Here is a 72089-nt window from a genome sequence, read left to right on the forward strand (position 1 = left end):
ATCAAATAATGATCCATTACCAAAACAGATTAATTTCTTGTGTGGTATGTTCTTGAAATCTCTCTCATTCTAATTAGATCTAAAGTAAATTCAGAGACTAAAATCACCACATCCTGGTTTTGTAGCAAGTATTTTTGTTACCTACAGGTTTAAAACATGGTTCAGAATAAAACATGCACGAAGCTCACTTTCACCAAGGATCAGGTTACTCAACTGAAAAATAAATTGTTTGTTTGGGTTTTTAGGTCATGGTCAAAAACTTGTACTTTGCCTGACTTAACAGGTTACTTTGAAAGTAATCAGGTGCTGCAACATCAGCACAGTATGAAACAGCTCCACTCAAGAATAGGTAGTTTTCCTGTTATGAAACCCCCTCTGGTTTCTGCTATTTGTTCCAGATCTAATCTTAATTTGTTAATTGCAACTTAATCTGCTAAATGTAATAAAAGGTAAGCAATACAGTACTAACTCTGACTCTATCTTCTCTAATTGCAGCATTAAAACAACATTGAATTACAGTAAATGATGCCCTTCATTGAAGGTCTATGCCCCTTTATGATAGTTTCTGTGTTGGTACAACAGTATTGTATGACTGGTGGAAAGAAAAGCAACAGATCTCCCTCTCCATCTACCTTCAGTGAGACCTTCCAGATCAGAGATATAGTACAGGGAACATACCAATACCCTTTCTTGAGCCAATACCAAATACTTTTGCATTTTTTGGTGCTCTATGCTCATGTGTCAAAAGACAACCATGAATTTTCCATCCCATCTAAAATAACCTCAAATAAATGTACAGTGATTTAAAGTTATACAATTGCTGACAATAATAGTGAGCTTAGTCATTTTGGGGGGGACTATCTAACTGATGGTCAACAACAAAACTAGCTGTTCAAAATTATCATGCTATGCAATTCTCAGATACAGTCTACCTGGACAATAATTTTTTAACTCTGCTTCTGGTTAAGGAAGAGATGCTGATTTTAGACTGTAGTTTAGAACAGAAGCCTATTTTAAGTGCCCGGAATAATTCCTTTCAATGGGTGCTTTTTCTATTTAAGAAATAGACACACTTAGCCTTGCTTGCATATTAAGTCCTGTACCTTTGGGTTTCATTAAAAACTTGGATTTATACTTCCTTCAATAGAAGAAAAATCACAAATAGCACTGCCTATAAGTAGTACTTCAAAAGAGGTATTCTTGTTATTTTCTGTTTTGTAGACAAACTGTAATACAGTCTCAATTAATGACCTCTATCAATTAAACGTTTCTGTAATTCAAGCAAATGTGTTTTACTATAATACTGCCATTGAACATATCATATCTCAGATCATATCTTATTCAAGCCCTTTAGTGTCTTGCTGGAAAAGAAAAATATCTTCTTAAATGTTTACCTTGTTTTCCACAGAAACTTTGAAAAGCTGTCTGGGGAGAACCAAGTTAATCCCACTCTCAGTTTTTCCAGACTAAGAAAATCCATTTGCAGAACTGTTAAAAAAACCCCAATGATTTAGAAAATCACAGAGGAGTCATACTTGGGTATGCATTCAGTAGGATGAACTAAGTAAAGGAAGAGAAAATCAGCAGGATGCTCGGTTTGTTGATGCAAATGGAGTATGCTGCTCCAGGTGACAAGAGACTTCACTGAAGGCTATGCCAGTAAGAATCTGCTTGAACTGAAATGACAAGAGTTAGCTAAGGTAGTGGGGGGAAAGAAAAAGGAAAAAAAGGAAAGGAGACCAGAGGGAGACAAGGAATAGAAAGAGTAAGCCCCAAAGAAATATCAAGAAAGTGATTTGACAATGACAGAAATAGGCACAGAACCTATTTACATTGCCACTCACTGTCCTTAACTAGAACATACATTTGGTTTGTCTCTTAAAGCATGCGTAAGTCAAGCCATTCTGATCCAGGTTGCTTTCAATCATTCAGTGTCACAAGGTGCAGAGTTGAGGACAAAATACACACCAGTCAAAATCCTCCCCCTCTGCCTCAGACACCTTTTAATTGATGGAAGTATGGGGAAGGAAGGTGATAAACAGAATTTTAAAAGGTTTCAACCTCCTGCATGTAGAGCAGGGTGCAAGCAATTGTTGCATTACTAGCCTGAATTAAAACTAGCAGTAACATTAGAAATACTGATTTGAAATTTTGTGATGCTGCAATTTCAGATGATTTGTAAGAAGCATCCATGTAAAGAACACACTAATAGCTGTCATTAATTTTTTGTGGTCTGCAGTGAAATGGCAGGTTTGGGTAGTATGCACTGTCCTTTACTGTGCATGTACCTCTTCTCTAAGACAACACACAAAAATCTTTCACCTCCCAGACTGTCAATCTTGCACCTTTCTGATGCACTGAATTATTTAAAAAGAAAAGTAGGAAAGCTTGTATTAATTCAGTGAACTGGAACAGCTCATTCAGAGCAGTGGATAAAAAGGTTCTTAAAATATTTTATTTTGCCTGAAATTCAGTTTAAAAGGAAATCAGTTTCCCAAATACAATTTCTTATGGCAAGATTCAGAACTTACTGTAACACGCATGGCAGTCAACTGTGAAATTTCAATGTGAAACTGAAGCTATACAAAAAATTAAGTGCATATTTTTGCACCAAGATACACATACACACAGGGACATTAAAAAAAAAAAAAAACACACCAAGAATGAAACAACAAAAGAGACAAAAAAACCCACACCCAAAAAAACACACCACACAAGCAAACAAAGCCCAAACCCCAAACACAACAAAAAAAACCTAACCCACCCATGTACATATCCCACGCCCCTCAAGCCAGAATCGCAAAAACCTGTGATTTCGGGTTGGAAGAGACCTTTACAGGTCCTCTGGTTCAAACCATGTTGCAGGGAGCAGGAACACCTTCAAGAAGACCAAACTGCTTAGAGCTCCATCCAATCTGACCTTCAATGTTTCCAAGAATAGGGCATCTACCACTTAGCAGGGTAAAGATCCAAGTCTCAAAACCCCCTCACAAAGTTGAAAAGCATAGAACAAAAATTGTACAGCTGGAGCTCTGTTCTCTGGGATAGTACTGCTTCTATTTTGGAAAGAAGGCAAGGACATGACATAGCAGTTCTCCCCCACTTCCATCCCCCCAAAAAGAAAAGATACTGTTAACTGAAGTACTATCCCCCACATGATTTTGATAAATGAGATAGTAGTCTTATGCCGCATTCATTAATGGGTTCACAGGGGAAAAAGAAACAAAAAGCATCCCCAAAATAAAACCCACAAGTCTAACATTTAATAAATGGATTTTCCTTTGAAACCAAATCTTTCTGGTGAGAGAGGCTGTTTACTGCAAAAGCCCAGGTAGTTTCCCTTCCTAGTAAGAGGAGAAACTTCAGACCTCACAGAACCAAACGCCCAGTTTGAAAGACCCAATAAAGTATTTGTGTGGAGTATACTTACATTTTGTGTATGTACATTTTAAAATGCTAAATACAGACTACAGTTTAGAATTATACCTACCATGTATTTCACCTTCTAATCTGTTTTTCTAAATTACTGTTCAGTACTTCATGTATTTTTGGGGGATCAAATTTTCTTCTACTTGCACAGTACAAGGGTACAGAATAAACTCCTTACTGTTGAAATATTGTTCTGTTTACCATTGGACTTGAATCAGTTTAAAATTCCAAAGTAATCCAAAAGTTTTTCTGCAACAGTACACACCTGTGTGTTAATGTACATGAAATACCATTATGTAGAGATTCCTTTGATATTCAATGCTATTTTAGTGTAAGTGATAGTGATTAGAGCTCCTTTTGTGAGTATGGGGGTGGGGTTGCCATTTGGAATGGTCTTTTCTCTTTTTTCTTTTTTTTTTTCTGTCTTTTTTTTTTTTTTTCATTATGAAGGACCATTGCCTCAGCTTTTTTTGGTTATTGCTTTTTTTTTTTCTTTTTTTCTTTTTTTTTTTTTTGAAGACCATTCCATTTCTTTATTTTTTAACATCTTAAAGTCATAAGGACTTATATGCAAAGCAGTCATACACTTTTATCATGAAAACCCATAGGTAAAATACGTACACAAATCCAACAAAAGGCTAGTACATAGTAAAGCCTAAGCATACTACTATGCAATATTATGAATACATAACTTTAGAGACTTTGATTTAGTACTGTTATCTATTCATTTCTGAAAACATTCACAAAGATTTTAAATGCAAATTTCCATTCCGTATCTGGAATAAAACAAAAATTACCTATGTTATAACAACTTTTGGTCATTCGTGTTTGACCAATTTGGTAAATTACAAAGAACCCAAAGAATTCTGTAACTTCCTGTAGAACTATGTAATAAAAACATTGCATATGTTCCTAGTATGATGTCTTTAGCAATCATTTACTGAAATGTAACTCAAACATCAATCTCTCAAAACATGTAACTGACCAGCTGCTTTTTAGTCTATATCTGAATCCAAATTCATCACAAAACCCCTTTTTAATACAAAGATGCAGAAGTACATTAGATAATACTAATGCAACACAGGTGCAGTGCTAGCATTGCCATTGATCAGTTGAATCATCTTCTCCATGAACGAGACTCATTATCTTCCTCCTCTTCATCATCATCTTGAAGCAGCGAGTCATCCACCAAAGATTCTTCCTGAAACTTCAACAGAAAAAAGATGTCAGATGGTTAAAGATCAAAAGGCAAAATACAAATCTCTGATACTTATTATTTAATAAAGAACACATCTATTTTTCCATCAACAAACAGTAATGCTTTCAAAAAAGCGGACCATATGCGTACATATTTTACACATATATGAATAAATGGTAAATGAAACTTTATTTTCTTTTCATTGCACTTCAAAACGACAGGGAGACACCCATTTCATATTTATCAAACAGCTCTTCTGATTCTTCAGTGTATAATTCATGGCCAATCTGCAAAGTTTCCATGAAACTTTGGATGCTATACTGAAAACTAACATTAGGTTTTGCACATCCACAGTAATTACAACTGTTTTCATCCACAAGCTCAAGCTACCTGTGCTACAGTATCAAAAAGGTTGAATCTCAGGTATTTTGATTTCTGATTGATTAATCAAGCTTAAAACTGATAAAGAAGTTTAATACACTGAAGCAAGGAACAAAGTATTTAGAAAATTTACACAAACCATATTACTCTATTTTTAATTCCTTTCAGTAACAACATAGTACCTTGACAGGTTTCATAGACTGGATTGAACTTCTGTTAAAATTAACATGAAGTTCTTGAACCCATCTGGGACCTGGGGATCACAACATAATACTTCAAATATTAACTTAACCATATGCTAGTAGCAATGAAAAGCTCACAGGAAAAATGGCATCTATACAAAATTGCCCAAGGAATACTGAATAGAAACCTGTCATGTGAAGAAATTTGGTGACAGTTGAAATTCAATTGTAGAAAATTCAAATAAAATCCATTCTCATTAAAGAAAGAAGTACAGTTAACTGGAAAAAGACTGTTTTGACTTCTTCCCCAAGTGGCATTTCTTTTTCAAAATTCACAAACCAATTTGGTATTTTGAGTATGAGTTAAATGCATTGAGAGATCTTGTGCCACTATTCCTACATTAGCCAATTAAGGGCATATGGATAAAGTTTGAATGTCTTCCATGCATTATGACTAAAATCAACACACAGCAGGTGTAACAAAGAAGTTAATAAATGCTCAAAATTATTCCTTCACCTGTATTCACCAAGCCATCTCTCTATAAAGGAAAATTACATTCTGATACTTGTTCCTCTAGGATGGTACAAACACATGTTTTGGACAAAATCCTCACATTTCCTTCATGCAAGTTCAATACTGGTCCCCTGCCATTTTTCTAGGTATATCCTCTAGAATTTTTGTTGGGTAAGAAATGAAACATTTCTGCCAGGAAAAGTAACATGTCTGGAATTTCAACAGCCTAGATAAACAAGAAATGTATTTATAGATTATTCTACTTTTCTGATATTGTAACATGAGCTAGATTCAAAAACAAAAGGATGAATCAACAAATTCTTTTCCTTTGAAAATGCTGTTCTTTTCTCTTAAGGAAAAAAAAGGAAAAAAAAAACCAAAACACAAGCTTACTTCTTCTTCTTCAGGTTCAGCTTCTTCTGTTTCAACAGCTGACATAGTAGCAACAGGCTTGTTCCATGCCAACTTTAACTCCTGTCCTTTAAAACGAGATCCATGAATTGCAGCCTAAAACAAGTTTAAAGCTTTTAGTTACATATTTTTCTGGGGAAAAAAATAATTTAAGTAATGCTTACATGTCAGAAAAAAAAAAACCAACAGCCTGCCCTTCCAAAAGAAAATTCAAGTCACAATGTATGCTCACACTGAATTACTGTTAACAGGTTAAAACAAATCAGCTTCCTTCACTGCACAAGGAATTCACAAGATTCTTTCAGGAAAATCATCAAAATATACTCAGAAGAATGTGAGCTTGGGAAAGCATAAATCATTTGGTGATGTGGTAACATACTGAACCAAATCTTTCTAGTTTTTCAGTACTGTCTTGGTGGTTACTCACCTGTCAGACAGGCACAAAACTGTTAATGGATAGCTCACTGGAAAAAGTAAGACATCCCACAAATACAAATGATTCTAATATTTAGGAAATGCCAACACTCAAATAACTAAGAAAATCCCCTTTGTGATTACAACTTAATACACTGGAAAATGTTTCACTTCCTGTAAAGCCACTGTAATTGAAATGTAAAAAAAATTTAACTTATGGGATATTCATGCCTTTCTAAGTACCAGCTGCATTAAGTGGCTGCTTTGGAAATAGTATGTTCAAATTAAAGTAACATGAATGAGCATAAATCAGCGTTAGCAACATTCCGAAATAACCGTCATGGTCACAGAAGATTTATAGTACAATCTGAAAGCACAGCATAATGTGAAATGTAGAAACAATTACGTGTTCAATGACATCTGAACATGAATTGTGTGATATTATAAGTCCCCAGGTATAAATTTTAAATCTGTACATATAAATTTATGATAAATTTAAAAGATTCTATGCTTATTAAAATGCAGCTCAGGAGCTTTTTGTCCATGGTCTCATCACAATGTCACACAAGTAGAATTTTTAGAAGTACTTATACGTGACATTTTACGTCCAGAAACAACTTGTAATCTTTGGAAGAAATTACTACTACATAAAAATGCAACATTTTACAATAGGGAATCCTCCTCTTCCTTTGAGGCGAGAAGATATATGGTCATAAACTGTAGGTCTATTTTCATTGAAGAAGGTAAAATATTAGCTATATTTACTTCACAATTGGCCTCAACAGAGGCTTTTAATGATTACCCTCTACAACTTCCCCAGCTGCCAGTCTTAAAAGTCTGTTTTAGTAGTAAACACAGAAGTTCCAGTGGAAATACATAGCTTGTAAGAACACCTTAAAGAAAATACAAATTTTACCATATTTGAACAAAAACAGTTTTGATAAATTTTTAATTTAAAACTGATGGTGCAATTAGAGACAAAGTCATGAGATAGTTAAAAGTTTTTACGTTAACTGGAACACAGAGATTTCAAACACTCATCATGAATTCTGACCCAGCTAAAACATCCCCACAACCTGGAACTTCACCTTTAATACAGCTTGAAAACTCCATATATTCTATTTGAGAGGGACTGTAGAAAACCACAGTGCTTTTAAATGCAGTGAAATTTCCTTTCTTCCCCTGCCAGCATTTTCTGCACTTGTTTTTCCAGGTGCTTCCCACCTTTATACTTTTATGTTTAGTTCCAAAAGACTGCTTTTTGGGCACAGAAATTTATCCATAGCTGAAATTACTCTCTATGCCAATTTTTAAGCAACGCAAGTTGTAACAGTAAATACTGTATTTTGCTGATCAACAACTCTTTGTAATAAGATACTGCTATGTTCCTTGTTGTGAATCATACTTCACCTGGGAGAAGTAAAGACTTTATTTGGACAGTCCACAAAAAACAGATTAGTGTTCTAAGTGACATTTTTATTTTCAGGGAAACAGAAGTTCTTCTCTTGACTTAAAACATTCCTCACAAACTACAGTATGAAAGAATACGAAGGGGCAAAGTAAGTACCCAGTGTTAGGAAGCACCAAAACTAAAATGCCAATCTTAATTCAGTCTACTTACATGTATACCAATTACAACAGCTTTTGGTATCTATCAGTCAGTATATAGCACGTAGCATTAATTATGTAATTATTTTGTAAAATGACACAATCTCCTTTGAGTTAGTGCTCACCACTGCTAAATGTAGGAATTTCACAAACAAAACTTCTCTGTTTACATAAAACATCTTTGGCACACACATCAAATTAGTTTTCGAGTAAGTCAGCAAAATGTTATTGTAAGTATCAAAAACTACTGTCTTCACTGGCTAGCCTGCATTGTAAATATCACTCAAATATCTCAAAATAAATCAAACAAAAAAAAAGTCTAGCCAGGTATATAAACTGTAGACTCTACAAGATGGACTCTGCAAAAATATAAACATAACCGAAAATCATTCCATACAGCCATACCATAAATACGAATCCATTCTTTCCAGTGACTCAAGGATTTGAAAGAAAACAGAATCATTTGTGGAACAACTATGTTTGTTACTTTGCACAGGGTCACACATTGCCTACATCATGGGCTGAATAAGGCAGGGGTCCCACTGGGCCTATATACAGAGTCCTAATGATCCTATTGATGCTCAAATATAACATAGTTTCATAGTTTCATTCAGGGTTGGAAGGGACCACAAGGATCATCTAGTTCCAACCCCCCTGCCATGGGCAGGGACACCCCACACTAGATCAGGCTGGCCAGAGCCTCATCCAGCCTGCTCTTAAACACCTCCAGGGACAGGGCCTCGACCACCTCCCTGGACAACCCATGCCAGTACTTCACCACTCTCATGGTGAAGAACCTCCTCCTCACATCTAACCTGAATCTCCCCACCTCCAGCTTCATTCCATTCCCCCTAGTCCTATCACTACCTGAGATCCTGAGAAGTCCTTCCCCAGCCTTCCTGTAGGCCCCCTTCAGATACTGGAAGGCCACAATTAGGTCACCTTGGAGCCTTCTCTTCTGCAGACTGAACAGCCCAACATAGGTCAACCCTGGATTTTAGTCTCTAAATGTCGCATTTGATTTTTTTTTTCTTTTTTTTTTTTCATTTCCCAATTTAAAAATAAAATAAAGCAAAAATAGAATAACAAAAAAGAAAATCACATCAGACAGGTTTTCAGGTAAAAACAAATCCAACTGATCCCAAACAGGATATACAGTCCCGCTACATGGGATGCCAGTTAAGAGTTCAGGAATACTGTAAGGATAGCAAGTCTTCAGGTGAAAAAAAAAAGATATACATCTATCAAATCCCAAACATTTCTCCTTGTCTTGCATAGCCCGTATTTAAATTAGCTATAAATAACTTTGCTTCCCAAGTATTTCAGGAATATGGTGTTCCGGTATTTGTTTAACCTGGAATTTTACTTAAGTGTCAAACTTCTTTTAAAATGTTTTCAGATAGTTAGCAGTGTAATATTCAATCAACTATAGAAGTAGAAATTTAACTGAATGTTGGGGAGTATTTTCAACAAAGGCTATACTCACAGCTTCAGCTTCTGCTCTTGTTTTGAAGGTAATCACTGCATGAAGAGAGGAGTCATCTATCTGGCAATCTTCAATTTCACCGTATTGCTTTTAATAAAACAGAAGTAAAAAAAAAGCTTAGTGAAATAGCTTTACAACTTCAAAAATGCTGTCCTAAATCACACACCATCACAAAACCATGTAAAATTTGAACAATGTACCTTTCACAGTTGTAATGCAAATGGGAATACTTGTCTTTGCAAAGAACACAGTTATTTTAATTGCATTTTTAAAACATGGAAGAGTTGTAGTGTCTGGATTTCCCAACTGTAAACATACAGATATGAAGTAAAAGCAGTTCCTCTGCTTCCACAAAAAGATTTATTAGATGCAGGGACTGCAGAAAAACTTTCAAAACTTGACAGAACTTCAGTGTCTCAAGAACCTGATCCATCTGTTCCTATAGTGGTCTCTGTAGCATTGCTACCTTAATGCTGCCATCACTGCAGGCTGTGATGCCCAACAAATATGTACAACTGAAGCACTGCTCATGTGCAGAGCTGTGATTCATCACAGAACTGGAAATACAGCACAGCTCACTCCAATGGAATCTGGAGGAAGTCTGAAACAGCAAATGTACAGCTTGCAAAATTAAGTAATTTATCTCAGTATTAAACTACTAATAATGGGAATACAATTTTTTTGGTTTGGCATTTAAAAAACAAAACAAAACAAAAGATAGTAAGTTGTCTCCTGCAATAAAACTGAAGTATATAAAAAAGAAATTATGTTCTGACCAAATTCATGACCACAAGGTGACACCATGTATCAAGCTTCTAACAGTGCCAAATTCTCAATCTTTGGATTGTATCACTTGATTTTACAGTTAGATGTACTTTTTTGCTGGTTTTGTCTTATTGTGTTGGGGGGAGTTTTGTGTGTTTTTGTATGTATGTGTGTGTTTTTGTTTGGTCTTTGTTGTGCTTTGTCCTTTTGAAAAACTGTTTTTATGGCTGCCAGACAGTAATTAGTGAGTGCACTGACTGAAGTAGAATTTACTGGCCTTGCTTGCTCTTGGACTTCTACCTCCAGAGAGAACCACTGCAAATAAATCATGAAAAAACAAAACTCTAACCCAATGCAGGGGAGGGACAGTGGACCATACCTGGATGAGGATTCACACAATTTATTGCCACTAGATGGTCTTGGCATTCATTCCACAGAATGAACAAATTTCCTTTAATTTTTTTAATGGAGGATAAGAGATTTTTATAAATCTGTTGATTTCTCACTTTATATAGTGAGAATGTATTTGGAAACGTATATTCACTGTTGAAATATTTGCAACAGTTACATACATCAATTTATCATTTTCTTGAATAAAACCATAAGAAAACCATACAAAAAGCTCTGTCTTAAGTTTGCAGACATGGACAGATACTTTGTCTGCCCTGCCAAGGTGTCTATGTATACAGTTGCATAATTCTCATCTTGATTCTTAAATTCAGAAAAATTAGGCAAAAGCACTAAACATTTGCAGAGAAAAGTGTCACTGATGATTTGTTAAGATATGCCAATAAAGACAAAAAGACTTCAAGTACCGAAAGTTTGGTATTGAATCAGTCTTCGTTCTCACAATTCCTTCAGTTATTTTATCTAAGAATTTGTAATAATTTTACACATATCCTGGACAAATAATTCATTGCTTTATATTCCCACTCTCCCTTCCAAGAAAACACCCAACCCTTGTAAATACTATGCACTTAGTTCTAACTGTAATTGAATCAACTGTGCAATTTCTTTGTTTCACCTTTATCTGATGCATTCTTTTTTTCCATGAACAGGTATATCATCTTAAAGATTAATTCCTAATCAGTATTTCCAGATTAGTTGAATCAAGAGAAGAAAAATCATTCAAAAGACAAACGTCATCCAAAGAACAGAAAAAGTGAAATTGCCACATACCGCAAAATGAGGAAGAAGATCTTCTCTGTCACTTTCTGTAAAGGCAGAGATCTCTAATGCCCTAGGTCGATGATCCACAACTGCATGCACAGGAACTCCTCTGCCTCTACCCCGGCCTCGTATTCCTCTACCTCTGCTACGGGATGCACCCCGACCTCTTGCATGAACCCCTCTACCACGAACTGAAGAAAGAATCCCTCGTTTGGCAGCCTACGATGTTTATACATAACATATTGATGCATTAAAATTCATAATCTAAATATTTAGATAAAATTAGCAAGTACATGTTTGAGGATGCATTTTTAAGAAACATCAGAGTAAGTCCCAGAATGAACAGCTCCAAGCTCTTAAAATAAGAAAAAAGGAACATGTTATTAGCATTAAAAAGCTAACATCATTAATTATTAACAGACCAAAAATAGGATGGAAATAGTAAAAAAGATCCAGGTATTAAAACCAAATTATCAAAAAAAAAACCTCATCTGTGAGGGTTGTGGGGTTTTTTCCAATTAAAAATACAAACAGATGCAACGAGAAGAGCAGTATTAGCACACTCAGCTATGGTGCAATGATCTTGAACAAGCATCTGCTTTCTTATTGCTACTTTACACATCATTTAATTCACGTGTTTTCTAAAACGTGTTATTTATGAATAAGCTTTCAGTACATTTATAAAAGTTTATTCACCATCAGATTTTACAGATCTATTCAATAGGCTTGGGTTACTAACAACCTATTTCCACAATTACCAAAACTATGCAACAACTTAGTTTCAAAGTAAGATCTTAATACAACTTAGCCATATATATGTGCACTGTATATAACTGTAGTTATATATAAGACATGACCAAACTTCATTAAGAGGGATTTAAGCGACACAGCAGCCTGTTTAACAATAAAAAGAGATAAGATTATTATGCAATTAAACAGATATGACAATTATGTAAGAGAACAACAGAACACCAAATAACACATGGCATTCAGAATTTCTCAAAATAAGGAAGTTATTAAGAATCTTTCATAGCCTTCTGATTTTTTTTTTTTCAAATCAAGTACCTCAAGAAAAAGTGTTTCTATACACTGAACACTTCTTGAAACATTGTATTTGCTTTTGGCAAATCCTCCTCTTGAAACCAACACTTCAGCCTTTTTGGTTAATCTCATCAAGAGAATGCTAACACTTAAAAAACACTGCTTGAATTTTTTTTGTTTGTTTTTAAACCGTTCTGCATCAAACACATAATTGCCTACAGGTAACAATTAAAAACCACGACACGCTACCCAGGAATTATTAATGTCACATATCTATAAAATATCATGTATCTAAATAGTTACAGAATTTAAATACATTAGCAATCAAAATTAAAGACAACACTATTTCTCTACCTCAAATTCAGAAACTGATTTGTTAAAGTATCATTGCTATGTGCTTCCACCTACATAGAATTCAATATTGTACTCTGGAAAAAAAAGAAGTTTATGATACAATATACAATCTCATAAATAGATACAGAAGTATTTGATTAACTATTAATTGCTACAAAAGAAGAGATACACATACTTCCAGCTGTAGCTCTGTGTATTTTCGTCTTAATTCAGTAACTTCCTCCCCAGCTTGCATCTTCTTATATAAATCCAGTTCAGTATCTAGTAACTCCTTCTGCATCTAAGGAATTGTTATGATAAATTATTAGTTCCACAGAGTACATTCTATACTGAGGAAACAATTTTCCAATAAAATACAAGACTCCATTGCTATGCTCCTATCAGCAGGCTATTTCAGAAATACATAGCTACTTAAAACACTGGCTAGCACTGGCCTCCAGGTAAGGTGGAAGTACATCAGCTTTATCTGGAAAACAGATTCCTAGAAAGTAAGGAAAGGAAATTTGAAAACTGGAAGCTGTAGTGAAATTTTAACCTTAAAGTTATGACTTATTAATTGACATCACAGCATAACTTTGCAGGTACACTGTTTAGTATGCTATGCTTCCACTTCTAAAACCAATCCATGCAATAGCTGAGGAGCCTTCTGGGCAGAATAAAAGATGGATTTGCAAGCAGTATGTTTCTGAGCTCAGTGATACAAAAACTTTTTGACTACCACACAAAGCCAAAGTCAATGGAACTTTTTTGTAAACTAGAAATATGCAAAACAGTAAATGCAAAATTACATGGTAGCAATGAGATAAAATGGCATGCCAGTCTTGCTTAATTCTTAATCACCTTGTGACCTGTTTAGGAAGGAACCCCTCTATAAAAAGCAAAGTGCTCCCTCCTAAAATGTAATATAATTGCATCTTTAAACAGCTAGGAAACTGGTTATAGCCAGTTATACTGCTTATACTAACAAGAATGACAGCAGAGAAGAGAAACACCCCTCAGGCACAACCCAAGCATGGCTAGCTAGATGTAAGGAAAAGTGATCAGTGTGATCTTCAATCTATAAAGCGTAATATATTGAAAAATCTCAGAAACTTTATAAAAAGACATAGAAAATTATGTATTAGTCAACTAGCTCATGCATTATACCTAACCAGAGATCACTGTTACATAATGTTAATATTTCTGCCTAAGAAATACTGTTTTCATGATTTCCATTCAAAATTTGAGAACACAATAGAAGATGCACAAAAGACTGCACAAGACACAGGAAATAATTGTATGCCTTGTTTTGATTTTTGATTTTCCAGATGATGCAGCATCTCTGTAACAGTAGGTAAGCCTTTTAGACAACAGCCCTGGCTTTAAAATTAACTATATTCCTTTCTAAAGAAAGCAAACCCAATCCCACTTGAAAGACTACTTCAAAATTAAACCAGTACGGTTCTAACTACTGCTGATGTGGCTGCACATTTCTATTCTATTGACACAATCACAGGAATTCATTATACAAAAAAGCTGACCAACACTTCAATACCTGAGTCTTAGTTTTCATGCTTTTTAAAGGAGTGCCTCCTGCTGGTGATACACCTTTTAATTCATCCTTTAACTTGGTAATGCTGTTAGTCAAAATTTCCAGTGTTTTCATGATTTCTGCTTTGTCTTCTGACTTCATTGCTTTGTTCTTCTCCAGCTTTGAAATCAGCATCTGTCCAAATTAAAACATAGTAAGAAAAACCTTCTTACACAGAAACCATCAGAAATCAGTTTTTTTAGTACTCATTACAACTAAAAGAAAACCAGAGTATTGCATTTCTTGCACGTCATCTTCAATCTCATTACATAGGGCTGGTAAGACCTTACATTAAATTGAAATCCTTGCCTGGCTCTGTGATTAATTTGCTAATGAACATCTGATGTCTCTAATTTAGACAGATTTGTTCAGTATACTTAAATGACTTCAAAATTTTTATTCAATTTCAATGGCATTTTGGCCTTTTTCTCCTAAGCCTAAGTGCAATCATGCATATTTTTCTAAGTCAATCTCTCCCACTCTTGTCAAGCAGAACTCTCAGGCTTTCACTTCTCCCAAAACGTGTACGAAATGCTGTACCCAAATTAGGCGATTTCAACTAAAACTGGAGCTGAATTGAATAAGCTTGCAGTTTAAGTGAACTGGCAAGACAAGTTAGATTAAAATTCAAAATTTAATATAGTATGCTAATATCATTCTAAGAGATTGCTTCTTTTATAGGCCAGTTTTTTTTATCTCATGCTTACAAGTAATGAAATATTTCAAGTGAACTGAGAGTTTACAACGGAACTGATAAGTTTCTTTAATGCTAACATTTTACCTTTTGTGTTTCAATGTGCTTCTCTAAGATTTCTTGCTTCTTTTTTCTCACATCTTGTTGAAGTCGTAATGCTTCCTAGAAGCACAAAAAATGCAGAAAGTTTCTAGATTTTGAAAAATAATGCCAGGAGACTACTATACTATACCTAACAACTATATAGTAGCAACTTACAGTACAGAGAAAAAATTAGTAACAGAAACTCTAAGTGCTAATATGCAATACTTCAAATTACGTTTTGGAAAACAACGAATCACCAAATTAGTGAAGGATCTAATGATCTTTCTCAGATCTGTGCTGGGAAGACTTCATTATTACTTATATACAGAGTAGTCCCTTACACAACTCCACGGAAAGCTGAAAGGCAACACAGTATCAGGACTGCAAAAGGTGCAACATACAAGAGTTTAAATATGTACAGACAGTATCTTGAAACCAAACATAAATCAAGTTCATCAATAAAAACACATTGTTAAGTACAGTTACAAGCAAAATAAAATCAATTCTATTTTCTAAAATTAATGTGTTACCCAAAGAGAAGAATCTCTTTAGCATCTGAATTCTGTAATTTGGAAGCGACCAAGTACTACCACTCAATTTGCTAGGAAAAGAAAAAAAAAGAACTGAGATTGCGATGGGCTAATCGAATTGAAACTGAGAAATCTGAGACATACTGCACTCAGAAGAAGCAGGAGGAGGTACCACAGCTGCTGTGCTCAGCTCCTACTAATGCTACTTGAGAGAAAGCAATTGCTTCTTGCTCTCAGATACAGAATATAGAAGCCTTCAAAAGCAAGATACTTGCAGAAAACCAGGACTTAGTTATCAGCATATCTAATGGGGTAAGAGAGGAGAGGAAGATGATGACTTTACACCTCTAGATCACCAACCAATTGGGATCAGCTGAAAGGATTATCTTACAGAAAGAGGGCAAATGCACAACAGCTTTATGGAAAAAAAAAAAAAAAAAAAAAAGAAGTAGGAATGAAGATTTTGTTTCTCTTCCCAAATACTGACAAGTTCTGCTGCGTGAAATGTTAGATTTGCAAATAGCGTGCAATCATTTTTCTGCAGGGAAAGGGAAGATAAGACAAGGGGACGGATGCTAAGAAAAATTAGGGAGACAGGAGGAAAGAAGGGAGTGAGTCCCACAAAATCAGTTTTTTCCACAAGTAGTAGTATATTGTAATAGGAGCCTCTGAAGAGAGGGTGAAGCATAAGAGCGTGTGAAAAGAGCCAATCGCTTAACAAATCTTCAGTGTCTTGTCTTAAAAAAAATAATCTACAGGTATTATGACAAGTCAATTTTATTATGAGCTTTTTGCCATTTCACAGGAACTTAGCATCTTAACTTGAAAGGTAAAGGCTCTAATTCTGAAAATCATGTTTTAGGGGACAAATATGAAATCTCAAAATTTTAAGTGATTTTTTAAAGCCTGGGCCAATGCCACAACTGATGCACATCTACAAACTGCTATTTCAAGTTGTATTAGACATCAGTTATTGAAGTTTACCTAAGTTGGTATTGAACTATTGATACGTGGTTTGAAACCAGTAAGACAAACACTGTCCTCTATATAAATTTTTCTAAATGACAAGAATAAAGCTGGAAAAGGAGCTTTACTGGGCCCTCCAGAAAATCTATGCAAATTAAGCTACAATTGAGTGACCGTTCAAGGTCAAATGCATTTTTGTTGCGTTTCCTCTCTAACATCAAAGAAAAAACCTAAAACTATTGAAAAACAAACAACAAAAACCTCTGGAAGAACTTCAGTTTGTTTTGTTGTTTCCAGAGAACAGTTCTTTGTTCTCTCAAACGAAGAAACAATTTTGTTTGATAGTACATAATACTGATAAGGCAAGATTGATCATAATAAAGGCCAGTTCCAGAAAGGCCTAAAACAAAGTAGTGACTACACTATACTCTCTTCTCGTTCACAACAGACAAATTGGGTTTCAGCATGGAGATTCTGCTTCCAGGATTAAGTATTTCACATTCTGAACTCTCAGAGTTTAAAACCTGCATCTACTTCCTGAACATACAGTGAAAAAAGTAACAAAATGATGCTGAGTTTTCTAGTCCTTTGGGAGAAAAAGGAAAAAACCACAAAACACAACACCCAAACCCCACATCCTAGTGAATTTAATTTTATAACTAGTTCCATCCATGCTCCTGATATGAATATACATAGTGAGCTACCTCTAATGGTCACAAGTTCCCAGTCTAGGTCCATTTTATAAAGAAGCATATGTAATTTACCTGTTTTTTCTTCTGTGCTTCATTAGAGTCTAGCACGGAAGTTGAAACAACAGGCAAAGATTTCTGTGCTGCCTTCAAAGCAGCAGGGTTGTACACAGTTTTTGTCAAGCCAGTAGAAGTAGATAAAACCTATAGGAGGAAACCATTTTATATTTTTTGCCAGTGAATTTCAATTAAAAAAAAAACAACCCACGAGTGCTTAGAAAAAAAAGTGTCTTGTTTTATCTGTTTCGATAATAATGGAATATAAAAATTTGGTGTAACATCTATCTAGAGTTGCTTCAGTTAATTTTTAAAGAGGCAGCACCACATCAATATGTAAGACTTACAAACATCAGGTTATAAGTTCTTTCTACTGGAAAATCAGATGTGCTTCCAAATTTCAAATATATAAAACTTAACATATTTGATTATACTTAAGGAAACAGAAGACTGAGATTTTCCCCAGGAATAACTGAACTTCGTCTTTTTTCTTTTGAAGTTTAAAATAGAATTTGTCACGGCTGCCTGGATTTTCCAAGTGAAAATTCAACATAATTTTAATGACTAAGGTCCAAAGTGGATACAATAGTTCCTTTTCACATGCAGTTTGTGCAAAGTAAAGCTTGCAAAATCAACAAAAAAGTAACTCAAGTACAGGGAGGTCTTCAACATCATACAGCAAAGGACGAGACTCCTATGTCTCCCTCCCGTGTTTGTAATGAGGTATGAATTTTCTCCACAATGTACTGAGAACACAGCTATCTGCCTTAACACCTCTCTAAAGCATACTATGTACATTCCACAATACCTAAAGATTTTAACTGTTCTGTTTTCTTATCATGCTACTTTTGGGCTGTGTTAGAACAGAAAACTTCACTGCTAAGTCCTGAAGATAATACAGGCATGATCCTGTCCTCCCTGTTAGCAAATCACAGCAACTACACAACCTGAGATAATTTCTAGGAGTTTTAAAATGCTTTATGCGTATGTGGAAAATCAAAGATGCATGCAGTCTCTTGGTCACCATGCACTCCATAAAACAGATAGAATGCCCATCAATAGTAGAAAAAAAGAGACAGTCAAGAAACAGAATGACAGAAAAGATCAAGAGATCAGAAGAGTTTACAACAGGAATGTTTCATGTACAGGCTTTTCACTTTGTGGTGCTATTTACACTATTTCTTTCCACAGTATTTTCTAGAGTAAGCAGTGCAGAGAGAAGCACAACAACAAAAATAAAAGCATGTTATGGGGTATTATAAAAGGTGATGTAAAACAGACTAAGCAGGCCATTAAAATGAAGACGAAGGATTTTTTATTTTGACTGAAAGCACATCCCAATTATATAGTTCCTATTACAAAGTAGCTTTAGGACAGCGCACATCGCAAACGGATGACCAAGTAAAGACGGGAATAAAGACACACTCTTTTGACCCTGAACTGTCCTCATGATAGAGTGAACTATGCCTCCTCATCTCTTTTAATATAAGGAGAGATGCCACAGCAGATGTACCTCCATCAACTACTACAAAAGAGCAAGAAGCAACACATTAAAGTCTTCTATTTTTCTTGAATAATGTTAAGAGATTTAACTTGAAGTTCATAATTTCCAAGTCCCTACATAGATATTAAAAGGCCTTATGATGACTATTGGATCTTTACCTCCTGCTCTTTGGGAATTGTAGCTACTGACTTTTTTACCGTAAAGTTCTTGTCAAACTCTGCACTCGGGAGCAGAAAACCTATAGGAAATGACACCCCTTTTTTTCTGACAGCTGTCAGTCTAATTTCTAATGGTTAAAGAGCATTTTTGCAAACAAAAGCAAGGTATTTCCTTGTACAGGGACAGTAACAGATAAAACCAAGTCAAGTCAAGTTTCAGAACACCACAAAAAGTGCCAGAAGAAACTTACTGCTTCACACCCAGTACATTCAACAGCTGAGTAGCTAATCAAAATCAGTCATTAATATTAAGACCAGAACAGAACACCATTTTAGCATGAATTTACTCCTTGTAGAAAAGTGCTTTAGCATAACTCAACTCTTAGAGAATGAGAAAACCAAAGTATTTCCACTAAAACTGAAGCAGACTTCTTAAAGTAAGCACATAGAACATAACACAACCTCTATTTCAGGAACACACAACAAAACATACCTGCACAATTCATTTAGGGCAATAAAAATGTAACTAACCAAACCAGCAAAAAAAAAATATAAGCAAGAAGTCAAGATCAGTGTATTTAAATGGACGGCTTGGCTTGACATGAGTAGAAGAGACATCCTCTGTAACTGTAACTCAACACTAAGTGTCTTTACCTCTGTATGCTAAATAGAGCACAGTTTCTTTGAGGATAATTTTTCTTAGCTTTCACTAAATGCATTTACTGTGATACCTTAAGTGGGGGGGGCAAATGCAGTAGATGCTGCATTCATTTCAAGTCAAGGCAATTCCCCAATAGAAAAGACAGATACCCAGACAGAAGAATCTTGTCACCAGGTAAAACTTGCTGTCTTTTTACCATAAGTCATCTTAACGAATGTTATGAACACTGGGAAAATCCTATTCCCTAAGGTGACAGGCAGTTCTGGAAACATGCATCATGAACTATGCTACGAAGTAAACACATCAACAACTTTATGTTCTGACAATTTTCTGCCAATCGCAACCACTGGGCAAAATGCATTAACTCATAACCACAATTCAGATGCACCTTTCCCACCTTACCTTTCTTTGTCCTTTCTATACTGATTAATTTCAACTTTTATCCTTTCACAAGTACTGCAAATTTTAAGGCCAAACAAGTGGGTAAATGTTTACAGCATCATCTTCTAAGTGACACAGAAGCTCAAAAAATTTTTTTATAGAAAGGCTTTCTACAGATTCAAGAGTAGTGTAAAATTTTTCATCTTCTTTTCTTTTTAATGTATTTTTCTATCAACTCAGGATCCTGGAACACATCTACTGTTTTCATGACTAAATAAACAGAACCTACTGTATTAACACAAAACCCAGAGTAAAGCAACATCTGTCCTCACATGTTTTATTCTTCTTATAATCATTTAGAGTTTTGATTGCTCTAAGTTGTAAAACTAGCCTCTAACAAAACTTTATTCATAGTTCCAAAAAATCTCAATGCCTACACTTGATTTTTTTCTATTACAATTAAATATGAGTGGAAGAGAATATGAGACATTCTCTTACCTTTTCAGTTGTTGGAGTAACTGGCTTTGACACAAAACCAAGTCTGTCCTTCACAGATAATTTAGTCACATTCTAAGAAAATGAAAAAAAAATATATATAGTTTACATATGCTTTATTACTATTTTACTACTTCCTTTGTAATTCCAAATGCTAGGAATGTGTAAAAAAAAACATACTTAATGAACTGTTCAGAAGAAAATACAAGAAAAATAATATTTGAGCAGTTGATAAAAGTAATTTTAGATTTACAAATTTACAGTTAATATCCGTCTATAAATACATAAGACATAGTGTCACAGAATAGAAAAGAATCATAGAATGACTTGAGTTGGAAGAGACCTTAAAGATCACCTAGTTTCAAACCCCCTGCCATGGGCAGGGACACCTCCCACTGGATCAGATCACACTTCCAGGGATGAGATGTCTCCACATTCTCTGGGCAAGCCATTCCAGTCTCTCACCACCCTCATAGTAAAGAGCTTCTTCCTCATGTCTAATAGATGAAGCCAGATTTGGAATCAAACGTTATACTCTGCATTTTTTTAAAAGAAGCCCATGACATGCTAGCTGACAAAGGACTATCTATATAGACCCTCTTAAAATACACTTCAGCTTTTGTAATTTGAATTTAAACAACAAATAAGTATCTGACATTCCACCCTTTCAGAAGTAAAGCTAAAGTAGCACCATGATGCTACTTCTAACATAAAAATCTAAAGGCTATTTCTAGTGAAAGCAACATGCCAGATTCCATCACTATTCATATTGGTACTGAGGTTACATTCTTCCTCAGAGTGAAGTACAGTGAGAGCACTTAGTGGCTCAACAGATATAATGATAAAAAAGGAGAGCTTTACATTGAAATCAGAAAAGTAGAACTTCACACGACATTACTGCAATACTTTCATAGTCTTTTGTTGTTTTGGGATTTTTGTTTGTTTTTGTTTGCTGGAGGTTTTTTGGTTTAGTTTTTAAACTAAGAAGTTATGACACTAAAAATTCAAAGTGCCAAATAGCACCGAAGAAAATTTTAATACCAAAACACCACTCACAACCAAACTAGATGCACTTAAAAGTAGTAAATTTGTATGTGCACTGTGAGTAACCGTAACACATTGATACACTATACAATCTATTACAGAAAAAAAAACATGCAACTGATTTTTTGATTACCATACATACCTGAGTGACTTCTGTGTTGGCACTCTGTGCTTCCACAGGTTCAATATTACTTGCAGGTACTGGACCTAATCGCTCCTTGACTGATTGTTTCACTACCGGCAAACTAGGTTGCTGAACTAAGGGTTGTATTACCTGTAACACCACCCCACCCCGAAAAAAAGCACATTATAACATTAACAACAAAAGGATGCTACATATGTAGTTCAAAAAACACATAATGAAACTGCTGCAATAGCATTCAGATTTACATTTTTTTCCTTCCATTCTGTAGCTGTTTCATCTGATGGCAAAAACATAAACACTTCATGACACTGAGGACATTATGCTGACTATTTATGTAGTGCACAGCAAGAACATCTATTTTGCACATAGAAGTAGTGAGGTAACTCTGGTGCATTTCTATTAATCATGTCTACTTAGACTATCTTAATTTCCAACTGTTTGAGTTGAATAAAAAGTAGTAAGCAATCTTCCAATTTCTTTCACATGGTCAACAGCATCCTGGCCTCCATCAGAAATAGTGTGGCCAGCAGTAGTAGGGACGCAATTGTGCCCCTGTACTCAGCACTGGTGAGGCTGCACCTGGAGTACTGTGTTCAGTTTTGGGGCCCTAACAACAAGAAAGAAATTGAGATGTTGGAGTGTGTCCAAGGAAGGGCAATGATGCTGGTAAATGGTAATGAATGAGAGAGCCTGAAGAGCAGCTAAGGCACCTGGGGTTGATGACCTGGTGATTCTGCTTTGGCAGAGAGGTTGAACCCAATGATCTCTTGCAGTCCCTCCCAACCTCTAATATACTGTGATACTGTTTAGTCTGGAAAAGAGAAGGCTCAGGGGAGACCTCACTGCTCTCTACAACTACCTGAAAGGAGGCTTCAGTGAGGTGGCTGTTGGTCTCTTCTCACTAGTATCTAGTTACAGAATGAGAGGAAATGGCCTCAGCTAGATATTAGGAAGAATTTCTTTATTGAAAGAGTGGTCAAGCACTGGGATAAGCTGCTCGGGGATGTGGTGGAATGACCATTCCTGGAAATGTGGACATAGCACTTCCAGACATGGTACAACGGCCAATGGTTGGACTTCTATGATCTTAGAGCTCTTTTCCAACCAAAACAATTCCCAATGTCTCTTTTCTGCCATAGATGTGGAGTGCACATTATTTCTACATCCTGGCAGAAGTCTTTTATTCAATTATTTACTATGGTTAACTCCCATCATCTTTACTAAGTACTTCCACTGCTTTCAGAATTTCCACAGTAAAAATTTTCCAAAGTAGGTCTGCTGAGGAAACAAGAAACTGTGCAGGACCAAATACTACTGAAGGGACAGCTTATATCTAACTGAATTTACACTGAAAAAAAGATTCAAAAGCCTGTCTTTAGCGTCTAAAAAAAAGCCATGGAAATGATTATAAACATAACCAAAACTAATTCCATTATAATTAATACATCAGAAATTTTGACAAGAATTTTGATACTTGAAGTATGAGAAGTATTGTAAAGGAAAGTTTTCACAGTACTTTCATGTACTCAGACCAATTTCCATGAAAAGGGAAGTAAATATTCATGCTCCTGAAAGGCTTCTGAATTCGAAGTACCTGTTTATTGACTCGACAATTAGGGAATTTTTGCATTTTACAGTAGAAGAACATGAAAGCATTGCACTTTTAATTTCCTGCTAACATTTCTTGTTATCATGTGGCATCTATCACTTATAGAAGACTTCATGTTGTAGTCTCCTAAGATGTGCTGAAAGGCTGTTCTTGGTGAAGAGGGAGCCTGTAGCACGGTCATCTGGTATCAATCAAGGGGAATTAATTCCCAAACCATCATCGTTAACTTGCCAATAAATAGTGTGTTGGTTAGCAAGTATCCCTAAAAGTTGTAAGTCTTTTACAGAGATCAGATGTTTGTTTGGAAATACACAGTTATTATTTGCTCATTATGCATGCAGAAAACTGATGGCAGTAACTGTTTAAGCCATCCTTCTCAAACGAGGTAATGTTTGCATTAACGCAAACGGCATACTCCACTGCCCTCTTCTGGCTGATAAGATGTAAACCAAGCCTAGAAAATACATTTCGAGTAGCACTAGATCAGATCAAGCATCAAGGTTATTTATAAACTAGATTCCAAACTCAAACATAAAGGATGATAGCTAGGGGACAGCAAGATCGGTGTCATTAAAGTTTCACTTTGTAGATAAAAAGTGTAGCATTTGTTACAAAAGGAGAGAAACTGTTAAAACCCTACAGCAAGACTGCTATGGAGAACTAGGTCAAAAATTCTGAATGATGATGACAACATACACCATCCAGAGACAGAAGAAATTAAAAAGTTACAGCAGCCATTGAAAGAATCCTCTATTAACTCATTTGTTCATTTTATCAGCGTATATTAATAAATGAATATTACTTCTACACAACATGCCTCATTTTCCCAGTGTACAATGTGTTGTTCCACACTGACAGTAAACCCAACAATGCAGACTAGTTCAGTTGGAAGGGACCTACAGGCATCATTGGGTTCAACTGCAGGATCACTTCAGGGCTGAACAAAAATTTATACATGATTTTAAGGCTATTACCCAAAAGCCTCTTTAAACACTGACAGGCTTGGAGCATCAACCACCTCTCTTCTTACAAAGCCTGTTCCAGTGTCTGACCACCCTCTCAGTAAAGAAATGCTTCCTAGCATCAAGTCTGAATCTCCTCTGATGCAGCTCTGAACCATTCCCACGTGTCCTGTCTCTGGGCACCATGGAGATCAGCATCTCCTTCTCCACTAAAACATTGTAAAATGTCCCTGATTCATTCCTACAGAATTAGTTTAATACAGCTCTCCTCTTATACTGCTGTTTGCCTGCCTTACTGCTCTACACATCTGTACGTAAATCTCTCTATATACATGTAAGGTAGCTTTGAGTAAAGCAAATTCTACTGAGTAGAGCAAATTCTACTGCTACATTCTTCAGCAGTGTGCATGCTCATTTGTAAAGGAAAACAGAAGACCGGAAAAAAGCAGCACCTTCTAGGAGAAAACTTAGATTATCTTAGAAGAAACATAACTGCTGTATTTCTTACACTCAGAAGAAGAAGAGTCTATACTAGCTAAAGCAAAATAGATGTTATTCAGCAGACAGCAGCATTAACCTTGCTTCACATGAGCTGACAGAGGAATTCTCCACAAGTCACAGAAGTGCTTTCTTTAAATACCTTCAGTCTTAGCTTATCTGACCCTGTATCTGAGGTCAAAGAATAAAGAGTAACTTTTGGAAAATAATTACATGAAGTTTTCCCTATTTTGAAAGTGTTCAGTTTAGTTTCTCTAAGCATTTTTTAAATGTTTACAAGACTGTATTTTTCATTAAAGTTCTAGATGGACTTAGATCTACCTTCTGTGTGGTAGTCTGGATTTGCGGTGCACTGCCTTCTCGATGCCAATAAACTTTAATAAAACGATTATTTAATACTGCTTCTGTACTTGATATAGCTTTCTTTGCTTCCTCATGTGTGGCAAACTGAATAAGAGCACCTTCCGGATCACCCTGATACGCAACCTAGAATTTAAAACAGAAGAACAAGACTTACTGTGTGTAGGATTTTCATTTATGTCTTATCATAAAATCACTTGTATCAAGGCTCAAAAGCTTACAATCTGAACACAATATGGGTTATTAGGGAAGTATTTCCCACTCATGATTCTATTTGAAAAGCCTGGTGTTATGAGGCAACCTTGAAATGAAGATGATAAACTTTAAGAATAGTTAACAATCAAACAAATGAAACAAAATCAAGTCCTGGAATAAAATACCCTAAACAGCTAAACATTATTTCTAATTGCAAGTATGAGGTTATTTGAAAGAATAATAAGCATCACAGAAGTAAATTACTATCAAAAAATACAGAGGTCTGTTAATAAATGTCCTATCTTTTATCAGAGGTAGACAACAAAGTTTGTTTTGGTTTCCTCCTTTGAACATGATGACATGAACATGATGACACTCTTAAAGGATAAAATGACACCTTTTGGAAAAAGGCCATAGCTTGTAACATCTATCTGCATATCTGTCTGTCCCTCTCTATACATCCACACATCATTTTTACTGAATTACATTGCCTGCTAATACACACATGTGTGAACTATGAAAAGACTTAAAAAGTATTTAAGAACAATTAAGAGAACGTAAACTTCTTTGGTGTTTAGATAAGCACAGTAGGCTTACTATATACTGCATCAGTATGCACAAAAATTCTATTACAACTCCTCATTCAACCTCTCAGTGCAAACAAGAAAAAGTAGATTAAAAACACAAGCTAGCACCTGAAACTTTTTGATAATGAAGCATGATGAAGGATCAAACTGAGTAGCTTAGAGAGCAGATATGAAATACTGTTATTAAACAGACAGGCTAAAATATGTAACATGAGTCTGAGCTAGGCCCTAGCTCATTGCAACTGTTCTGTATCCTTCTCCAATTATGTTCATCACTCAGATATAGCACAAAGTAAATCTAATGGACAAACTGCCACTACTTTGAGAACAGAAAGCAATTGTATCATAGGGACTGCTTTCTGGATGAGAAATACAAGTTTCCTGTATTTATGATTTATCTCAAAAAATACTGTTTACAATACCAGATCCAGACTTGAGAAAAGGGCTGAAGAAGTAACATTTACCATCAACTTTCAGTGTTTTAAACAAGGTATCTTGAATGTCTCATGTAAGAAGAAAACATTTGCTCAAAATCTGAAAGAGGACTGGAACATTTAATTTTTTCCATCCTCAATTAAATTCTATTAAAATTGGGATTTATCTTCAGTTCCAAAAAAATGGAATGCACCTTCAATTAAATTCCATTAAAACAATCAGACCATGTTTAAGAAACAAATTAGGAAAATAACGAGAGCAGTTTCAGAGAACCAGTTAATAAACACCTGACTTCCCCTTTTTAGCATCTATCTATCATTAAGTCAAAGCATATTGCCTTCTCTTTGCTGACTCTTACCTGCAAGTTGACTAAGTTTCCAAACTTACTGAAGTGCTCATTAAGTTTGCTGATATTGTTAAGTTCTGGGGGAACTTTTCTCAATTCAAGTTTTGTGTTTTCGTTTCCAAATTGCACCTTCTTCTGGAAACCTGGACTGTTTGTTCTATTAAAATTTTGCCTGTAACAAATAAAAAATCAAGCCAGAAATCCATAGCAAGCTAGCAAACACAATGTTAGATTGCATATGCTTACACACGAGCGTGTGTGTATGAGAGACAGAAGTATCTGTAGACTTAAAAAACAACAGTTTTAGAAAAGTGTACAAGAGCACACAGCCTGCAGCTTTCCCCATTGACACTTTCAGCCTATCCCAGCACAGAAATCTGGAGATAATTCACAGTCATGTGCTTCTGTCAATAATTCCCGACTTCCACATTACTACTCTACAAAAACTCTTTCTCAGCTACAACACAGCATCTTCCCCCCTTTTCAACAAACTGTTACTTCAGGGTTCTCCCCAGTCCCAGTAATGTCTTGAGAAACCCCTCCAACCTTTTGGCACCTGGACACTAAGCACTACACGTTGTATTTTCTGCCAGTAACATACCTGGCAATTCCAACCAAAACAGCAATGACACAATTCACAATTGACAACTAAAATCAGTCATCTCTAAGCACCACCACACTGCAGCTTCCCTGCTTCTTAGATTGTTCCAGCTTTCAAGGAGCACATCCTGGTATCATTCAAAGCAACTTCAACTCTCTCTATACTGCCTTTGAGTGAAGACAGCCTAATATAGGTAATTCTACAGCATGATTATTTTAATACAATCATCTTAATCACAGTTTAACTTGCTTGCATGTTTCAGATTGCAGGAAAAAGCTCCACTGATTTACAAGTATTAAGCCAAGCTTCCGTTAATGTTCACTCACTTGTCAAACCATGTCTTCTTTGTAGGAACTCCACCATCCCCTGCACCAATTGTTCTTTTCCTGGATTCAGCATCTACCACTATTCTCATACTACTTTTATTGGGAGGTTTTTCTGTAAACAGATGAAAAGATTTTACAATATTTTTTTGTATCTTCTAGGTGATTGTAAAAAGGTATTCTGCTCACACTGACTTTGTATTGAAAAGCCTGATTGTTTATTTGGAAATTACTATGATCCTTATTCAAACTGAATCAAATATTGGTCACAGATTTTTCTTCTTAACTATCAACAAATGCTGTGACAGATCAAAATAGCTAACAGCTTTCATCTTGTCACAGTAACATCGCACATATGGAAAACAAGAGTGCGACAGAAGGCATGTGCCTCAAGATGACTGCCCTCCCTGATTCACAATGTCCTACACAACACTGAGGCTACACCAGTTCTGCTAACACCTCCATTCTACTATTAGATGGCAAACACAAGACTTAGGTATAGAGTGGGAGAGGAGTGGCCCTTCCTGAAGAATCTTATTACAAGATTTCATAATGAAAACACACCATCAGAAATATAGCAAGATTAAATACAAATATATACAAATGTAAATAAAGCCACATTTAAAACATGGGGGTTTTAATCCCTCTTCCCTTCTCATTTTGTGTGCTGCCAATTCTTCTCAAGGCCACAGAAACTAGGAGGTTAAGATTACTCATGCATGACTGTGTGCTACCAGATAAAAATTACTCCCTCCTCTCTGCAGCAAAAATCTTCTTAAGATTCAGTATAGAAACGTTTACGTTTTTCTGTATAACAGATGTCAGTGACCAGTTACTACAGCCAAGAATAAAACTGTGCAATACGCTAGCAAGATATTTCATTTTACCTGCAAAAATGCACACACAAAACAACTATGAGCATAATTTCCTATTCAATTAAACTTCCCTTAATTTCAGATTTTTTAAAATGCAATGTTTTCCAATATTACATTCTCTGGAAACTGCCTCCATCTGCACTAATGTAAGGAAACAAGCTAAACTAAAGAAATGTAGCTTTGAGAGCATACCTCTGGGTGGTAGATCCATATCACCTGATGTGAGTCCTATCAAATTTGGTCTTTGGGCATGTACTCTATGTCTATACATAGGTCTTGAAGTATTTGTTATACTTGGAGCTTCTGGATTATAGCCATCTGTGTCATACGTTTCTGGTAACAAAGGAAATTGTCTAATTAAAATATAATGCAGTTAAGACCCTTAAAGTTTCAAATGTAATATTTCATTTAATTACAAGACACAGTTAAAACAGAAGAATTGTATAAGAATTATCCTAAGAAACTGCCACGTCAAGTTTTCTGCTTAAACACAATGAAAATATTATTCCACAGTCAAGATTCAAACTTTACTTGCAAATTTTACTTCTGTCCCAAGTTATGAAAACTGTTAAGTTACTGTCACAGTCTAAATGATACAAACATTCTCTCAAAGTATGAAATTATAATCTCTAAAAAGTACAGTATAATATGAATCAATGTTATTCTATTTAGCAAACCTTGTGGGCAAAGCCTCAGTACTACACCTGCTGTAAAAAGAGAGGGTGGAGCAGGAGGCGGCTGGTGATGAATACCCGTTGTAACAACAGTAGGAACTGAGCTAGTTGCTGAGTTTGGAGGGGCATCCATTCCAGCAGGCTGCAGTGGGGGAAGTGGAGGAGGTGGTCCTGTCAAAGTCAAAGGAAAACACTGCATTCACTTATTATCCACTAGAATTGCATTACATAGGGAATTGATCTGAAATGTTTTCAAGGCTTTTCTAACTAGAGAAAGAGGGTATGCATATAGACATGATGCTATACCAGACATTCATATAGAATAATCCCTAGCAGCAAATAAAACAATTTAGAGAGAAAAGCATTTGAACAATTTAACATTTCTCCAAATATTTTCTTTCTGTAAGCAAAATTTAATTGCTAATACTTTCACCTTACCAACAGAAAGCATTTATAGTCCTCTATAAAATCCCTTCAAAGAAACAAATTCTAGTTTTAATAGTGTAACAAAAAATTCTACAATGACAGTAACCAACTTGGCTGAATTGATTTTTCTTGTGGAAAGACAAATGGATCCTTCTTAAAACTGAGGGAGTTTTTTAGTTGGTTTGATTTTAGAACAGATAACATGACACTTTCAAAGCTAAGTTTTCAAACCTGACCATCAATTTAATTTTTCAAAACCACTGGAAAAAGATACCAAGTCACATATTTGGACTTTCCACACAACTGGAAATAACACCCAAAAGAACTCATGACCCCAGCAATAGTTACTCTCTGTACTCAGTGAAATAAATACATTCAGACCTTATCAACTGGAAATTGAAACAGCTTTAAGAAACTTCCATGCAATATCAAATATCAATTATTTTTAAGTATTTTTAGCAAGTGAAATATGTAAGTTAATAAAAAATGAGACAATGGGCTAATCACATAAAACTAACATCATCGTTTTTAAACCACGTAAGGGAACTGAATACTAAACTATTTTATAAATGAGAGCTAGGCACACAGGTAATTTTCAGTGCTTGAGTCTCCAGTACAAGATGGAGAATCTTTTCTTAGTTGGAATTTTTGGTCTTAATTGCAAATTACATTTTCAGGTGTAAATTTCATGTAGTCACAAATTCTCTTTTATTACTATAAATGAAATGTCAAATACCACAGAATCACACATTATTATATGGTTGGATGAGACCTCAAAGATCATCCAATCTGCTGTTTCCAGGATCTTCCTTTCTTCTCTAACAACTTTTTTCAGTTTCAGGCAACTTCCCCTGTAAAACCCAAGGAACTGAGTTTTGCCATGCCCTGATTTTACTTAACCACAATTCAAGGTTCACATGCAAATTTTGCAAACTTGGCAACAATTACCATACAAACCAATCATGTTGAGGTAAGCTATGCCATAGTAGAGCATATTACAACTTTCCAAAACATAGCTGGCATTCTTAAAATAGCTTTTTGCACTGCATTCAACCCAAGGAACATCCAGGCCTTACTACTGAAAAGTAAGTTTTAGTCTTGTTTCATTACCTGTTACAGGTGGAAGGCTAGGTGGTAAGGGGCCTGGTGGAGGTACTGGAGGTCTAAGGTTAACAGGAGGAGGACTCAGAATTGGAGGAGGGGGAGGAAGTCCAGGAGGAGGTGGTCCTTCAACAACAGGGGGTTGTGCTGGAAAAGGCAGAATGCCAGGAAGATTCACATCTTCTACTACTACTGGATCACTTCCATGATCAAAAGGGCACATGTCTCCTCTCATACAGAAACCTTTTTCTGAAACACGAAAATCAGAAGAAAATTGTTGTTAGTATTCAACAGCTGTACTTTGATTCAGAGAGGATATGAGACATTCTGTGTGTAATGCAGCAGTTCGTAAATTAGAAGCTTCACATAGTAGCAGAAATTTCTATTAGAAAGTGAAATTGAGCATTTAACAGTCAACACAGAGACTGCAGTGACATTCTTGCAGAATACATACAGGAGTCAAATTTTTCTTGAAAAAATAATCCTGCACCAAATTGTAACAAACCATGAAAGGGAAGAATGAAGGGTTTCTAAGTAAAAATGGGCAGATACTCACATTGAGAAACTTTATTAGAGAGAGAACTTAATATCATAAAATTCTAACATGAAAAAACACATGCCAGTTCTTTTTTTCTCTTCTACAATTATTTCAGTAAGAATTATTTTGCCATAGTTTAATAAAAGTATGTAAGAGAAAGAAAATTCTGTTATTTACATAGGTACTCTGTGTGTGTATATACAAACACATACATGTAAATAAAAAATACACATATACAAGTCAAATTGAATATACATTCACATTTGTTTTCCTTTACATGCAAGTAAAACATTGGCGTGGGTCTGAAGGAGGGCCACAAAAATGATCAGTGGGCTGGAACACCTCTCCTGTGAGCAAAGGCTGAGATTTTTTCCCTGTAGGCCTTCTGGGAAGGCCTTATTGTGGCCTGTAGGTATTTTCAAGCAGGCCCTATCAGGCAAAAAAGACCTCAAAGATTGAGTCCAGCCATTGACCTGAGTCCAACTGTCGGCCTAACACTACCATGACCATTAAACCATGTCCTCAAGTGCCACATCCACACATGTTTTTTCAATACCTCCAGGGATGGTGACTCCACCACCTCCCTGGGTAGCCATTCCAATACCTGACTACTCTTTCCATAAATTTTTCCTAATATCCAGCCTAAACCTCCACTGAATGGAGCACAATCTGAAGCCGTTTCATCTTGTTCTACCACTCGACAGAAAGACGGGGACAAACTTTGTAATAGGACCTGCAGGAACAGTATGAGGGGCAACGGCTTTCGACTAGAGTGGATTTAGACTGTATACATGTATATACACACATATATATATATATTTCATATATATATATACACACACACACATATATATATATATATAAGGATGGTATCTTTTACAGTGGAGGTGGTGAAACACTAGAACAGGTTGCCCAGAGAAGTGGTGGGTGCCTCATCCCTGGAAACAGCTCAGGTCAGATTGGACAGAGCTCTGAGCAATCTGGTCTAATTGAAGACTTCCCTGCTGACTGCAAAAGGGTTGGAACTAGATGACCTTTAAAGGTCACTTCCAACCTAAACCTACAATTTATCTGTTTAGCAGCACCACCCACCAAAAACCTAATGATAATATAATGCACTATGAGAGGCAAGCTCAAAAAAACAACTTCTGGTATAAGAGATAGAAAGCCAAGTGTCCACTTTCAAAAGAGGATGCTGAGTAGTTGTCTGTATTACCTCTCTTTAGCAAGTTATAGAACATGTAACATTGAAATGTTATGGAAAAATTAAGTTCTGCAGAGAAAAGAGTGAAAGCACAGCAAGGAAGACCAGAAGTAAGAGATGATCTTATGAATTTAGAAGACACAAATGACCATGAGAAAAGCAAAAGGAAGAGATGTCTGCTAGAGATTTTAGTAATAGTCAGAAACAGAGCTGGGGGTGGGGGACATCAAACAGTAAAATTTTGATGACAGCTACATCAAGTTTTTCCAACATCATCATTTGCTTTGTACTCAGAAACTGGAAACCATGTGCTATTATAGAAGGCACACTGTGAAAGATGTCATCCCTTATAATGTTACTCCAGAAGTAGACTAGCCTGCACGTTTAGTTCCTTTCTAAAAAGCTGTAGAGCTGGGAGACTATGACACAACTGTCTACAGCTCAGTTGCATCAGAAGAAAACTTCAAAAAAACTTCCACAATTCTACCTGCTCTGCAGTATTGCTGTGCCTTATACTGGAAAAACAATTCTTCACAAGTACAACTCTGCCAACATCTCAGCCTTTCACTTTTTTTTTTGCTAAAAAAAGATAAAATAAAATTCACCTATTCTACTAATAATTCTGGATGTAACCTGGCCTAGATCTTAAACTAGTCAGTGTGGTAAGCAACAGGAAAAAAAAAAATCAGAAAAAAACTACAGGGGGAAATGTGAACTCCTCTGAGCTAACAGGTCAACTGGCTGAATCCAGCTAAGACACTGCCAACTGCAGCAGTCTCTTGTGCTGATTTTGGCACAAGACATGCAAAACAATAGCCTAAGACACAAAATTATAGAATAGAATAGAATAAACCAGGTTGGAAGAGACCTTCAAGATCATCGTGTCCAACCTATCAACTAATCCAACCCACCTAATCAACTAAACCATGGCACCAAGCACCCCATCAAGTCTCCTCCTGAACATCTCCAATGACGGTGACTCCATCACCTCCCCGGGCAGCCCATTCCAATGGGCAATCACTCTCTCTGTGTAGAACTTCTTCCTAACATCCAGTTTAAACCTCCCCTGGCACAGCCTGAGACTGTGTCCTTATGGGGGGTTTTGTGCTTAAGAAGCATCTACACAGAAAATATGAGTTAACATGAGCTCACGACGTTGAGGCTTTAGACTTTTCCAGTTAAAAATTACTCTTCAACAGGATGGAATAATAATAATAAAAAAAATTAGGTCACTAAGCTGTTCTTCATGGTCAAAATTATCCAATACAGTATTTGGCTTAAACATGACATATGACAGAAAATTGGGGTAATACTGGATTTTTAACTTCTTTGTATAAATATATTACTTTTCATCTATATAAAGTAATTCTAGTAACTGAAAAAAACTTATAGAAACACTAATAAAGAAAGCCTAAGTTAATGAAAAATGAGATAAATTTTGCATTCATTAATTGTGTAATAAAAACCCCACAGTCTTAAAGGAGATAAGGAAACTACCTCTTGTTTTTCCATGAAGGGGACAATCATAGTTGCAGGAAGCAATAACACAGACTTACCATCATAATCTCGACAACGTTTCTTTGGCAGTGGAGGTCTTCCATAGGAGTTATGGTCCAGCTGCTCTTCATGGAACTCCGACCAGCTTTCAGTAGTGTTATTTCCATGATGAGCAGGAGCAATAACAGTAATAGTGCTGCTCAGTGTAGGGACAGGGTAGTGGCCGGATGAAATATTTGTCACAGACGAAACTGGAGTATAATTGTTCTCTAATGGATCTGTTCTGTCTATATCATATTTTGGCTTTCCCAAATCCCTTTCTGCAAGAAAAAGAACGCAACAACATTACATTGGAGGATTTCTCCTGCACACTAGCCTGCGTTAAGTATTTATATTCCATATTAATAAACCTCGAAGTATAAAAATGTTAAACGAAACGCTGCAAAGGTTGCCCAGAGTGCCTGCGGTCTCCACCATTAGAGTTATTTACAACTCAACTGGATAGGCTCCTGAGAAACCTGCTCAAACTGCAATCTGCTTTGAGAAGTAGAGTTGGAACACATAACGTTCTGAGGTGTATTCCAACTGTCATGGATTGAATTGAACCTGCTGTTGTTATTCATACCATGCCAGAGTCATGCCAGCTTTAAAAATTAAAGTGCTGACTGATGCAAAGTATTATGGGGCTTGACTTTCAGATTGCAATACAGAAGGCTTCCTGTTCCATTTGCTGCCTCTGGGTTTTTTGGGTGTTGGTCTTTTCTGCTTGGATGGTAGGGGGACAAGGAGGCACGGGGGAGTAGTTCTATGGCTTGGGTTTTTGGTTTGCTTGCTTCTGCTTTGTGACATGCTTCTTCTGCAAACAGGCTAGGATAATTATGCATTTTGTACCACATTTATCAGATTCTTGATCAATAAACTCTATTCTTCTCTCATCGTTATTTTTTTTTTTTGGTCTCAATTCCAGGGGTTTTTGTGTGTTACTTTTCCCTCACTTCCGTGTTGGGAAAACAGCCAGGTTAATCCACTGGTTTGGTTTGACCCATGTTGCTCCAATTCAAACCATCACATGTATTTGGGCACCCAATGTGGTGCAGCGAAAGTAGCTGTTTTAATGAAGACAGTCAATTTTAGCAGCACACAAAGGGTTGAGATAACAAAAAAGGGCATAACAAAACAAGGGGATTCAACTAAGGCTTGAAGCTTGTTAAAAGTTTTATATAGTTCTGTTTTTTTTTCCCCTGTGCTGTGTTCACTATGTCAGAGTATTTGCTTTCTGCTGGTACCTGGCTGTGGTGCGCTGGCATTTTTTATATATTCCTTCTGGTAACAAGCTTTATCTCAGGGGAATGGCTTATAGTCCTGATGCTCCTGTGTTGGATACTGGCAGGCCAGAGTTTTTGCAGAGCAGGGCAATACAGGACTTTCTTAAGAATATCACTGAGAGATCTCCCACAATGCTGAATAATGATGTGTGGCAGGGTGTATGGGAACATCTGAGTAAATTCTTGGGGCAGTGGAATCCTGGAAATTCACCCCTGAGAAAGTGCAAAATCCTGACAAGCTGGTGAAATGTTTGGAAACGTGATTCTATGTTCCAAAGATTTAAGCAGAAAAATAGCAATCTGAAAGTACAGACACTGTGTATTTTAAAAATACCTATTCCCACAGTAAAGCATAAATCCTGTTTAACTTCAAGCAGAGTATATGTTCTATACTGATAAATATATTCTAAAAACTTCAGATGGAAAGTTACTCTAAAAAAAAAAAAAGATAAAAAGGAAGGTATGGGCAAGAAAAAGGTAACCACCGCTTGAAAACGCTGCAAAAGTTACACATAGAAAATGTTGCAAGACTGTTAGTTGTATCATCACATTGTTTACCTTCATTTTATCTGCATTCAAATCCATGTATTTATCACATGCAAAGCTATGCCATGACTAGAGAAGTAAGAGTGCCTGACAGGTGTAGAACACTCCTGGATAGATACAGCAGTAGCATGTCCTTTTATTCTGAATACAAACTATTGTCTTGATTTTCTAATATTATCACAGTGTCACAGTATAACTTAGGTTGGAAAGGACCATAGGTATCCATATTCAGAAGGATCATGAGGTAGAACGTTTGGTAGACTCAACCCCACATTGAAAGGACAGTAATAAAAATGTCTTAAGTATGTGGTAGAACAGAATTTTGTTAATGTGCTTAGACAAAGAAACAAATCCTTAACTGTAAGATATCATCATTGCAGTTTATGTAAAATAATCTTTAAGATTTGGTTACACTGGAATCTTTCAGTTAAACTGCTACATGTTCTTTAACTTGCTTCTTCCTAAATTGTTTGGAAAGTATCTGCTCTACATTCCTACTTTTATGGATGAGTTACCAAGGCCCATTCTACACAAAGTAAAATAAGACACAGGAGACTTAAATCAGACTATGTCACTATCTATATTGTCTAACACAGAATAAAGATATAAAATTACTCTTAATGCTCTTTTCCAATGTATCAGTAATTACTGCAGGGAGAGAAAGCACTCTTTTCGGATGAATAAAGAGCTTTGTTTTTGAAGAAGTTTGGTTAGAGAAGCTAATGCACTGAAGCCTTTAGTCTTACATATATGTGCATATGCAAATATCTACTATAATCATTTCAGCCCCTCCCTATGATGTCCAAAAGACAAGATGAAAAGAGGAGAGGCTGTATTTTTCTGCTTGACAAGTCATTTGCTGCCAAATGTGCAACTTCTCTCAGTTCTACCTCTGTAGATAGGTATTAATTCCTGCATCTTCCCACATGATTCTGAGTTTCCTAAAATGTAATCACATGTAATTAACTTGAATTTTTCTGCTTCTCTTACAACACTGCTTAAAAGTGGCCACCACAGTCAAACGTATTATAGAAGAATGGAAGGAAACAGTGGAAAAGAAGCATTGAAAATATATCACATAAACCTTAATTCCATAGAAAAACCAAGCTACATTTGAACAAAGTAATAAGAATGACAGAAGAAATTTTGGTACATCTTGCTAAGTTTAGTTTCTAAATTTTGTAGGCGACATTCACCGTATTTTAGAGACCAACTGTTGGTACCTCTGCTTCGTGTTCTACTCCGGCTTCTGCTCCGGTCTCGATCCCGGTCCCGCAATCTCTCCTTGCTCCAGCTTCTACTTCGACTTCTGCTGTAGCTTCGACTTCTCCCTCTTCTCCTGTTATATCGATCCCTATAGGAATCTCTTCTGGGAGGATTTCGGTCATAATCTCTCTTCCGAGAACGTTCATCTTTTTTCCTTTCATCACGGCTTCTAAACATGTAATTTTGTGAGTAAAATCACAAGCATTATTAATCTGTATTTTAAAACTTTAACTACCAATAGAAACCTCAAGGAACAGCAATGGAAAATTAGAGAAAAGCTACTATGGCCATTCCTGTAGTCTGAGAAGACTTTTAAAATTCTGTAATTTGATTTATGTGTTACACTTTACTGATAGTAAGATTTAAAACATGCTAAATTCCTTTTCTGACCAATGCTGCACTTCCTAAGTTGGAAATATAAAAAAAGGTAACAGTTACTGAAGAGAAAGCTCTAAATTAAAATTATCACAATTCAATCTCAATACTGAGCAGGGTAAGTATTGTAACATAAACCATGAATCTAACATAAAACTGAATCATAGAAGTCAAATGTGATAGCTGTGCACAACTCAGACAGCTTAGACTTATATACTCATCATTTAACTACACATGCATAAAAGCAGAGAGTCTTATTTTTAGGCTTGCTAGGTGGTAATATGGAAAGAAAACATTTAGAAACATCATAAAAACCCAGATCCATTTCATTACTGTCATTATACAAAAGGTTAAGCAAAATTTATTACCTGGTATCTCTGTAGCGAGAACTTGATTGAGGAGGGCTGTGATTTAACCTTCTAGAAAACTTTTTCTCTCGCTCTTCCTCTTTAACGATCTGAATTTCAAGTACATGAATTTGATCAAAACATGAGTATACTATAATGGAGACTTCTGTACAATTAAATAAAACCAAAACCTCAACAGGCTGAGCAAAGTCACCAGTGACATTGAACCAAACCAACATTTTTGGTCGAATGCAATTATGAAACCTGATAGATTTCTATTTCTAGGAGTATTCAAAACACGGATTAGGAGAAAATAAAGGAGAATAAGTAGTCTTTACTGTGCAGCACTAAAAATACTTCTGCTTTTGCACAAGTGAACAAAAATCCATACTAAGGTGAAGTGACAGATCTGGGAAGACATGAATATTCAATAATCAACACAGCGAGGTCTTTTTCTTCATCAGAAGGTTAGCTGTTTCAGCTCATGGTTAAACAGTTTCATGCAGCCAAACCTAGGCTGCTACTGAAAAGGACAAACCCCTTCTGGCTCAAAGAACTACATGAACACTTGTGACAGAATAAAGTCATTACCTGGATCAAGCACCTGAAGGAACAAGCACTGCCATTTGGAATGGCAGCCTGGATTTATGCTGAATTAAAAAGAGTGTAATAACTCCAACGGCAATTCTCAGCAAAACATTAATATAGGTTGCACTGGAATTGATATGCTACTTGGTAACTTTATTGACATCTGACTAGTCAGAACCATTTTGGTTTACCTTTGAAGCACACACATATATTTAGAAAAATTGTGTGGCAGCACTCAAAGTACTAGGCACAAAACCTTCTGACATATTTTAATACCGTAGTGTAACTTTTGATTAATAAAATAATAAAAGCAATATAAGGAAACAAAGGGATGAGGAGAAAAGAAATGCATGAAAAAAAAGAAAAAAACCACACAAACCCAACACCCCCCCTAAAAAAAAACAAGCCACAAACACCACAACAATGTCTACCTCTTCTTTTTTTGTCTCTTTTTCTTGATGCTGAAAAAATTCTACTTTCAAGCTTCCTGATGATGGTTGTTCTGGTGGAGGTAGGTAACTTTTTGTATTCACAGCATCAAACAGTTTTTCCACAAATATCTGAGTTTCTAAAAGTAAAGAGTGTACAAGCATCCATTACTCAAACCTTCAGCTACAATTTGCTTTTAAAATAAATAAATACCTGCCACCCCCATCTCCAAAATTAGCATTCAACAAAAAGTTAAATTACATGATTATACAAAATGGTATTAAAAAGGACATTTACTGAGTCAAGAAATATGTCAGTAACAATGATTTTCACAAGTTTTCAATCCTTGAGACATTAGATAATGTCTCATATTAAAACACCTGGAAGAATACTTCTTGAATACATACAGAGCTCCAACACCTATGGCATTAACTCTATAATATTCATAATACTCTTCCAGGAATACAAAGAGACATAAAACATACACTTAATATACACATTTTGTGCATACAACTGGTTTATAAACCGAGTTACTCCACTGTTAAAAGTAAGAAATCTAATAAAGAAATAAATGTATGATTCTGTGCTAAAAGATTGTCTGAATGAATTAAACGTGACAGTCTCTTCAGTCAGGCTTAAGTTTTACGTCAAAGACCATACCTTTCTGAAGAAATACATCCAGCTGATCAACACACAGCGCCTTCAGCTCCTTTTCGCTTTTATCCTTTTTTACCAACGCCAGAACATATTTAGCTAGGGCAGATGGATCTGCATCACATCTACAAAAACATTAATTGAAAAAAATTAAATAGAATTAAATTACATAAGTTTATGTCTGAAACTGGTATGACTAATACTTCAAAACATTTCCCATCAAAGCAACTGTAGAACACCCAGTGGCATTTAAGACAGAGTCCAGATACGCAAGATTGTTAAGCACAATCTTTCTTTTCTAGAGAAGTAACTGCCTAGAGTGTTTCCAAAAAGTATTTCAAGGAACACCTTATAGCACACTAGAACTGCCTAATTGTCTTAAATCCAATTACAAATACAACAAATACTTCCGTAATTTCACAACGATGAAATCGGTAATTCTGAGTGTAATATTGCGTGACTGTTCACGAGGAAAAAGGGAGGCTGTGGATTCCCCTTTTCTTGCAGTGGTCAAGGCCAGACCGGATCAAGCCTTGAGCGTCCTGGTCTAGTAGAAGGTGCCCCTGCTGACACCATGGGGGTTGGAACTAGATGATCTTCAAGGTCCCTTCCAACACAAACCATTCTATGAATCTATGAATACAGTGATAAAGTAGAAGTGATTTATGCTATAAATAAATTTAAAAAATTAAAACCTGAGACTCTCTTAAAAATATTTTTTAAAGAATCTTATTACTACCTACATATAAACATCATTAAAACATGAAAGTAATTTTAAAAGCTTACAGTAAAAGCATTCCTATATCAGCACAGAAATCACCATGAGAGGTACACGAGGAAGGGAAAGTTAGGGGATTATTATCCATTTCAGACATCTAAATTTAGCCTAAAATTAAGTATGGAGCACTCCCGTGTAGAAGCTGACGGTCCTGTGCACATCAGTAAAAAAAACAGAACCAAGTAAGCTGTATATGCACAGTAAGTAGAACATTATTTAATATAACTTACGTAGTTTTATTTTAACACTTTGTGAATAATAATCTACAATGAACTTTGTAGTGGTATTATAGAGCAAAACCTGCCAAAGCAAATGAGAATACTGCAGAACACTGTTTCACACTTCATAATTCAAAGCCAGTAACTAATAAAGTGGTTTATCAGGCAGACCAGCAGCGTTTTCTTGAACTATTTAATCCCATTAATTTAGCATAAACCAAAAAAGACCCTCATGAATCCACAAAACGAGGCAGGATTTCACACACATGCTGGTCATGTGATAGACAGTTAAGCTTGTTTTGGTGGTGATCAAAGTTACTATCAGCATTTTTAAAAACTACAAGAAAAGGGAAAAAATTGCACTGATGCATCCTAATTGTGTGTTTTCCCCAACAAAAATAATGGGGGAAAATAAGTAAAATTAAGCAGTAGTCAGGGAGTTACACTAAGTATCACACATATTACCATGCTAACACAGAAGTCCGCTAGTCACAATAAAGGAATAAAACAGCAGTTCCCAATTTCTTCCACATTAAAAGAAATTAAATTTCACTGCTGATCTTAATTATAAATCTGAATATCGATCATTTAAATGACAGGTATTTTAGACACTGGGCAGAAGAAACCAAATACATTATTACATCACACCAGCAAATTCTTCTCCCCAAAATATTATCTCGGGCACAGCAAGAAGCATCCTCCTTGAAAACATATCCAATAAGCAGCACACTCTAGAAAATAGGCAATAGCAGAATTTCATGCTGTAAAAGCAACTTGAGCTGCTAGGAGAGGTACTGCAGTATTCTGTGTTAGTCTGCATTATTTATAGATACAGGAGATGAGAGGTCACAACCAATCCACAGTCCAGAACAGCCTGCATGCAGTAAACTGACAAAATGCAAATACACCCTGCTAATCAAAAAACCAGACTGGACATCAATTGAAAACTCTTCAGAAATGTTTTCCTTCAACTACCACATCTAGTCTGCCCCATTCAGATGTAAACATTCAAGCCATTTAAGCACCACATCATAGAATCATAAGGGTTGGAAAGAGAACTCAAGGATCATCTAGTTCCAACCCCACTACCGTGGGCAGGGACACCTGACACTAGATCACATTCCTCAGAGCCACATCCAGCCTGGCCTTAAAAACTTCCAGGGATGGAGCTTCTAACACCTCTCTGGGCAACCTGGTCCAGTGTCTCACCACCCTTCCTAATATCCAATCTGAGTCTACCCATTTCTAATTTTTTTCCATTCCCCCTAGTCCTATCACTACCTGACAGGCTAAGAAGTCCCTCCCCAGCTTTCTTGTAGGCCACCTTCAGATACTGGAAGGCCACAATTAGGTCTCCTCAGAGCCTTCTCTTCTCCAGACTGAATAGCCTAGCTCCCTCAGTCTGTCCTCATATGAGAGGTGCTCCACCCCTCTAATCATCCTCATGGCCCTTCTCTCTGGACACATTTCAGCAACTCCAGATCCTCCCTGTAATACTTCGGAAGCAGGCACATAACCACCTACAATAAGAGTGGTAGGTCTGCAAAGTCATTTTATGTTATTAGTACCTAAGCACATCATCCAAACATATTAACAGAAAGACTGGTGTTGAAAAACTGTTCATCACAGGCTGCAATGAAGAGCTCTTACCTGGTATAGCACACAGAAGACCCCAAGGTCAACATTTCATAACTTTGCAATGCTCAAATTTGCAAAATTATTTATTTTTTTACTGTTCCTCAGTGCAACATCAGTATTACTACAGAATCACAGAATTAACCAGGTTCAAAAAGACCTTAGAGATCATCGAGTCCAACCTATAATACAGTTTTTTTCAATCCTCTACCACTTTCAAGCTGAATCATGCCTCAGAAAATTAGTGTGCTATTTTCATATTATCTAGATATAGTTATAACAGGAAAACAACTTAGGAGGAAGAGAATATTTTCACATGGCAATTCCTAGTTCTTTTCATCTCCTTTCTATTCACCACAAAAATTAGATAACACACTACAAGTATTCAGTTTAAAGTAATTCCTCTCTCATGAGCAGTACAGAAAATGGAAAATCTTGTCTAAAAAGCCACCTAGACTCCAAAAGGTGTTAAAAAAAACACACCAAAAACCAACCACACTCCAAAAAAACACCAGCCACAGACAAACAAAACTTCAAAACACAAGCAAACAAAAATTGTTAAAAAATAATGAGTAAGTAGTGATTTCACTGTTCCCCACCATGATGGTCTTGGAAATCATAGTAATACTGTCCATGCTAGAGTAACCTCAGAATTTTAATCTATCCACCCATCTCCAAGATACACTCAAGTGTACATAAATGTTACTTTTAAGTTCCAAAGCAGAATCACATTCTCCTGTGCAATACAAGCACATACAAACAATGCAAGAAATTGTACTGAACTCTATTACTATTACATAGTGTTAGTCTAGAAATTCCCCTGCACATAATAGTAAGAATATTTATTTTGGCTACTCAGCAAGTATTTTTGGAAATACTAACAGTCTTTAAGTTGATGCCAATTAAGCAATAGTGAATAAAATGCATTTTGTGGTACAGAGACATGGAGAAAATGTTTTGTGTAAATTGACAGCAGGATTTTGTATTATTTCCATTTTTAAAACTAAACTTCAACTGATCATTACCCAGCAAAAAGCTGAGTTTTCTTTCTATACTGACTCAGAAGACTTCTCTATATCTGTTGAAAGCTTGAAGACACCCACGAAATGATGTCTCCTCCACACTATTGTAAAGACCATGCTTGTTTCAATTCGTGGAAATCATCGTTAGTAGTTTTGTTTGGAAAGAATTGCTGGTTTTGAAGGAATTCCTTTCTGAATTCTGAAATGTTGTGCATAAAGATTCTCCATCCTTTTGTTGGGACAAAACCTGCTGGCTTGGACTGTAGGTGCCTTGAGTTTTTCTGATAAACAAATCCTTACATTTTCCAGTTTGCATTATCTTCTTACAGAACAGCAGACTTTTTATGAGAAAAATATGCAATGTGTTTGCTCTACCTTTTTTTTGTGCATACATGAATTTTTCGACCATTTTAAGCTAAATTTATCATTCTTCTAAGACTCTTTCAGTCAATGCTATTTTATTCAGTGATGTCATCAGCAAAATACACTGGGCAGCACAAGAACTTAGCATACAGTACGCATCATGCTATGTTTTTGCGGATTATAAAACAAATTCAGAGTTCGATTTTGATTTTTTTTTTAACCAAAATACCTCTTACACATTTCAAATAGCCTAAGTTGCACTCAGAATTAAAAATAAAATTATTTTTCAATTCTATTGTTCACAGAGTGATTAAGTATTTACAATTATTAGACACAGGTTTGCATCCTTAGCTTAACTTGAATACAGTGTGGTACATCACAGACCTGAATGTAGATGGAATCTGTGTGTTAAAAGCTGACTGAAGTTTACACCTAAGTTCATTTTTATGCTAGAAATTGGCAACTAGAAAAACAGTCACATGCACTGAAACCTGCAAAAAATTTCTCAGCTTTGAATCCCATCTCTTTGGCCCCTCAACTTTTCGTAGGCATGTGCTGCAAGCAGTAATAAACAACAATTATGAGATACATTTCTCCAATTTCCTCTTTCATGTTTTCCTTAACCAATAGCTGGCACAAGCAACTGCACTCATTTCCACTGCAGCAAGTACATAGAATCATAGAATGGTTTGGGTTGGAAGGGACCTCTAAAGATTATGTAGTCCATCTGCATCTCAGTTCCTGATACATTTAAACACTGCAGTACACTTGTCTACACTCACTTTCTGAATGTACGACCCTACCCAGTAAAGTGAAATGTTTTTACCTCTAGTAATGCTTTTTCTGCAGAGTCTAGTCTATCAGTCAGAGATGTTATTAAACATGGAGGATTGCTTTTGTAATCCTGCTTTAATAAACAGTATTTAAAATACAGGCACAGATGAAAGGACTATCTTATAAGAGCTCTACATGTGTCTTCAGAGAATGATCTGGATAACTCCAACTGCTAAGCACCATATCAAAACTTAAAAACTTAAGACACAATCAAATATCATGCTTAATTGTAAAAGCAAGGAAAAAAAGCAAGACAAAAGGCCAAAAATCCTCACAGAAGAGCTCAAAATCCTTTGTTTCTGGTATCAACTTACTTTGCAGTCATGGTTTGAAATTATCATTTCAAATAAGGAAAATAGAAGAGGAATGTTTAATGTTTAAGTCGTTAAGAGCAAATTTAAGCCTTAAAAATACGCATTTTTAAATAATGAGATTTTGAGAAAGCAAAAGTAATTTAGCTGGAGAGGACTCACTTCTCTGCGTGGTCAGGGTTTTCTTATTATCTGAACACTTAGCAATACATTAACCACCACTTGATTTATCAATATTCAGATTTACATATTTTAAAATATTAAATACTAAACATATTTTGAGATTTTTGTAATCACCATGCAATTACAGGCATCAGCCTTAACTTTTAAATTCAGTGGATATGGAATACATATTAAAGCCTTTTGCAAAAACCAGATCTTACTGGTGTATCTGTACACATAAAACCCCTTATTAAGAACAGAGCTTACACTGACTTAGATTTTGCCAAAATAGCTAAAAGTAATTAAAAAGGCAGAACAGCTAAACCAGCAAAACACCCTTGTACATAAATATTGCAGAAGAACTATTTTAAAAGACATTGAATATAAGCACACATTAAGTATCTCTCAAGTATTAAGAAAGAATAAACACAAATTTTGAGTACAGTATGCTAAGGACATATTTTACCAAGTTAGTTCCTACAAATGTATTTCAAGCATCACTATGAAAAAAACCAAACAAAACAGACATGCTATTTGAGTATTTTTAATGGAAAAGGTATCAAAAGGGAAGGCAGATCTGAAAGAGTCTGTCGGACTAAATAATCCACTATCAAATGAGGACTTTGGGCATGTGTCTCTAACAGGGTCCTGAAGTCTCCACAAAGCAAATACCAACTATGAGACCACTAGGACATCTGTTCAAATACTTACGTCAACAGCAAAAAATACCCCAAACACCTGATGAATTCTTAAACCAAGAGAAAAAAGAAGAAAAGCAAGGAATTAAAAAAATGGCAAGTGGACCCAAGAACAATAGCTGTGAAGTTGCTAAAATAATTGAAAAATTCACATATTTAAATAGTTTATTAATGTTGTCTATCCTACTGCAGTCTGAGTTCCTCAAGTAACATTCTCAAACAAGACAAAGCACAGAATGAGTAAAGATATATATTCTACGTTTCCTTCATACATACCAATCTGAAGCCTTACAAAGTATTAACAAATTAGCCTGAGGGGAAATCTGAAATACCTAAACCCAGATATTTGCCTCTCAGAAAAAAACATATACCTGTCCAGTGCTCCGGTGAAGTTCCTCATACTGCAATTCATCATTTCAGTCAGCTCTTAATAAGTGAAGTGGCCACTTAGAACTGGAACCTTACAAGACTATTTATTTCTGGTGATTTTTCCTTTTAAAGTAGTTTCTAGAGTATTTGGTACAGACCTGGTACTATGGTGCTGTAGTAAACATTAAAGAAATTGGTTTAACAGGAGGAAAACCTTTTTATTTTGCTCAAAATCTCACTGGCATTGCACAAGAAACCACTGCTTAAATTTTACAGGTATTGGACAACAATTCAACCATCACATGGAAAACAAATCTGATTTTTTTAAAGCTTCTGGCAATATAATTAAATTCATGCTTTTCTATGTGTCTTTTTAAAAAAAAAAAAAAAAAAAGTCATAATGTTACAAAGTCTGCCCTCTGGTGATAATGTTCACAAAATGTATGCAAATTCCCAAAGGCAGATATACAGAAGCAGTGTTTAACTATAAGACATGTAACCTTTTTACCATCTGGAAGAAAAAAAAAATCCCCACACTGAAGCTGTCAAACTGTAATCTGACAGTTTTCCTTAAATGAACACAGCTACTCCCTTAAGGGGAAAAAATGTGCTTTGGGAAGGGAGAAGCATGCGGACCAAAAAGAAACTTTGATAATCATTAGAACACTGTATTTGTTCATTTCAGATATATTTCATCACCTTCAATTCAAACTAATGCCAAGATCCTCAATTTAGACTTCATCTTGGACACAGATAGTGCTGAGTGCACTACTTTAAATGGTAACAGAAACTACCTGACTGTTTTTTCCTTTGTTTTTTAAAATGGATGTATTGCAAGTCCTGAAACTAGTTCCTTGACAAATTTAAAATATCACAGTGGTATATTGAAATTGCAAAGGCATGTATGAAGTCCTCCAGGCACTGAATGGTCTTTCCATAAAGGAAATAACGTGTAGGTACAAGTTATTTCTCATACCCTGAACCTCAGAATTTACAACCAGAGACAAATTTTGTTGCCTACAGATTGAAGTTGTAACTCTCTAGAACACTGCTCAGCTCTTGACACAAACCAAGGTGGACATGGTTGTATCTTAAAGCTGAGAGACACGTATTGTGTTTGCAAGGCTGAGTGGGTGCAGAAAAACATATGTTGCACGTCGGGCAGAGCAGCTTGCCTAACTTAGGCAGTTGTACCATTCTGTTGCATTTCTACAACACAAAAACAAAAAAAACACCAAACAAACAAAAATTCCAAACTAACCAAGCCAACCCACTCCCCAACCAAATAAATCCACTATTAAAAGCAACAGTGTCAATACGTAAAACGAATGATGGACTCATTCTGCAGATCCAGCTTTGATCTCTCTCTACTGTAAAGGAGCGGGACCACTTAAAATGTTTGCTTTCATTAATTTTTTGTCAGTACTGAAAGTAATAGAAATACAGAAGAATGCTAGAGCTTCCAATTACGTTAAGTGAATTGCCAACAACATTACAATAGTTCTAAATTCTCACAATATCCAGATCTGACATGTTCATAGAGCTCCAACCATTAACCAGAGGCTTAAATGTCACCCCTAGATTCAGGACAGTTCTCATGAGGCAGAACAGCTGTCAGCGTGCCAGCGATCCAACACGCATTCAACGCGGAAAGCAAAAATCATCTCTGACTTGCAATGCAGTCAAAGGGTTCCATTTTGCTGGTGATGCTCAGTGCAAGAACAAGGTTGGTTTCCTATAATAAGAGTAATTTTCTCCTCTATTTTCTGCTTTCAGCTACACCTTATAATAGCAATATATTATTTCTGTCATAGTATTTTTCACAAAAGTTTAGCAGTACCAGTAGTGTAAGTCAGGAATCTCAACTTCTCAAATACAGCAGCTCTCCCCGAGTTACTCCTCATTACAGGAGAGTAACTTCACTAGTGTTAAGACAGTGACATACCGAAGACAGTATGTCTTATATCTTAGTCATTAATAGCTTAATGTGAAGTGTTAACAGATTAAGTGAAATTAAAAGAAACAGCTATTGCTTTTAGGAATTTTCACAGCAAACAAGACTGAAACTTCCTGGTGGGCTAATGAGCATAACTGGCAGGATGGCATGCTACATGTATAGAGAAAGGAATGCCAAGTTTTTCATTCTATTTCTATTCTTTCAGGATTTTGGCCTATTTATTACATCAGTGTTAAATCTTTTTTTTCCCCCCATTACCTTTCTTAAGTAACTAGGTGAAGATAACTAAGTCAATCTACTGACAATTAAGCAAGGATCTAAGAGCCAAAAAATTATGCTTTTCAACCTTCCTTTGGTAAGTATAACAAACACAAAGAGAACAGTGAAGGCATAACTGAATGTCTAAGCATACTATTTATCATAAAATATTCCCATGATAAATATACTTAAAATATTCTTTAAACAATTTGGATTTTATTCCTGTCCTGGAAGAGGCATTAACAAGCCAGCTGAACCTGTTTGGCCACTGCCCTTTCTCCCCCATCCCATTGCAGGGTCCAGGTTTGAGGTCGAGGAGCCAACAGGCAGGCCTCGTTAAGGCTTCCTGGAGGGGGTGGAAGCTGGACCCCGAGACTCACGTTTCAGAGAGGCAACTGCACGTGTCAGAGGCTATGAGAGAAGGCATGTGCACTTTTGCCCGCCAGACATTTTGCACTGATTGGTGGGATTTAAATAGCTAATGTGCCATTGGGACGTTCATTTTTCAAAAAGGGAATTTATATGGGAAGATTTCAGAGACACTCTCAAAGCTCTGGGCTCCTCCTCCCCCTCCCGCAGCATAGTGTTTAGATCACTACCACAGCAGCATGTCTCCCTCTCTCTCACTTCCTCTAATTTTGGATACTACCTTTTGGATTATTCCTGCCCTTTGGATTACAAACACAAACTCAAGAGTATGGCATCATACAGCAAAGGTTTTGGTAGTTAATAGCTTGGCGGTTTGTGAGTAACTTAAGCTAATTTACCTGGTTATTTCTAAGGTTTATAGCTTGTTTACCTGTTGGTTAGGTCTGTTTTGAACCCAAGGTGGTGCATCTTGCCACCCAGGGCAGCATTGCTGTTCGTTTTCTTGCTTATGAGAGTTTTCTAGTTTGTTCCTCTGTACTGCAAGTTCTGATTTTTCTAGACTGTTATTCCACTGTTCATTAGCATCCTATTGTGTGTAATTAACCTATCATCGATTGGACAAATGAACCTGGATCAAATTGGCTCAGAATTTTTTAAAATATATTTAATAAATAATAGTCATATTTTATCTTTATCCTATTTCCAGCTTATCAATTTGATCAAAAACTGCATCAAATCCCCCTGACATCATCATGATCACTTACAGAATTAACTAATAGGGGGGAAAAGTTTCATTTTTAATGGATGTATACCAACTGCATAAATATTGTTTCAGGTATTTTTTCATCTTCCTTGCAAGTCTACTTTGGTATGTGAGTAAACCTTCATAAAAGTGTAAATACAGTGAAGTTGGAAAAAAAAAATATGGGAGACTTCATCAAGGTGTAAGTAAAATTCAGTGGCCCAGCAAAAGATTTTAATTAATTTTATTTTACACAAAGTAATTACAAACAAGACAATTTTGCACTGGAAAGAACTAGGGCAAGGAGAGAACGTCATGAAGTCTTAAAATGAAAAACGATGAGTGCAGCTTTAGTACAAAAAAGCTGATTCTTTTTCACAAGTAGAGTTTCAAATAACAAATAAAAAAACACAACCAAAAAAAGACATTTCTGCTCAGAAATTTGCCAACACAGATATTCCAGCAAGGACTACACACAGAGTTTATATAGGATCTCAAATTAACTTGCAGAAAAGAAATCTATCATTATAGACATGGCTCAGCAAGGACCTTATTGGTACAGAAAATCAGAAGTGACAAGATGTAAGGTTATACTCCAAGTTTAACGTTATTTTCAAACACTTCAATAGGAACCATGCCATGGACAGGAAGCATGTTAACACTAGAAACAAAGTATACTGCTGTTTACAAGCAACAAAGATGACTAAAACCCTCTTTAAAAAGATGACTGTAGTTGAACCTACAAGATAGTTCCAGTCAAATACACAGCAGCCACAGCACAAAAGTACTCTTGCTACTTTGCTTACACTATTAATTACTACAGTCCCATAACTGCATCTGTTATGGTTTTGTGTGCATATTTAGTAGTATTCAGTACACCAAACTGAGATACTCAGAAAGTATTTCCAAAACCACAAAAGCAGCCTCTTTGGAGAGCTGTAGAAAGTTGCTAGAGAACTACCACCCATGCAGTGCTGGACTGCATGGCAGCATGTACAGTTGCTGGTTCACTGCAACAAGACCAAATGCAGATAAGGACTGTTTGCATGGAGCATCACCAAGGCTTTGCTTGAAAAAAGCAGTAGAGCAGTTCAAAATGAACAATGCCAACAATGCACTGCAAACAAACAACAAATTCCAAAACTTAAATCCTCCATCATTCCTCTCCTCCAAACATTGTTGTCTACTATGAAGAGTGTTTCCCAGAGGCACCACATGAACATAATCCAGCAACCAAATGATTTTCAGTCCATATAATTATATAGTACATGTTTCATTACACTAAAAAGTTAGCATTCTTGATAATGCTTTAGCATAGTTCAAAGATAAAATTTCATGACAAAATGAACTAACCTTTATGCATATTGCTATCTTCTAGTTCTGAAACACTATGCTTCAGATATACCTGTGTTACAGCCTTTGGAACAAGCTACATAAATCCTGATCAAAGGCCGCTAGGTAGTCAGAAATGGGCAACTTGGAAAATAAAGAATGTTCTAACTACTCAACTCTAGATAAATGAAGACCTATACGCGTGTATAAAATTTATTTACCTATCTTCTTAAATGCACTTCTCTCCTTAAAACTATACACCATCTCCATAAGGTTTCAATACATCGTCATTTTATCTTGCAGATAAAGGTTTCTGAAAGGGCCACGAGATAAGAACAGTTGGCACCTTTTTTTGTTTCCTATCATTAAGTAAAAGACAAGGTAGATGTTATTTTCAGGCTATGGTAACACCTCTAGACAGCCAGCACTTAGATCCTCATTGTACTAGTACTGCACCAAGTTACATTCTACGAACTGCACACTAATATTTTCATACTGCCAGAAGCTATAGCTGTAGGCACAAACTTCAAATAGCTAAGATCAGAAGCAGAGACGAGTATTTGACTGCTAGGAAGTAATACTTCTCCACCAATTCCAACATTTAGTAGAATAGTGCAGTTACATAGGACACTGCACAAAACTCAGTAACAGTTTTATTTAAGAGTCCCTGCTGGCTTACTTCCATCCAAAGCCAAAAATTCAGAGAACTCAACATACTCCAAGTCAGCAATTCCTAGCCCCACAATATAATTCTCCAGCATAAGAACCACATTTGAACTGCTCACACACCACATGAAACTTAAACGAAACACAGTGATTCTTTTAGCACTAAAAAAGCAAAAAATTGCACTGATCACAAAATCTGGTAGTCCCAATTTCACTCTTCAACTCCTATCGCTAGCAGCTATCACAGGGCAACATTCAGACAAATAGAGAAATACAGAACAGAGTTTACTACCAGATTATGAAGTTACTACTACAAACCACAAACAAATAAAGCTTGGTAGAAAAAAATGAGGAGCCATACTGACCTCTAGCTAAATACTATCTGGCAAGCTTTAGATGCTTTTTATAGTGTAAACAGGAAACTTTCATTATTCACTGGTGAAAGTTAAGCTTCAGTTCCTGAAAAATAATACTCAAGAAACTGCAGAAAAACTGTATAAATTAGTTTTGAATACAGACCTGTAAAATCCAAAGAACCGAATGTATTTACTGAAGAAAATGCTTATGAAGTGAGCTGAAACCTCCTGTAAACACCACTAGCATACTTCCAGTTTCAGATTTCACAGGATTTTTAAATGCTTACTGCTGTTTGAAACTAACTCTCAATCCCCAGCTGCTGACCAACTAAGAGGTAAGTGCGTATCATTTACCCTTTCAAATTACCAACATGTATTTTGGAAAAGACCAGACCAAGCCTTTTGAACAGCACACTCTAAATGCAGGTATCAAACTGCTGATTGCCATTAACAGAATAATCATACAAGTAACCAGAGACTAAAAAGGAGCATTCTGCACCCAGAGGACTAGCTAGTTCTACTACGACAGAACACAACCTGCTGTTGTTCTAATGTCACCTTACACTGACCCAAGTCAAAGATTAATTCACCTTTCCAAAACTACACCTTTACAGTATTTGTTTTCTTAATCATAAAATCTTTTATAGAAAGACAGTCAGCATAATATGCTGCAGGTTTAATTCAAAGTCTGGTGAAATTAAGTTCAAGATTCATCCATTTCAGTGCGGTTTGGATGAATAAACCTTTAGAAAAAACCTTTATTAGAATAAACCAAACCAGGTTGGAAGAGACCTTCAAGATCATCGTGTCCAACCCATCAACCAATCCAACCCACCCAAACAGCTAATCCATGGCATCAAGTACCCCATCAAGTCTCCTCCTGAACACCTTCAATGACGGCGACTCCACCACCTCCCCGGGCAGCCCATTCCATAGCGCAATCACTCTTTCTGTATAGAACTTCTTCCTAACATCCAACCTGAACCTCCCCTGGCGCAGCCTGAGACTGTGTCCTCTTGTTGAGGCCCAGCGGACCCTACAAACACCACACCCATCCCCAAAACCTAAGTGAAGCTCTCCTAAAACTGTCCCAGCATTTAGTAACTTCAAGTTATTTCAGCATAAGCCGTACAAACTATACATATACATGTCTATACTTAAGTAATGGCCATGGAGGCATACTGCCTTTTTTCTTTTCAACTCCCACTTCATAGCATCAGAGTTAAAAACAACAGTAGACACACATCTCAGAAGTTAACAAAAATAACGTCTAAGTTCTAGTTCTATTGACTCGAATCAGGCTTCAACCATTTAATTCAGACATGTTAAAACGGTGTTTCTGAATGACAAGTCCCGTGCGTGCTTTGATCTGTAATGTCTACAGACACCATACTTAGAGAAGATGAAACCTTTAAAACCAAGTTCACGTCTCGGTTCCACTAAAATCAGAGAAGGAAGACCTTGATTATTTGCAGAAGAAATCCAATTACTCACATGAATGCTATGCTTAGAGGCCAAGTAGGTAGTCACAAACAGGCAAATTATTCTCCGAGGTACCTACTCCCAAGCGCTCTACTGATGCAATTTTTATTCGGGTGGGGGGGAAGGGAAACAAGACCACGTCAAATATTGAAAACAACTGAGAGTGACGTACAACGAGTCTATGAAAATGCTACTGGAGAAGATCTCGGGATCCTTTAAATCATCCCAATAGCACCTGAGCTCTCTGAGACGATCGATGGCCAGGACGGCAGGCCATGGTTGTTAACCTGGCCTCTACGGGGGCTGAGAGCAGGGAACAGCGAGCTGCACACGCAGACACATTATCTCCCGCTTACCCAGGGCTACAAAAGGAAATACGAATGCGGTCGCTAGGGGGGGAAACTGCATCCTCCGGAGAAAGACGGTCCTACCTCCCGGCGGAGGTCGGCGCCGGTAGAGCGGGGGAACGACGTAGTCCCCTATAGAAAACGCCGAGGAAAGAAGGGCGCTATGGAGGGCATCTCCTGGGATGTCCTCATGGGCCTCTTCAGCAAAGCGTTTCCCGACTACGAGCACCACCGTCTTTTCCCAGGGACGGTTTATTTTTGAGGGGACGGGGAAGAGAGAGAAAGGGTCGCGACTACTCACATGGGCTCCAAGGTTTTGCTGAGCCAGGATTTCAGCGCCTCGAAGTTTTCTATGATCATTTTAACCACCATCCAGAGCGGCCCGGGCCCCCCGCCTCCCCGGCAGCAGCAGCAACAACAACGGCGGCGGGGTCCGCGCCGCCCCACCGGCCGGGACCCCGGCTCCCGCCGCGCCTCTCTCCACCCACCGAGGCCGCGGCTGCCTCTTGGTTCGGCAGAGAGCGCCTGGCAGAGGCCGGAGGCCCAGCCACACGAAGGGGGCGGAACCAGCCGAGCAGCGGCTGCTCCCTGCGGGTCCCGCTCACACCGCTCCTGAACAGAAGAGGACCGACTGGCCTGTCCGCAGTTCCCTCCCGCCTCAACGGCGGGCGGAGGACAGTGCTGCCGACGGGCCTAAAGAGTGTGGAGCTCTGAGCGCGTCTGAGAAACGCACCACCCCCCTTCGCCCCTCAGCCGCAGAGCTGGACTGAGCGAGCGAGCGGGTAAGATGGCGGCGCCCCGCCGTCGCGAGATTAAAGAGTCTCGCGCGGACGGACGGCGCGCGGTGGCTGCCGGGCCGGGCGGGGAGGCGGCCGTGCCAGCACCTGTGATTGGCGCGGCGCACGGGGGAGCTGCCTCCCGCCGCCCGCCCGCCTGCCAGGACAGAGTGTTGTCCGTCTCTGCCGGATGTTCCCGGTAGTCGCGAATGTTCTCTAGTAAGGAAACGTGCCCTGCAGAAGCAGAGGTGCACAGTGAACGCTGCTTGGGGGTTTTGTGGGTCTTTTTTTTTTTTTTTTTTTTTGGGGGGGGGGAGGGGGCGGGGTGTGTTGTTTTTGGTTGGGTTGGGTTGGTTTGGGTTGGTTTGGGTTTTGTCGTTGGGTTTTGTTTTGTTTTTCTAAGGGCAGAGTAGAAAAGTTACCTGCAAATATGAACATGGGCAGCAAAGTCCATTCTCATCCCAATGTAAGCCTTGTATGGGGTGGGATGGTGCACTGCTGTGGGCTGGTTGATGCCAACTGATGCTGACCTGCATATGGTGGTTCCCCAGCTGCTTTGTGCTGTGCAAGGTGGACATGATGGAGAAGCTTATCAGAAGCTGAGCCCACGTGGCTGCTGGGTCACCCCTAGAGGCAATAACACTGGGGCTCCATGTACTGGACCCATATAAACCAGTGCCCACCAGTGCGGAGCCTTCCCATTAAAAGTTCATGCCTGTTGCTGTTTTCACTAGAAGCCTGGATTAACTGTGCAGAAAGGCAATGACCATGGGGTCAATGTACCACAGCCAGCTTGGTGGGTTTCTGAAAGACCAGTGTCTCACCTGAACTCCCATGTGAGATGTTTTGCACAGTTGGTGAACAAAGGTGAATAAAGCAAGTGGATGACATTCAAGCTGTCTGCCTGTTTTTGTCAAACAGAAAGGAACTTTAGGTAATTGTCTTAGACAGCAACCAAGGTCTTGGCTGAGTTTGCAATTTATGAGTAGCCTGAATTCCTACCTTTGTCACATGGAGTTGGAATAACAAGCAGAAGGAGCCCTAGGGAGCAGGGGTTTTAAGGTAAGTTTGGATATAAGAATCGTGGTATGATTTCAGTTGGGAAAAAAATAAGATCATCAAGTTCAATCATTATCTAACTACCAAATCGGGTGCTAAGTCATGACCCTTAGCACACCATGTTGTGTGTCTTTTCAGTGCCTCCAGGGATGGGGATTCAACCCCATCCCTGAGAAGCCTATTCCAGTGTTTGATAACTCTTTCAATAAAGAAAGTTTTCAAAATACCCTTAATACCCAATCTAAACCTCTCCTCATGCAACTTGAGGCCATTTCCTCTGATCCTGTTACACCCTCCTCACTACAACCTCCTTCCAGGTAGTTGTAGAGACTACTGAGGTCTCTCTTCAGCCTCCTCTTCACCAGACTAAACTACCACAGTTCTTCAGCCATTCCTCATAAGACTTGTTCTACAGACCCTTCACCAGTTGTGTTGCCCTTCTCTGGATGTGCTCCAGCAGCTAAATGTCTTGTCTTTAGTGAGGGCTGCAAAACTGAAGCCAGTACTCAAGGTGCACCCTCACCAGTAATGAGTACAGGGGTTCAATCACTTTCTTCGTCTTGCTGGCCATGCTATTTGTGATGCAGACCAGGATGACTTTGTTGCCATCAGGCCATACTGCTGGCTTGTGTTCAGATGGCTATCAATCAATGCCCCCAGGTATTTCTCTGCTGGGTAGCTTTCCAGACAGCCTGCCCCAAGCATGTTGTATTACATGGGGTTGTTGTCACTGAAGTGCAGGACACAGCACTTGACATTGTTGAATATCATACAATTGGCCTTGGCCCATAAATGCACCCTGTCCAGATCTCTTTACAGAGCCTTGCTATCCTCCAGCAGACTAACAGTCCTTCCCAATATACTTGTCTTCTGCAAACTTACTGAAGGTGCACTCAATTCCCTCACCCAGGTCATTGGTGATATTAAAGAAAGCGGGTCCCAATACTGAGCCCTGGGGAAAACCACTTGTGACTGGCCAGTAACTGGATTTAACTCCATTCACTACCACTCTTTGAGCCTGGTCTTTCAAACAGTTTTCAACTTAGTAAAGCATTCACCCATCCAAGCCATAAGCAGTTTCTCCAGGAGAATGCTGTGGGCTTTACTAAAGTCCAAGTAGACAACATCCACAGACTTTCCCTCGTTCAAGGTCACCTTGTAGAAAGAGATCAAGTTTGTCATGCAGGACCTACCCTTCATGAACCCATGCTGACTGGACCTGATGACCTGGTTGCCCTGCACATGCTACAAAATGGCACTCAAGATGATCTGCCCCATGACTGTCCTTGGCACCAATGTCAGACTGACAGGTTTTTAGTTCGCCAGGTCCTCCTTCCTAACCTTTTTGTAGACTGGTATCACATTTGCCAATCTCCAGTCAACTAGGACCTCCATGGTTAGCCAGGTCTGCTGGTAAATGATGGAAAGTGGCTTGGTGAGCACTTCCATCAGTTCTCTTTGTACTCTTGGGTGTATGACATCTCTCGGACTATGGGGGCTTCATTCTGCTCCCCATCCCTATCTTCCAGCTCAGCAGGTTGGGTATCTAGTGAACAACTGGTCATACTACTAACGACTGAGGCAAAGGATATATTGAATAACTCATCCTTTTCCTCATCCTTGACCAGTGTGTTCACCCCTGCATCCAATAAAGGACAGAGATTCTCCTCAAGTCCTCCTTCCGTTGTCCTGGCCAAGCTGTCAGCCCATGGCTTGGACGGGAGCACACTGCATTGGGTTAGGAACTGGCTGGAGGGCTGACCCCAGAGGGTGATGGTGAATGGTGCCACATCCAGCTGGCGGCCAGTCACTAGTGGTGTGCCCCAAGGATCAGTGCTGGGCCCTGTGCTCTTTAACATCTTTATTGATGATCTGGATGAGGGCATTGAGTCAATCATCAGTAAATTTGCTGAGGACACCAAGCTGGGGGCAGGAGTTTATTTGCTGGAGGGTAGAGAGGCTCTGCAGAGGGACCTCAACAGGCTGGACAGATGGGCAGAATCCAACGGCATGAGATTTAACACATCCAAGTGCCGGGTTCTGCACATTGGCCACAACAACCCCATGCAGTGCTACAGGCTGGGGTCAGAGTGGCTGGAGAGTGGCCAGATAGAGAGGGACCTGGGGATGCTGGTTAATGGTGGGCTGAACATGAGCCTGCAGTGTGCCCAGGCAGCCAAGAGGGCCAATGGCATCCTGTCCTGCATCAAGAACAGTGTGGCCAGCAGGAGCAGGGAGGTCATTCTGCCCCTGTACACTGCACTGGTTACGCCACACCTCATGTCCTGTGTCCAGTTCTGGGCCCCTCAGTTTAGGAAGGATGTTGATTTGCTGGAACGAGTCCAGAGAAGGGCAACAAAGTTGGTGAGGGGTTTGGAACACAAGCCCTATGAGGAAAGACTTAGGGAGCTGGGATTGCTTAGCCTGGAGGAGACTCAGGGGTGTCCTTATTGCTCTCTACAACTACCTGAAGGGAGGTTGTCGACAGGCGGATGATGGTCTCTTCTCCCAGGCAGCCAGTACCAGAACAAGAGGACACAGTTTCAAGCTGCGCCAGAGGAGGTTTAGGCTGGATGTTAGGAAGAAGTTATATACAGAGAGAGTGATTCTATACAGAGAGCCCATTGGAATGGGATGCCTGGGGAGGTGGAGTCACCATCATTGGAGGTGTTCAGGAGGAGACTTAATGGGATGCTTGGTGCCATGGTTTAATTGATTAGGTGGTGTTGGATAATAGCTTGGATGCAATGATCTTGAAGGTCTCTTCCAACCTGGTTTATTATTCTATTATTCTATTATAGAAGCCTTTCCTATTATCGTTGACAGCTGAAGCCTAGTTAATTTCTAGCTGGGCATGGCCCTTTTAATTTTCTCCCTATATAACCTCATGACATCTTCTCAGTGGCCTTCCCCTCCTTCCAATGATTATTGACTCTCCTTTTCCTGAAATTGCAACCAAATCTCTCCATTCAGCCAGGCCTGTCTTTTTCTGGCATGAGAAGTCCTTCAAATTCATCCCAAGTTTCATCATGCACATGGGAACCCACCACAGACCACTAGTACTTCTGTTTAAAAAAGCTCAACTTTACTTTGCTGCCTCTGTGACGGAGCAAGGGTCATTGGCAGTTATCACCCTCATTTATGACTTTCCATGCCACTGAGAAGACCTCAGCAGAGAGACTGTCAAGAAATCCAGTATCTGGCCAGACAGCTAAACCAGAGCTAGACAAGTCTAAGGTTGCCTGCACACAATTATTTGTGGCTTGATTGTCATCCTTGAAAATTTGTTGAAAAATGGAGTCAAACGAACTGCCAGTTTAGTAGATTCTTCAGTGAGGACTTCCCAATTACAAGATACACTTTGGTTTCCTTGTATAGTTGAGAGTGAGCAGCACATGCAATCCACAGCTACAAAATCACCAGAGTCTGAAATTCTCAGGAGACTGTTTTGTAGACATCTAAAATGTCCTTGGCTCACAGTCACTAACTTGTATGCTAAATCCTCCTGAACATGTGAAAAGGGACACTAAGTTTGGGATTATAATGGGTCTTTGTAGGGACAAGGTCATAGAAATTAGGCATTGCGATAAGAATCTAAATTTGGGTTGGATCTGGTCTTTAATCCCTTGCAAAAGCCAGTGTCTAGTGGAAATAATTTAGGCAAGCACTGTGTTGGTCCACAGCACTCTCATCTTGGTAACTACCTTTGATCCTTGAATATACAATATCCAGCAAGAAAGCACAGATTCTAAGGCTTTCCTACATAAAATGTATAGATATAATCATGGTAGCAACTTTTCTGTGTTTGATGTTTCATTTTCTAAACCACTTTCCAGCCATTCAGAAGCACAGTGCTGTAAGTAAATGAAATCTGTAATCATAAAAGGATTTCATTAATACATTTTATACAGTGGATAAGACATGTCTGCATGTGGTAATTTTTGAGCATTACTGTGTTGATAGAAGTATGCTGTTACCACACTTCTGTGGCAATATTCAAAATAGCTACCATAAATAAATACATAAGTACATTAAGAAAAAAAGTAAATTAAAGCTGGTGACATTTGAAGTTCTAGAGTTTGCAGACTTGAAATCTGAAGGCCTTATAAAGATTTTGATCCCAGATCTTGCCATGTTCTGTAGCATCTTTCAGGCAATTTTTTTTTAATTTCATGGCAGGAGTACAAAGTAAAACTCAATATTAGAGGAGTACAAAGTAAAACTAATTAGTAGTTGTGAGGAAACCATTTCCTCTGAAATATAAAGTGGCTTATATTTATTTAATATTATTTCTACATAAGACACAACTTCTTGTGGTTCTTAATTGCAGCTTTAAAACACAAAATAAGAAATAGTCTTTACTTAAATCAGACTTTGGTCACATGTGAAATCAGTGCTTTAACTGAAAAAAAGTCCTGAAGATTATATTTCATTTAATGAAATGTAATCAAAAACCTGTGCAAAGGGTCAAAGTAATTATTAACTTCTGCAATGTCATATTTCCATCAGACAAATAAGTTTCTCTTTCTCCTTTAGCTGTCCAAAGGAAATATAATATACCCTAAGTTTCATCTGTATCTGTATAATTACAGCCCTGAAGAAGAAAACAAGGGGAAAACAAATCTTTTAAGTTATTGGAAAGGAGCAAGAGCACCTATTTTCTCTAGGTTTCAGCAATTAACACCTTGATTTAGAAAAACAGTTCCCATTGCTCAATGATAGTGATGTTCTGTACCATATATATAACCTATGGATTCAAAACATTTAAGAGGAAATAAGTAATAAAAATCTCAAATGTACAGATATAGACACATATATTCTGTGTATTAATGTGAACAGTGCATTTTTACATCAATAATCTTAAAGCAATTCAACTGTTATGTTAATAACCCTTTTGGTTTATAAAAACTTTGTTAAGCTCTTCAGAGTAGTAGAGATGTTTTCATATATAATAACTCCCAAAGTTCATAGGTTTGTGTGCACTTTGTTTTCAGTAGTCTTATCTACTTCAGTTTAGTGACCTTTGCAATCTAAAAATAATGGCTTGTATTTATTTACGGTTTTATTGTTTCATCTACTCCTGTGAGAGCTGAATGTTGCCATCTGAGAGAGACATATAAATGCTTCCTGAGATTTCTGAGATTTTATTTCCACTGACTCCTCTCCAAAGCCATTGGACTTCTGCTCATAAACAATATTTGTCAATGAGAAAAATCTGAGATTTTTTAATGTTAAAAATTTTCTTTCAAAGCTGACATTTTCTTAAATGACCATAGATCGTTTTTTAACTCGGATTTGTCCTTTGATTTTCTAATATAAAAAGTAGTTGTAGAAGAGAATAACCTTTGGGCACATCCATCTTTTTGCCAGATCTGAACTACCTTCATCAGTCAGTGTTTATGTCTTACAGAAGAAAAGGTTATTATTCTTTTTTATTTGTTTGTGTCTTGTTTTAAGTGAGTTTAATTTTTTAGAAGCTACCAGAGTGGTCTATGGCATTATGACATTCTTCAATCTGTCCTCCTAATGTTTCATCTGTTTCTTCAGCAAAATGTGGTTGTGTTGGCAGGTGGATTTAAACATTCTTCTCTACCAGTTTCCTACTAATGTTAAATGTGTTCTGGTTTTTCATAGCAGATGTAGTCCACCAGTTCAAGACTTGGGGCCCCTAGTGTCTCCCAGAACAAGCATTTAAGCATTACAGTCCTCAGATATATCTGAGTGCATGATCTGGAGGTCAAGGGTTCCACATTCCTGCAGCATACTGTAGTCCCTAGCATAAATACATGGGCTAAAACAGGAGGGCTGATGAAACTGGATACCATCACAATGGCTAGACAGAAACAAAAAAAAAAAAAAATATGATTTTCAGATTTGTAGTTTGTACTTTCATTGAGTTCTGGGTGTTTCTGTTAGCTAGTTAGATGTATATAAACATACATCTGTGTGCCTGTGGAAGTATTGCATTTGGTCTATGCAGAAGGGTCAAATGATATCACTGTATCACAGTATATTGGAGGTTTATTTAGAATAAACCTTTATTTAGAATAAACCAAACCAGGTTGGAAGAGACCTTCAAGATCATCGTGTCCAACCCATCAACCAATCCAACCCACCTAAACAACTAACCCATGGCACCAAGCAACCCATCAAGTCTCCTCCTGAAAACCTCCAATGACGGCGACTCCACCACCTCCTTGGGCAGCCCATTCCAATGGGCAATCACTCTTTCGGTATAGAACTTGTTCCTAACATCCAACCTAAACCTCCCCTGGTGCAGCTTGAAACTGTGTCCTCTTGTTCTGGTACTGGCTGCCTGGGAGAAGAGACCATCATCCGCCTGGCGACAACCTCCCTTCAGGTAGTTGTAGAGAGCAATAAGGACACCCCTGAGTCTCCTCCAGGCTAAGCAATCCCAGCTCCCTCAGTCTTTCCTCATAGGGCTTGTGTTCCAAACCCCTCACCAACTTTGTTGCCCTTCTCTGGACTTGTTCCAGCAAGTCAACATCCTTCCTAAACTGAGGGGCCCAGAACTGGACACAGGACACGAGGTGTGGCCTAACCAGTGCAGTGTACAGGGGCAGAATGACCTCCCTGCTCCTGCTGACCACACTGTTCTTGATGCAGGCCAGGATGCCATTGGCCCTCTTGGCTGCCTGGGCACACTGCAGGCTCATGTTCAGCCTACCATCAACCAGTACCCCCAGCTCCCTCTCTGCCTGGCCGCTCTCCAGCCACTCTGACCCCAGCCTGTAGCACTGCATGGGGTTGTTGTGGCCAATGTGCAGAACCTGGCACTTGGATGTGTTAAATCTCATGCCCTTGGACTCTGCCCATTTGTCCAGCCTGTCAAGGTCTCTCTGCAGAGCCTCTCTACCTTCCAGCAGATCAACTCCTGCCCCCAGCTTGGTGTCCTCTGCAAATTTACTGATGATTGACTCAATGCCCTCATCCAGATCATCAATAAAGATGTTAAAGAGGATGGGGCCCAGCACTGATCCTTGGGGCACACCACTAGTGACTGGCCACCAGCTGGATGTGACACCATTCACCACCACTCTCTGGGCTCGGCCATCCAGCTAGTTCCTCACCCAGTGCAGAGTGCTCCTGTCCAAGCCATGGGCTGACAGCTTGGCCGCGAGTTTGCTGTGGGGGATGGTGTCAAAGGCCTTGCTGAGGTCCAGGTAGCCCACATCCACAGGCCTCCCCACATCCACCAGGCGGGTCACCTGCTCGTAGAAGGAGATCAGGTTGGTCAGGCAGGACCTGCCCTTCCTAAATCCATGCTGGCTAGGCCTGATCTCTTGGCCATCCTGTAAGTGCTGTGTGATTGCACTGATTGACCTGTTCCATGATCTTGCCTGGCACTGAGGTCAGGCTGACAGGCCTGTAATTCCCTGGCTCATCCAACCGGCCCTTCCTGTGGATGGGCACAACGTTGGCCAGCTTCCAGTCCTCTGGGACCTCTCCAGTGAGCCAGGACTGCTGGAAAATGATGAATAGTGGCTCAGCCAGTTCATCTGCCAGCTCTCTCAGCACCCTAGGATGGATCCCGTCTGGTCCCATGGACTTGTGGGGATCCAAGCTGCTGAGGAGAGTTCCAACCACCTCCTCATCGAACAGAGGGAAACTGTGCAGCTCCCTGGCTCCTTCTGCCAGCTCTGCAGGCCAGCTGTCAGGAAGATATTCTGTCCTTCTAGTAAAAATTGAGGCAAAGAAGGTGTTAAGTATCTCTGCCTTTTCCTCATCCTTTGATACAACATTTCCCTCCATGTCAACCAAGGAGTGGAGGTTGTCCTTGCCCTTCCTCTTGCTATTAATATATTTATAGAAGGACTTTTTGTTGTCCTTCACAGTAGAGGCCAGTTTAAGTTCCAAATGTGCTTTTGCCTCCCTAGTTTTCTTCCCACATGATTTGACAACATCCTTAAACATTCCATGGGTTGCCTCCCCTCTCTTCCAAAGATGATACACCCTCTTTTTTTTCCTTAGCTCTATTAAAAGTTCATTAACCATCCAGGCTGGCCGTCTGCCCCGGCGGCTCATCTTCCAGCACATTGGCACAGCCTGTCCCTGCGCCTTCAACAATTCTTCCTGGAAGCAGGTCCAGCCCTCCTGGACCCCTTTATTATTAAGGGCTTTATCCCAAGAAACCCTCTGAATTAGTTCCTTGAGTAACCTGAAGTCTGCCCTCCGGAAGTCCAGAGTGGAGGTCTTCTTCCTACCCCTCTTAGCTTGACCAAAAACCGAAATTTATCTCGTGGTCACTGGACCCCAAACACCCTCTGACCACCACATTTCGTTGGAAGTGGTCATCAGGTCCAAGCCCCCTGCCAAAGCAGGATCACTTAGGGTGATCTGCACAGGAATGCATCCAGGTGGGTTTTGAGAGTCTCCAGAGAAGGAGACTCCACAACCACCCTGGGCAGCCTGTTCCAGTGCTCTGTACCTTCACTGTAAAGAAGTTTCTCCTCATATTGAGCAGAAATCTTCTATGTTCAAGCTTGAACCTGTTGTTTCTTGTCTTATTATTATGCACCACTGGAAAGAGCTTGTCCCCTCCACTTGACACCCATCTCTCAGATATTTATACACATTCATGAGATCCCCTCTCAGTCTTCTCTTCTCGAGACTAAACAGCCCCAGGTCTCTCAGTCTCGCTTCATAGGAGAGATGCTCAAGTCCCCTAATCATCTTCATGGCTCCTCGTTGGATTCTCTCCAGCAGTTCTCTCTCTTTCTTGAACTGGGGAGCCCCAAACTGGATGCAGTATTCCAGGTGTGGTCTCACCAGGGCAGAGTAGAGGTAGAAGGACTTCCCTAGACCTGCTGGACACACTTTCCTTGATGCATCCCAGGATACCATTTGCTCTCTTGGCCACAAGGGTACATTGTTGTTCCATGGAGAACTTGCTGTCCACCAGCACTCCAAGGTCTTTCTCCGTGGAGCTGCCTTCCTGATAGTCCTTGTCTGCTCTATGGAGAGTTTTATCTCAGGGGGCATCAACATGAGTTTTGAGGATAATGTCACAGAATGGGTCCAGATCTGAAGACCCCCCTCCCACTTCCATCCTTCATAAATAGTGAATGTCTATATGCTGCTGAGCATCTCAAAACTGAAGCACTTCGGTCTTTCCCCATAAACACACCTACAAGTGCTTCAACAGAGCAGAAGCCAGCTTTGTATTACTCAACTGTGCCTCAAAAAGATCAATATTTATGTGAATATATAGTTCTTTGTGTTTTAAATGTTGATTCCTGCATAGTGGATCAAATCAAATTGAGCCATTGCCACTTAAAAACTGTAATAGCTCTCAGAATAGATAGTTTCTAAGATTTGAATCTCATCCTCTAATCTTGAAAGCTCCAAAATATAATCATGAAGTATGCTGTGGGCATTAGACAACTTTCTATGACCATAGTCTTTCTGTACAACAGACCTAAGGTATAGGATTGTGTATCTTTACATATTTCTGTTTCTGCAGGAAGATGACGGGTGATACAGCTGGAGGAAAGGGCTCTGCATTGCCTTGCTAATGGTTTAGGCCAGATGACCTCCCTTCCAACCTCATCTATTCAAGACTTCTATGAAAGGCTTGTGTTAGAGTATCCCAAATCCACTGGTGTTGGAATTATTTGTAACTGGTACATGTAGCATTTAGCCTGAGACTGCAAGTTGTAGAATTGAGCATTGCTTTTTCAAATTGACATAATAGTTGTTTCTGGCAGTTTTAGGCTATGCCTTTACAATTTAGCTGCAGATTTTGAGCAGAAAAGTAGAAAAACCATAAATAAATGACTATTGGGTGTAAAAAGGAAAACAAAAGATTATTCTAAACAAATTCATTGGACAGAATGTCTGGGACAGACAGAGCTGTACCGTAACAGTCTTTCACATTTCACTTCCATTCCCATTCCTTTTCTTTTCTCTGGCTTGGCTGTTCTGCTTGGGAGATAATAATAAAGCTTCTGGCTGGCCTTGACAAAGATATGAACTAACACTGCTTTCTCTCAACAACTTTTTTTCCTCTGCTACAGGAGGAAGGAGGTTTGGGGGGCAGTGGAGCACCTTCCCTGGTCTCTGGGGAAACCAGAGGGATGCCGGGGGGGATGTGTGTTTGTGTTATTTGCTAATTGTAAATATCTGTATGATATTGTAAATACTGTATATTTTGTACATATTCATTGCATTCCATTGTAGAGTGTAGTTTTTGCTTGTAAATACAGCTTTCATTTGCTTCCAGCTGAGTTAGTTTTGCTAAGTTAATGCTGATGGGAAACTTCAACCCACCAAATTATTTAACAGGTTTTCTTGAAAGCCAAAGTTAGAACAAGTTTTTATTGTCAAAGGTAAAATCTACAACCTCTGTGTTTTTTTATAATTGTTTCAATATGGAGACCAGCAAGTAGATACTTAACAGCATTCATCACACTTCTAAAGTGTGTGTGTTAAAGTTTAAAATGGGTCAGTTTCATAATGTAAGATGGTCATGTTATGGAACCTCATTAGCTTGTACTAAGGCAGGGACAGGATTGCTCCATTTTGCCAATGGCAGCAAAATTAAGCTTAGCTTCCGCTTGTGCCTGTGGGAAGGATGACTAGGAAAGGGCCCAGGGTGTAATTAATACCGCCTTTTCTTCCCTAAATGCTGTGGAGCAGGAAAGACATAGCTCATAACTCAGCCCCTATGACACCAATCAGCAGAACTTCATCTTCCAGAAATCTTCTTAGTGCACTCAGCAAGTACCAACTGTGTAATTCTGGTCTGTGAGCAATTATGGGGCAGAGACACACCTGGGTTTGTGCATGCATGTGGGGTAAGCAACCGCCCACATTCCCCAATTCCTCTTGAGCAACCTGCTATGACAGAGGGGACCATGAGGTCCCCATGCCTTACAGAAACATAGTGGCTCCATGAACCTGGGCGAGGCTGGAGGCAGCTGTGACACAGATGACATTGCTGCAGTCTCAGCTTCTGTGTCATGAAGCATATGCTCTGTGTGGGGAATTCACTCCTAAGGAAGAGAGGCTGGCTATCTAGTAATTAGGCAGGTCCATCCTAAATGTTGTTTCAAACTCCTGTCTACTCTGTGTCTTATACACCAGCTAGTGCACTGGTCCATATTTGGTCATAAGCCTACATTTTTGGTGCTCTTTAGTGTATTTTGCTATGTAAATCCTATGCAGAAATAAAAGACAAAGTACTCTCTCCATTTCAGATGTTAGTGATACACAAAGCATATGAGGAACCATACAGGGTCTTGATCTTGCTATTCCTGCTACCCCTTAACTGTGGCCCACATTCCCTTTAAACTGAAAAAGTGTAGAGAAAACTTGGGTTTCCAGCTTTTGTGCAGGATATGCCATGCTGGAGGTAAGGCATTCCTCAACTACAGCATGAACCTCCTTTGCTCCTGAGATGACTCAGTTATCTCAGATAATAATCAAATTTGTAGTAAATGAAAAGAATGATCACAAGTGGCAGAACATACTTTATCCATTTATCTTGAAACCACTAATTTTAATAAATACTTGGTTTTGTTAGTACTGAATGTCAGCTGTCATGGCTGAGAAGCCATGTGACTAACTCATCAAGGATGGCTTCATACTGCAGAAGTAAGAGCTTCATGTTGAACATACTAGAAATGCTGTAAAAGAATTTTGAAGCATATCTTCTGTCATATTTGAGGTGAAAGTTTTATTGTTTACCTATTTTTCTTCACAATAGACTACTGCATACAGAATCATGTATGGTGTAGCTGTGAAGACTTGGTTGTATGAGTTCTATCTTGTGGTGGGTTGAAAATTCCCCCCAACGTTAAATTGCCAGACCCGCTCAGTTGGAAGCAAATGAAACTGTATTTACAAGCAAAACTACAATCTAAAATAAAATGCAATGCATATGTACAAAATATACAATATTTACATATATTTACAGGTATTTACAATTTATAAACAGCACAAGAACCCCCCTGGCAAAAAAAACAGAGGAGCTAACAGCTTCCCCTTCCCTGCTCCCCTCCTTACCCCCCTGGACACAAAGGGACAAGAGAAAGAGCAGAGAACAGTTTTAGGATTCTCAGCCACAACAAAGAACACAGCCAAGGTCAACAAAGCAGAAGGCACAAGTTAGTGTTTCCCAGAGTGAGGAAGCCAAAAAGAGAGAGAAAGGTAGCCCAGACAACCAGCTTATGTCTGTAATCTATCCAATGGGATTGTTTAGAATTTATCATTGTTTTCACATCCAATAGTGATGGATTTACATTCTATTACTTTCAGCTCAAGGTGTGTGGAAAATTTTCTAGGCATAGCCTGAAACTACCACATTCCTACAGAAATACACAAATAAATTGCTCCTGAGATGAGGAGACTATCCAATTTTTATTTCTGTTTCTGTTTATTTTGGGGGAGTGATTTGTTTTGCAATTAGGTAATTTAAAAGGATCTAATTTTTAACATTTGAAAGGTTGTTTAAATCTTTGCAAACAATTTTTTAGATAAACTAGTATTTTGAAGTTTTCAGTTTCCTCATCACAGAGGTCAGCATCTCTATAACTGGCTTGGTTATTATAAATTGCCGCAGTATTACAAAGATTGGGGAAGTGCTGGCATTTTTCTAGATTTCAACTGTCAGATCTTGGGGGGAAAAAAACTTTCAGAATGTCTGGAAATCAAATATTTGTAAACCATTTTAATTTCCATTTGAAGCAACTTGTAAAGGAACCTGGAGCAGTACAGTACTTCACATTTTTTGTTCGTTGATGTGCACAGGCCTCAGCCCTGATGTCAGCATGGTTAAGATTTGCTTAGGTCAATGCTGCTGCAGAACCAGGAGAGGGAGCACAGACGTTGGTTGCTGGTCATGCTGTAGAGGCATCTTGGATTATTTTGAAGAGGAAAATGGCTAAATCTATTTTTAAAGGAAGTATTGTAGATTTTTTTTCCTTCCTTTTAAAAATAATTTTTAAACAATTAGAATAAGATTTGATTAAGGGGAAATGAACTGGATGTTTTGATCAGTTCCTATCAAGCAGAAAAATCTGTTCATAATTTTATGGATGGCTTATATAGTATTTTAACACTTTTAACATTTTTTTTCAGAGTGTTTTATCTTTTATTCTGCAGCCATGGAGGAAGATGAAGCTTATCACAATCCAAATGTAGCAGAAAAGCTTGATTCACTGCAGTCTGGTACTTGAAAGTGTCTTTGAGCATATTAGTATATTTGTACTCTAACCTCAGATCATGTATTTACTCAGCAATTCTCAGATATATTTGTATTAAAAACATTATTTTAAAGAACACAAAGGATACATAATTTCTACAACTTTTTAATAGCAGTTGTTGGAACTTCATTTATCTCGTCTCTCTCATAATCTCTTTTGTTTGTCCGTTGTTATGATTTCTCTGACCATTTAGATGTTCCTGACTTTGTAGAGAGAATCACCAGAAAGTGCCTTGTTGCACATTGATAGTAATTTCCGCTGCTTAATCTGTTGATATAAGAAGGTTGCACTGCCTTCCTGTAGCAGGACTCGGGTGAAGCTTTTATAATAATTCCCTGAGTAAAAATAAAATGTGTAATCTGCATGGATGGCTTTGTGGTACTGAAAGTTCACTCTTATGCCTTTAGATTTGCCTAAAATGGCTTCTGTGTGAGATTTGTTAGAAGAGGACCCAAGATCATCTGTGGATGCCTTACAAGGAGAGGCTGAGGGACCTGGGGCTTTGTAGTCTGGAGAAGAGAACACTTAGAGGGGATTTAATAAATGTTTATAAATATCTGAGGGCTGGGTGTCAGGAGGGAGGGGACAGGCTCTTCTCACTTGCTCCCTATGATAGGACAAGGAGTGATGGATGTAAACGGCAGCACAGGAGGTTCCACCTCAACACAAGGGGGAACTTCTTTACTCTAAGGATCACAGACCACTGGAACAGGCTCCCCAGAGAGGTTGTGGAATCTCCTTCTCTGAAGACTTTCAAGGCCCATCTGGATGCATTCCTCTGTGACTTGAGCTAGATTGTATGGTCCTGCTCTGGCAGGGAGGTTGGACTTGATCTCTTTGGGTGCCTTCCTGACATCCTGTGATCCTGTGATTACTCCTTCCAAAAGTGGACATTTGCATGGGCTGTGTGGCATTATAAGGATGAATACTGCACCTGCTTCTCAAGCTCCAGCCTTTTGCTACTCCTCATGTGATAAATTACAGTCCCAGTCAATGAATAGAAGCTTAACAAGCAAATCTGGGCCTCGCAGAAGACTAAAACTTTCACAACAGATTTAAATAAAAATAACATTTTTAAAAATTCTGTTTCATACCTGCATCTGTCTTCTGAATGGCACCTTACATGTTTCTTAAAATCTCTTCCTAAAGTCAATGTTCTTTGCAAAACTACTTGTGGATGCTCAGATTATTACTTATGTATATTCAAAATTAATCTTATAGATCCTAAAGACATTAACACAGGAGAACTCCACAAATATAATTATTTTGGTTGGCATCAAAACAAAATAAGGGGAATATTACTTATACTCAATTCTTCATATTACTCTGAATGTATTATATTTTAAGTACATATTCCTGTGCTGACACCTCAAGATGGTCACATTCACAAACTCAAAAGTGTATATCTTAGCATAGTTTTGTTGAAGCCACATAGAATCACAGAACACATCCATTTGAAAGATACCTCAAAGATCCTCCAGTCCAACCCTCGACCCAGCACTGAAGGGTCAACACTAAACCATATCCGTAAGCACCAGGTCCACATGCTGCTTAAACACTTCCAGGGACAGTGACTCCACCATTGCCCTGGGCAGATCATTCCAATGTGTGATAACCCTCTCTGTGAAGAAGTATTTCCTAATATCCAGCCTGAACCTCCACTGGCACAGCTTGAAACTAGTTCCTCTAGCTGTGTCACTTGTCCTCAAGGAGAAGAGGCTGAGAGTCTTGTCCCTTTTATGTACAGGGGAGTAAGGGGGTGGGAGGGTAGGGAGGGAGAAGCTATTAGCAGTGTTGAAGGGCCTGGCTAAAGCTGGAGCAGGGCATTTCTGAGGTGATGGAGCCCCATTCTTTGTTGTCCTGCCTTTTAGTGCTGGAGGCCGAAACAGGCCAGAGACCCAGACCATGATATGCTGCTGTAGTGAGCCACATAGGTGGAGATTGTGTATGTTCTACAGATCTGATATGTTCTGCAAGGACACTGAAAAAAAGTTAAGGACTCGTGATTCTGGGAGAGAACTGGGCAGACCTTTGCATGGAGATGGAATGTTCCTGACCCTGTTATCCTTTCAGCCATAGACTCAGATGTGGGTCATAAATCCAAAGATGTGCTACCTTCTACAAAGTTACTGACACAAAGTTAAGGATTCATGAATCTTGTAGAACCCTTGGAAGGAGTTGCCCAAGGTGATGGACAATGGACGATCCCTTTGTTGGTATTATCCTGCCTTTTCAAGCCTCAGGCCCAAAGGAGAGGATCAGAGGATCAGGCACACTCTTCTCGCTCTGCTACCTTGTTTCAGAATACTGACATCAAGTTAAGGATCTGAAATGACACAAACACTCAGTTGTAACCCTGGTGATATGCCCTGTCACAGTGGGCAGCAAGCTGGTTATGAACCCGGCCATCATGGAATGGGTGTTTTCTAGCTTCCAGGAAGATGACCCCACCCTTGGCTGGAGGTTGAGAGAGGCCTGGACAGGGGTAGCCTGTGGTGATGGAGCTTGGCTGCTCCATTTGTTTGTTGATGTTATCCTGCCCGTTAAATCCTATCTTCCAGAGTTCATCTCTGCTGTGCTGTTATGGCCTCAGGACACTAGACTTCTTCAGAAGGCTTTCTACCAAGACAATGTTGGTTTAGGCACCACTCCATTACATGGTACTTGTTCATTAATAGGTTTCCTAGTGAGAACCAAAGGATATAAACTTGTTCTTTGTTGGCAAAGTTAAAAGCACCCTATGGTGAGGCTTCCCAAAGCCTTCCTGCTGTGCTTGAGTAAAACTTCACTTGAATTTCAATAGAAAGGCTGAGTGCACTTTTGGAACCTTGTCTGCAATACAATGGAAACACATCAGGTCTTTGTTCAGAAAGCCCACTCCAGTGCCTATAGAGAAAGCTGCTAGCTGTCCTGATACCTGTCTCTGTCATTCCTTGCCACAACCGCAGACTTCCTTTCCCAGGCAGCGCAGAAGCCTGGCTTTTCACTCTGACTGCACACAGCCAACGTCTTAGGTCACATTGTAACTCACTGTGTCTCTCCATGGCTGCTCATTGTATTATCTTTTTTTTTCTTTCTTTCTTTCTTTCTTCCTTTCTTCCTTTCTTCCTTTCTTCCTTCCTTTCTTTCTTTCTTCCTTTCTTCCTTCCTTTCTTCCTTTCTTCTCTTTCTTTCTTTCTTTCTTTCTTTCTTTCTTTCTTTCTTTCTTTCTTTCTTTCTTTCTTTCTTTCTTTCTTTCTTTCTTTCTTTCTTTCTTTCTTTCTTTCTTTCTTCCTTTCTTCCTTTCTTCCTTTCTTCCTTTCTTCCTTTCTTCCTTTCTTCCTTCCTTTCTTCCTTTCTTCCTTTCTTCCTTCCTTTCTTCCTTTCTTTCTCTTTCTTTCTCTTTCTTTCTTTCTTTCTTTCTTTCTTTCTTTCTTTCTTTCTTTCTTTCTTTCTTT

At 38.2% G+C, this 72089-nt stretch overlaps 1 protein-coding gene across 5 annotated transcripts; it reads right to left on the minus strand.

Moving 5' to 3' along the window:
* Positions 1-3993: 3993 nt before the first annotated feature.
* On the minus strand, positions 3994-54365 carry RBM26 (RNA binding motif protein 26). Of its 5 annotated transcripts, none has more exons than XM_068158243.1 (22): positions 53893-54365; positions 39699-39817; positions 39041-39177; positions 38043-38131; positions 37257-37468; positions 34222-34482; positions 30933-31172; positions 29400-29567; positions 28915-29055; positions 27851-27962; positions 26936-27095; positions 25322-25486; positions 21929-22060; positions 20746-20817; positions 17562-17690; positions 15305-15379; positions 14488-14658; positions 13129-13233; positions 11568-11777; positions 9624-9710; positions 6098-6211; positions 3994-4636 (listed from the first exon to the last, which is right to left on the minus strand). In XM_068158243.1, exons 1-22 carry the CDS (start codon positions 53961-53963, stop codon positions 4547-4549), a joined length of 3060 nt encoding a protein of 1019 aa, XP_068014344.1. In that variant the 5' UTR covers positions 53964-54365; the 3' UTR covers positions 3994-4546. The 5 variants fall into 5 exon arrangements, with proteins under 5 accessions (XP_068014344.1, XP_068014432.1, XP_068014259.1 ...); XM_068158331.1 differs by having other exon boundaries at positions 29427-29567; positions 37230-37468; XM_068158158.1 differs by having other exon boundaries at positions 37230-37468.
* Between the last annotated feature and the right edge of the window lie 17724 nt (positions 54366-72089).

This window comes from Melanerpes formicivorus, unplaced genomic scaffold (assembly GCF_026170545.1).
Source record: "Melanerpes formicivorus ecotype bairdi unplaced genomic scaffold, bMelFor1.0.p_v2 SCAF_1, whole genome shotgun sequence".
NCBI classification, from domain to species: domain Eukaryota; kingdom Metazoa; phylum Chordata; class Aves; order Piciformes; family Picidae; genus Melanerpes; species Melanerpes formicivorus.

What these genes read in the sequence shown, in the direction of transcription:
- RBM26 (XM_068158158.1), bottom strand. Translation starts at nt 53,963, where the DNA reads ATGGTGGTTAAAATGATCATAGAAAACTTCGAGGCGCTGAAATCCTGG. An exon ending in AGCAAAACCTTGGAGCCCAT is followed by an intron (nt 39,818 to 53,892) that starts GTGAGTAGTCGC and finishes ATGTTTTTGTAG; the next exon opens with ATGTGATGCAGATCCATCTG. An exon ending in TTACTCCAACAACTGAAAAG is followed by an intron (nt 17,691 to 20,745) that starts GTAAGAGAATGT and finishes TTCCTCCTATAG; the next exon opens with GTTTTATCTACTTCTACTGG.